The 69,762-nt window shown below is 39.4% G+C and overlaps 10 protein-coding genes across 10 annotated transcripts; 5 read left to right on the forward strand and 5 right to left on the reverse strand.

Moving 5' to 3' along the window:
- The first annotated feature begins 1,313 nt into the window (after positions 1-1,313).
- Positions 1,314-2,200, forward strand: LOC117791366 (putative glycine-rich cell wall structural protein 1). The gene is made up of 2 exons (XM_034631095.1): positions 1,314-1,502; positions 1,978-2,200. The coding sequence occupies exons 1-2, from the start codon at positions 1,413-1,415 to the stop codon at positions 2,125-2,127; spliced, it is 240 nt and encodes a 79-aa protein (XP_034486986.1). The 5' UTR covers positions 1,314-1,412; the 3' UTR covers positions 2,128-2,200.
- A 78-nt stretch (positions 2,201-2,278) lies between these two features.
- On the reverse strand, positions 2,279-7,095 carry LOC117791365 (conserved oligomeric Golgi complex subunit 1). The gene is made up of 5 exons (XM_034631094.1): positions 6,908-7,095; positions 6,112-6,827; positions 4,996-6,053; positions 4,287-4,940; positions 2,279-2,731 (listed from the first exon to the last, which is right to left on the reverse strand). The coding sequence occupies exons 1-5, from the start codon at positions 7,039-7,041 to the stop codon at positions 2,621-2,623; spliced, it is 2,673 nt and encodes an 890-aa protein (XP_034486985.1). The 5' UTR covers positions 7,042-7,095; the 3' UTR covers positions 2,279-2,620.
- Positions 7,096-7,919: 824 nt separating this feature from the next.
- LOC117792145 (short-chain specific acyl-CoA dehydrogenase, mitochondrial) lies at positions 7,920-9,360 on the reverse strand. The gene is made up of 3 exons (XM_034632154.1): positions 9,258-9,360; positions 8,974-9,195; positions 7,920-8,922 (listed from the first exon to the last, which is right to left on the reverse strand). The coding sequence occupies exons 1-3, from the start codon at positions 9,289-9,291 to the stop codon at positions 7,949-7,951; spliced, it is 1,230 nt and encodes a 409-aa protein (XP_034488045.1). The 5' UTR covers positions 9,292-9,360; the 3' UTR covers positions 7,920-7,948.
- Positions 9,361-10,021: 661 nt separating this feature from the next.
- Positions 10,022-11,718, forward strand: LOC117790405 (GATA type zinc finger protein asd-4). The gene is made up of 5 exons (XM_034629847.1): positions 10,022-10,300; positions 10,355-10,833; positions 10,904-10,987; positions 11,050-11,067; positions 11,125-11,718. Exons 1-5 carry the CDS (start codon positions 10,117-10,119, stop codon positions 11,554-11,556), a joined length of 1,197 nt encoding a protein of 398 aa, XP_034485738.1. The 5' UTR covers positions 10,022-10,116; the 3' UTR covers positions 11,557-11,718.
- Positions 11,719-11,914: 196 nt separating this feature from the next.
- On the reverse strand, positions 11,915-12,883 carry LOC117792015 (chymotrypsin-1). The gene is made up of 3 exons (XM_034631965.1): positions 12,817-12,883; positions 12,170-12,762; positions 11,915-12,109 (listed from the first exon to the last, which is right to left on the reverse strand). The coding sequence occupies exons 1-3, from the start codon at positions 12,881-12,883 to the stop codon at positions 11,951-11,953; spliced, it is 819 nt and encodes a 272-aa protein (XP_034487856.1). The 3' UTR covers positions 11,915-11,950.
- A 3,681-nt stretch (positions 12,884-16,564) lies between these two features.
- Positions 16,565-17,915, reverse strand: LOC117790928 (chymotrypsin-1). The gene is made up of 3 exons (XM_034630544.1): positions 17,724-17,915; positions 17,066-17,667; positions 16,565-16,997 (listed from the first exon to the last, which is right to left on the reverse strand). The coding sequence occupies exons 1-3, from the start codon at positions 17,905-17,907 to the stop codon at positions 16,842-16,844; spliced, it is 942 nt and encodes a 313-aa protein (XP_034486435.1). The 5' UTR covers positions 17,908-17,915; the 3' UTR covers positions 16,565-16,841.
- A 3,528-nt stretch (positions 17,916-21,443) lies between these two features.
- Positions 21,444-22,372, forward strand: LOC117791521 (chymotrypsin-1). The gene is made up of 2 exons (XM_034631311.1): positions 21,444-22,100; positions 22,161-22,372. The coding sequence occupies exons 1-2, from the start codon at positions 21,456-21,458 to the stop codon at positions 22,350-22,352; spliced, it is 837 nt and encodes a 278-aa protein (XP_034487202.1). The 5' UTR covers positions 21,444-21,455; the 3' UTR covers positions 22,353-22,372.
- A 1,713-nt stretch (positions 22,373-24,085) lies between these two features.
- On the reverse strand, positions 24,086-25,076 carry LOC117790223 (phosphoglycerate mutase 2). Its single transcript, XM_034629569.1, has one exon. The coding sequence runs from the start codon at positions 25,033-25,035 to the stop codon at positions 24,181-24,183; it is 855 nt and encodes a 284-aa protein (XP_034485460.1). The 5' UTR covers positions 25,036-25,076; the 3' UTR covers positions 24,086-24,180.
- Positions 25,077-60,141: 35,065 nt separating this feature from the next.
- LOC117792655 (probable cytochrome P450 313a4) lies at positions 60,142-61,982 on the forward strand. Its single transcript, XM_034632871.1, has 6 exons — positions 60,142-60,295; positions 60,611-60,796; positions 60,858-60,930; positions 60,992-61,118; positions 61,176-61,752; positions 61,822-61,982. Exons 1-6 carry the CDS (start codon positions 60,142-60,144, stop codon positions 61,980-61,982), a joined length of 1,278 nt encoding a protein of 425 aa, XP_034488762.1.
- Positions 61,983-64,870: 2,888 nt separating this feature from the next.
- Positions 64,871-65,161, forward strand: LOC117792656 (dormancy-associated protein 2). The gene has a single exon (XM_034632872.1). The coding sequence runs from the start codon at positions 64,871-64,873 to the stop codon at positions 65,159-65,161; it is 291 nt and encodes a 96-aa protein (XP_034488763.1).
- Positions 65,162-69,762: the final 4,601 nt, after the last annotated feature.

Raw genomic sequence — 69,762 nt, forward strand, 5'->3', positions numbered from 1 at the left:
TTTCATACCAAATATAAAATTCAAATACCTTCAGCTTTAATATTTGCTCAAGTGAGTAAGTTAAAAAATAAAGAGATGAAAATTTTTATGAGTAAATGTTGATTTTGGTTTCGATTTTAACTCAATTTTGAAAATTGAAAATTTTAAATTTTCATCAACTCCTTATATCGTAATTAGTATAAAAACACATATATTGGATTCTAAAACGTTTCATTTTTTTGTAAAAAACCACGCCAAATTGGACAGAAATGTTGACTTGTTAAGTCTATTTAGGCTAAAACCAGACGTTTTAGAACTCACATACATTTGTATATTATTTGTAACACTTTCCCTGCACTTGTATACAGCCAAGGTAAGTGTAACGTAAGGTAATGTCAATGTCATTGTCATTGCTTATGGGATTTATAAGACGGAAGAGGAAAGAGAACGAAATGGCAAACAGGAAAATGTCGAAGCCCAAAATACTAAATGCAAAACACTATAAAATAATCCACTCGGCGAAAGCAAACAGAGCAACGACAAGTGAGTGCCTGGGGACTCAGAGCGGGTGGGTTGGGTGAGCAGGGCTCGATGGCTAAATCAGTTAAGAGAACTGTTGGCCGGCCGAGGTCGAGACGCGACTCGTTCATCCGCCCATTTGTCCCAGCCACTGATACGACAATTTCAATGATTCGCAATTCTCTAGTGTTTTGTTTTGTTTTTATACCCGTTACTTAAAAAATAAGTAAAAGGGTATATTATGTTCGTTGGAATGTATGTAAGAGGAAAAAGGAGTCATTTCCGACCCTACAAAGTATATATATATTCTTGATCAGCATCAACAGCCAAGTCGATTGAGCCATGTACGTCTATCCGTCTGTCTGTCTGTCCGTCTGTCTGTCTGTCCGTCTGTATGAAGGATCGTCAAAAGGATCTCAGAGCCTATAAGAGGTAGAGTAACCAAATTTGGCACACAGATATCTATTTACCCCACGCAGATCAAGTTTGTTTCAAATTTAAGCCACGCCCACCTCCGCCCCCGCAAATCGCGAAAAACTACATCATAAAAAACTACATAAAAAAAACATCAGTTTTGATGTCATTAACGATATATTTTTAATATCTATTATTCCATTAAATAGCATCAAATCGGAGAAGAAGAAAATCAATACAAGTAATTTCTTTTAAGTTCTTTTATATATTAAAATAAGTAACGGGTATCCTATGGTCGGGAACTCGACTATAGCCTTTCCGACTAGTTGAATTTTGTTTTGGTTTCATGGTTTATTTCGCATTTTCTCTTGCTTGTGAAATTATTTATGCATTTTGTTTTGTAGCTAGCGCTTATTAGTTGCAATTTGCTAGCGGCGAAAGTTGTTCGCCAGCAAGTAGTTAAACAAATTTCATAATTTATCACAAAAGAAGTTGATAAAATGGGTAAAAACAAAGGCGGCGGCGGTGGTGGTGCAGGTGGTGGTGGTGGTGGTGGCGGTGGTTCTGCTGGCGGCGGTGGCGGCGGCAATGTAAGCAATATTTGTGTTATGCAACTCGCGTTTTAATTGTGAGTCTAAAATTGTCACTATAAATTTAGAAATACATACTCTATACTATACGAGTAGCACTTGAATATTATGATGAAGGCCCATAATCAAAATTCTTAGAATATTTATTGAGATATAGTAACAAAATTTTTACTTATTTGGTATAAATGTTGGGCAATTTAATATAAAATTAAATTTCATTTGAATTAAAATTTTTTTTTAATATTATTTTTAAAGAAATATATTGAATAAATTAAAATTCACTTCTCTCTAAATATAGGCAAAACTAGTGAATATTTGTTGAATATGATTAAATGGTCTTTATTTTAGCAATGTTCAGTATTAATTTAAGTTAAAACCCAACTCGTTATAAATGCTTGTCCTTATTCTTAATAAGCGTTTCTCATTACTTACTCTTTCACTGAATTGTAATCCTTTCTACGCTTTCTGTCAACAGAAAAAAGGCGGCGGTGCCGGTGGCGCAGGTGGTGGAGGTGGCAAAAACAAAGTACCTGCTGCTGCCGCTGACAAAGCTGGTGCAAAGAAGGGACAAGACCAAAAGGCAGGCGCCGGCGGCGGCGGTGGCAAAAAAGGAGGCAAAAAATAGCGAACAGGCGACATCAAAGGGCATTAAATTAGAATATTAGAATAAATATATATTTGCAACCATATCTTAAGTCGAAACGATATATTATATAACACAATAATCACTTATAATTTTAACTTTCTAGAAGAATCTTTTAATTTATGTTCGCAAAAATTTTACAAAAATTATTGATGCAAACTTGGCATCAGCTTAAGAAAATTGCAACGAAAGTGAAATTGGGATCAGGGCTGACAATTATTTAAGTTTTTCTTTCAAAATGTTTTATATTTAGCATTTAAAATGCTCAGTTAATTAGTAAAATTAATGTACACACATACACTTGCACAAACAAGTGGAATCTTAACAACTTCCCCCTGCCCCGTGCGATTACACAACTGACTACACATGATACTGCATTGGCTCCCTGGTCTTCCACACGGCTGAACGCGATGGCTTTGTGCACTCCTCTGGCCACTTCATTAAGCTGATGAGCTGCTCTGGGTGATGATGCTCTTTATCGGAACCACTCCTGGGACATGCCAAAGAACGAGGCGGCACTCGACTTCGATTTGTTGCTATCATTTTTGCGTGTTGATGGCTTACGCGTTGGAGTCGTCGTTGTCGGCTGCCGAGGTTGGAATAGAGGAGTGGAAGAGATATATGGGTTATTAATTAACTGGTAATTTCAGTGATTAATCTATTAATTTGCGAACGCAGCGAGATTTATGGTTAACAGAAATAGCAAAAACAACAACAACAACAAGTAAAACAAACATTAACTGGCATAATTACAGCTCGATTTATTTACTTCATTCCAAATCGCAACTAATTGCCAAAGCATGCGACTAACGGCGATCAAATAACCAACAAAGTCAGCGGCCGTAAATTAACATCTGCTTTACGATTTCATTTCAATAATGGCCAATTCATTAATTAGCATTTAAGGCTCTTATGACGACCACACACTCACACACACACACACACACACACACACATGCGCTTATAAGTGCTTTTGCTGCCCAGTTGCAAGTTTTGGTTTCAGTTTCGTTTGTAGATGCCAAACTTTGGCCAAGCACTTTCAAGTGTTGCACACTGGAAGTTGCAACAGCATCTAATTACAATTTATTTTCAACCATTTTGGTTTATTATTATTGCTAACACAGAAATTAGTATAATGAAAAGGCTGCTTCAGCCGAAAGTCACTTGAAGCAATTAAACAATTTACTAACATTAAAAGGTCCTATGATGATTTTCTTCAACACAGTAGGCAGTAGAGAGGTATATAATACAAATATGTGCACACGATATATAAGCAGGTCACCTGTTGATCCTAATCGGGAACATAACAATTTCAATTGAAGCTAATTCGAAATCTAGAAAGCAGTACATATCATCAAATTAAATATACTACTAATATACTAACATTCACATATTTATTATATAAACAAATTACATAACATCACATGCCTATTATTTAGTTTAAGTAACTTATATTGGGATCAATTTCTAATAGAAAATAAAAAATAATATAAAAAAAATAATAAAACATCTATAAAATTAAATTAGTTACAGAACTTCTTCCCCTCAAGCACAACGAACTGCAAGCATTCATAAAAAAGTTTGCGTTTGTATGATCTAATTTCGAATTAAAAATTTTCATAAAATTGCTTACTTATTGCCAAATTATTGTAAAAAATTACTAAAAGAACAGATTTAAATTGCGCGTTGTTTCAGATTGTGATCAATTACAATTGCAGTCGTGGCTGTGGTTTGTGTATTGGCTATATGACACTGCTTGCGTTAACTGCTTGAAAGCAGTAAAGCTGTTCACAATAAACCAAAGTTATTTAAAATTACAAATTGTCTTCAAATTTAAATGAAATACATGCAAAATTCCGACTTTTTCGAACGCATGCAAAATTGTAAACAGAAACATAAAATAAAATAGCAAATTCAAATCCTACCGAAAATGAACAAACGATGATATCATTTGAAACAAAACTACAATTCAAAGAGCTCCTATGAAAGAAATATATTTTATAAGTAAAAAAAAAAAAACATTTTAAATAATATCAAATGGAGTTGAGTTATTTGTTTAACCATCTCCCAAGATAATACCAAAGGAGAATGTCATTAAAATATAATTTGTATTAAAGAGTTTAGAAAAATAAACGACTTACCTTCTCCGGCTCGGCGACAAGGGACTTCCGTTCGGAGTGCCCAACTCCAGCTGAAGTCTGCGGCATAACGATGGGCAATAATGGAAACCAAAGCGATGTGGAGCCTGTGGAGCTGAGACACAGCACATTGGGATCAGCTTCATGTGACAGAGCCGTCGTGTTGCCCTGTGAAGTAACTGGAGGCGGTGTTAGGACTCCCAACTCGCCATGTAGACGCGCCGCGGAGCGGGAGACGTGAGTGGTGATGTGCTCTGCGAACAGCTCAAAGTCAAAGGGATCGATGCAGTCACGGAGTGTGCGCTGCAGAGCATGAAAATGCTCGTACAGTGAGCGCTCCTCTCGGCTAACTCCGAAGACCCGTTCCAGAAACTTCAGATCAAAGTACAACTGCAGAGCAATGTTTTGACTGGTCTTTGTGCACTCCGAGGCAGCCAGTTCCTCATAGTGGGACAAGAGTTGAGTCAGAAGTTTCTGGTTAAAGGACTGCAGCACCTTGGAAGGCAGTGTCTGGGGAACTGCGATGTTCAGACTCTCGATTAACTGGTGCAAATATGTTTGCAGTGAGAGACGCGGCTGGTTGGGAATGCGAATCGTGGACTGCACGTTCTGATCGTGCTCCTCATCGCGCTGTTCCAGAGTCTGTGTCTGCCAGAGCTGCAACAATAACGTAGGCTAATTATTACTCATGATTTGTAGTTAATTGACTTACCGGAAAATCCCGCAATACAACATCATGGGTAATAGCCTGTGGTAGCTTATCCTTACAGCTGTGAGCGGTCAGGACATCATCAATGATTATCTGCCACATGTGAAGCATCTCCTCTTCGATCAGCAAGCACATTCGCTGCCAATGCTCAACGCCGGCGGCTGTCAGGTTTCCAGCCCATTGGCGCCAACTGGTGGGCTGGCAGAAGCACAGCTTCAGGTTGGGGCACAGCTCGATCAATGCCAGGGTATTGCGCAGCGCCTGCAACAGTGCCTGTCGATCCTGCAGTTGTAGTGCTTTCAGTTGCCCCAGATACTCGGTGAGTTGTTGCTCCGCCGTTGTACGTAGAAAATTGATTAACGTCAATTTGTCCTCGGCACGGGTTGTCTGCTCTTGAAGCAATACGTTCAGCTCCTGGACAATGGCAGCCAGTTGGGCATCGAACCGAGCGCAGAGCTCAATGGTTGCCATGTCATAGCCCTTGGTGCGGTTGGCCAGTCGCTTCGGTTGATCGCTCAGAGCGGCAGCCAAACTCAACGGCAAATCATCGCTTTGTTCGCGCCAGATCTGTAGTGGGACCGGAGCAGTGCTTGTCTGCACCATGGTGACCACCTGTTCATAGGTCTGCTGCATGGCGGCTGCCCAGCTGCTGCGTACAATTTCCCGCACACGGGCATTTATCAACGGCATATACTTGATCCTGTAAAAGTCCAACTGAGCCTGTGGCAACTTCAACTGCTCCTCCAACTCATTGTAGCTGTGTCTAGCAGTTCCTCCCGCTGCCAACTTGATGTCCTGTATTGTCTGCATATTGCCAACCAGGGCAAAGATCTCCTGCAGCTGCTTGGACGCCAAGCCGTCAATCTTGGCCATCCACTGGCGCAATGCCTCGGCCAGCTTTTTTGGTGTCAGTTGCGGGGTTTCAAACTGCGGCCTGTAACCAGATATGATGTCTGGCAACAGATGCGCCAACTGTCGCTCACTGCTCTCCATGCGGGTAATGCTCGGAGGCGAAATGGCCGCCGAGCACTCTGCCAAGCGCGTAAAGAGTAAACCATTGGCTGCGGAAGAGAAAGTTGAAGTAGTCGCTCTCATTGTCCTACCAAGTCAGTCACTCACCAAGCAAACACTTATCTAGCAGCTCAATTGTGCCGTTCAGTATATTCAGGCTGGTCAAAATGCGCTCCTTGACCCGCCGTGGCTTGTCCTTTTCCACATCGCTGCGCTGGCTCTGCAGAGAATTGACAAAGGCTGTGGCACGCAGCTGCAGAAAGGTTTGTAGCACATGAGCCAGATCACACTTGTCCAGAAGTAAGAGACTCTGCATGCAATCGACAGCCATCTCAGCACTCAGCTGCTCACGTTCGAGGACAGCCATTACGGACTGTTTGATGGTGACGTGGAAAGGACGCAATATTTCCCATTGCTTACGTGCCACGGGCAGCTGCTGCATCAGGGCATTCTTGGCATCCAGCTGTAGCCCCGTGCTGATGTGGCGACTGAATAAAAACAGCTCGGTGGCTGCATAGAACTCCTCCTTGTCGATGTGCGTCCAAATGAGCTCTGGTAAGCTGCTTAGCAGCTTTATCTGCACCATGGTGCTGTAGTAGTTATTCAATTGCTTGCCCACTGTTCGCTGCTGCAGCAGTGCCTCAGTAGCGGTCGCTGCCTCCGTCGCTGTCGGAGTCGGCGTTGTTTTGAAGCCAAGCAGCTGTTGTTCATTCAAGCTCTGGCAATTGGCTTGGACACAGTGTACCTGCTCAATCAGTGTGCCGGCAGAGGTCTGCATGGCTGCTATGGTGTCGGCAGCTTTAAGCAGATCCCGGTAGCGTTCCCTGCAATTCAAATGGGTTTGACGAGTTGACTTTCATGTCACGACGTGCCACATCACTGTGGCAGAGACTTCGTCACTTACCCCACCATGGTGCGCAACTCTTCGCGTTTGTTTTCCACTACGGTTTGGATTTTCTTCTGCACCGTGTCGATCTCGAGCACGCTGTGCTGCTCGAACAGCGTGTCCACATTTAATTGCAGTAAATCGGCGCTCATATTTTAACAATTTTTCATAAAAACTAAGCGACAAACTTGTCGTCAGCTGTTCGCGGTCTTAACATTACAATTTTAACTTCCATTCACTTAACAGCTGCTAAGCTGTTATTAACAGTAAATTTAAAAACAAGACAAAAGTTATTTCTCTGTAAAAGTGAGAGTATAATTGCTAAATGTCGGGAAATTATTCTAATGAGAATTATTCTTAAATTGGATATATGAAAACGCCTCTATTTTAATTAAGCCGTAAAATAATAACAGAGAACTGCTGCTTGCGATGATTTGTGGTGGTAAGCCGATCGGCAATTGTAAAGTTTGGTGGCCATCGATTTTTAACAACCGATTGTGACATGCATCACAAAATGACCCGGTAATATTTTTAATAATTCACCCAAAATATATGAAATTAAGCTAAAAATTTAAAATTAAAAGTTAATCTGAAGTTGTATAATTTAATTATAAAAAAAAATATAAAAAAATCTACAAAACTCCAACATGAAATCAGCAAAGATATTAAAAATTCAGCAGCAGCGAACAAATTCTAAAAAATTGTGCAAATTGATCACAATCAAGTCTGTCAGCCCGTTTTTTGTTGCAACATGACTTTTAAAACAAGTTGGCAGCGCAGTTACTAAATCAGCTGTGATTTTTGATTGTTGTGATAACTGCTAATATTTGTGTGGAAGCGAACAATATTATCGTTTAATGATTAATATGATATTAAACTGGCATGTTGAATTAAGCTATGTAGCAGTCTGTTTCAGAACCAAGAAAGAGTTTTGCACAGGGAGAAATTTCGAACTCAATTTGTTCTGTCCTAATAACCGAGTTTATTTAAATGTTAAAATGTAAATGCATTTGTATAATTATAGGCAGCTTTATAACAATATCAATATATGTTAATTGACTAATTTGAAATGCCATTCAAAATGCAATTGGCAATCACAATGCGCTGTATTTCGGAAGTTCCCTCGTAGATTTCAGTGACGCGGGCATTTCGATAGTAGAGTTCAGCGGGCATATCTGTCGTATATCCCATGCCTCCCAGTATTTGAATACACTGGTGCGAACAGTATGTGGCCGTCTCGGAGGCGTGTAGCTTCGCCATGGCTGCTTCCTTGGTGATGGCGAATCCGTTGTCCTTCAGCCAAGCGGCGCGCCAAGTGAGCAGCCGAGATGTCTCCACGCGCAGTGCCATGTCGGCTATTTTCTGCTGAATCATCTGCAGTCGCGACAGACGTTGTCCAAAGGCCACACGCTTCTCTGCATAGTCGGTGCACAGCTCGAGAGCAGCCTGAGCAATGCCCGTCGCCTGGGCAGCAATTCCAATGCGTCCACTGTCCAGGGATTCCATGGCAATCTTGAAGCCGCTGCCAGGAGAACCCAGCACTTGAGACTGCGGCACGGACACATCGTCGAGGGTCACCTGGCAAGTGGATGTTGCCCGCATGCCCATCTTGCTCTCCTTCTTTGCAATGCAGAGACCCGGAACGCTCTTATCGGTCAGAAAGGCTGTAATCCCTTTGTGCTTAAGTGATTTGTCGATAGTGGCAAAGATGAGCCCGCCACTGGCCTCCTTCGAGTTGGATATCCAGGCCTTGGTGCCGTTCAACAGGTAAGCCCCATCGTCACTGAGCCTCGCTGTTGTGCTGGCGGCTCCCGCATCGGATCCATTGCCAGGCTCCGACAGTGCGTAGAATGCAATGTGTTTGCCCTGGGTGTAGGGTACCAGGAACTGCTCCTTCTGGGACTCCGTGCCATGCTGCTGCACTGCACCCGCATACAGATTGTTGACCCCCATCACAATAGATACGGCTGCATCGCCGCGAGCCACCTCCTCCATGCCTATGGCATATGCCTGATAGTCCAGGCCAGCACCACCTGCAACAAGTCCATTAGGGTCGCTTCTCTCAACCGTGCTTAGGTACTCACCGTACTCTTCTCTCACGATCACAGACATTAGTCCCATCTCGCCCAGGCGTCGCACCTGCTCCGCCGGGAAAAGCTCTTCGCGATCATGACGTCGGGCGTGCGGCGCCAGCTCGGCGTTTGCGAAATCCCGACAGCTTTTCTGTAATATCTGGTGAGTCTCCGATAGCGCTGCCAGGCACGCGATGCCTCTGTCGCTGCCGCTGCTCAAGCTGGTTCGTTGACCTGCAAATTAGTCGCAGAGTGAACCGAGGTACATTAAATTTGGTCACGTTTGTTTTCCCTACCCAGCGTCCAAACGCTTCTACACAGCTTTTCCATTTCGTCAAAGCTCTCTACTGAATGCGCCAAAGCTTTCGCCGTCCACTTGCTGAAAAGGTTCGCAACGCACTGCCGATCGAGGGCGATCGAGAACGATAGCTTTTATATGCAGTGCGAAAGCTTCCAGGTCAACTGTGGCGCCAGGGGCGTAGCTGCCACCAAACAAGGGGATGCACATGAAAAAGCTCTTGCTCATAATTGTCAGCTGCCAAGTTACATTTTATCTATAGTAATCAGTGAATATTTCCATTTTACTTCGTACAAAATCTTTGGTTAGAAAACCTTCGAAACTACGCCTCTGTGTCGACCGATTCATTGAAAAGTTCTTTGTGTTGAGCTTTATATACCTCACATTACACAGACTAAAGAGGTAGTCACGACTTTGTTGAATGGGAATACACCATTTGGAATTAAGTCAGTTTTAGGTATTCCTTAGTCGAGCTTTGATCGATTCCAGAGATGTGGTTGGGTCAGAAGATCAGTAGCAGAAATGAAAAGCGGTTCAACGCTTTTCGGAAATCGACGATGAAAGTTTTGCAATGCAAATTCAAGTTTAACTTGATGATATTTTGCATTCAATTAGGTATGCGGAATTCAACACACCCACTTTTACCATTTACACACATGTCTGTGTAGTAGATACATATGTATCTTTTTCAAGGATTTTCCTGTTGAACTCAGTAGACTGTCTGTATAATTTAAAAGTTCATATAGTTAGAGTTGGAGAAAAGCCCTAGATATTAGCACAACTGCTGCAACAAATAGTTCCAAATTAATTTAACTGGTTTAATAATCGCGTTTCAAGGACAACTTTAAGTAATCAACATGAATTATCTTATACAGCGGGGCAAGGTGCGTCAACAAGCGATCAGTGTGCCCGATGGTCTGCCCGAGCTTCTTTCGGATATAACGCGGGAAGTGCTACGCTGCCAGCCGACCAAGGAGTGCCTCTGTCAGTTCATCATCGACTATCTTCACTCGTTGATTGTGACGCGAGAGAAGGCAATGGGTAAGATCTTTTAATATGATCAGTCATATAAGTACTAATGATTTTTTTATGCAGTTGCCAAGAGCATTTTGGATCGGGCTTTGCGCCAAGTGGACAGCATTATATCTGACATGTGTATTTGTGATCTGTCCAAGGAGAAGTCGGATATGATGGGTCAGGTTATGGAGGATTGCTTCCGCAATTTTCTGGAAAAGCGTCGCTGTGAGATGCGTAGCAACAAGGAGGCAATCAAGTTTGCAGACATTGACATGCTCGAGGAGCTAATACAGAAGTGCTCTTTTACTGAGGAAGAACTCGACATGTCGCGCCCAACAATCGAGAGCGCTTACAAGCGATTTGTGGACGCTTACATGGCCGCAGCCAAAGATTCTCAAGGCACCGAGATACTCTATCAGTACTTCCGAGATCGTGAACTAAAGCGCATTCAGGAAATGATGCAATACCAGGCGGCCACTCTCATACAGGCAGCTTGGCGCGGCTACGTTGTCCGCAGTGCGATGGCCCAACATGAGTGCATCTGCACTTGCATGCTGGTAACTAATATCCTCAACAACCATGCTGCGATATGTTCAATGGCAGTACTTTTATTTTTTGTAACTTTAGGACGATAGAGATAAGGAGGAGGAAGCCAGGCAGCAAGATGCTGCTGCACGTGTGATACAGAGATTCTTTAAAACCATGCTCTTGGTAAGTTATGAATCGAAACATTCAATAATTGAAAATATAATTTTATCTGCTTTTTTTTACAGCGCCAGTCGATTAAACCGGTAAGTTACTAACTCTTTTTGTAGCTACAATGCCCTAACAATAACAGTATTCGCTAGATGGGAGATCCTTGCGCGGAAAGAGAAACACCTGGCTCAAAAGATGGAAGCTTAAAAACAATCACAACCATACCTGTAGCCGAAACTCCAAACACTACAGCAATCGATACTGAAAATGTATCGGATACTCGGTCAATCAAGCCCGATGATGCAACGGAAACTGCAGAGACTGGCGAAGGTGCACCGGCTGCACCTCCTGGGGAGGCGACAGCAGCGGCTGCCGAGCCTCAAGAGCCTCCACCGGTTGAACCCGAAGCCCCGAAAGCTGAAGAAGCTCCTGAGGTTCCTGCTACTGCTGAGGCCGAACCAGCTGCAGAGCAGCCACCACCGGCTGAAGAGCCAGCACCACCTCCAGCTGAGGAAGCTGCAGCACCACCACCAGCTGAAGAAGCTGCAGCACCAGCTGAGGAAGCGTCGCCCGCTGCAGAGTAGAATTTTAAATGCAAAGATATTTTATTGTTATTTATTTTTTATTTCCAACACGCTCTTATCTTGTAAATTAGTTTAACGTGTAATTCAATATTCAAATCGTCCTGAATGTAGCCTAAGATTTAGCACTAAGTGTTGCCAATTATAAAGATAGCGTCAATCAGATAAGTCGATTATTTTATATTTATGTATATACAAGATTTTTGGAATTTATAATATTTATCAGATTTCTAAAAGGCGATATACTCCTGTATTTAATCGACCAAGGTCATCATTAGACAATACAAAAGGTAGAATCGTAGAAGCAACTTTTTTATTTTGTTTTTATATTTAATTCCCAATTTCGTGTAAAGTCTGTAAACTGATTACGTTGTATGTATATCTATAAAATCGGTTTCTAAGAGGCAATGTGCTGCTTTATCCAATCGCTGAAAGTTGAAACTCTTGTGTAGACATCGGGCGACACAAAGAGACCGCAGACAACCAGCCCATAGGAAACTACGCCCACTTGCTTCAATCCATTGTCGTTTCTTACCAAAGGTCCACCAGAGTCTCCCTAAATATTGAACACATTATGTGGTTATCGAAAACGTCGACTAAACTCTTTTGGGCTTACCGAACATGCTCCTCTAAACGGTCCCCTCGCACAAATCTCCGTATCCGTGACGGCATCCATGCCACTTGCTTGGCATTGACTATTTGACATCGTCTGATAGTTCATCCGTTGCAATGTAGTTGGATAGTTAAAGATGTCCAGAAATGGAAATGGCACTGGTAATCTTAAGCCCCAGCCGGTTAGAGTAACTGGAACACCACTGCCGACAAACTCTTTGTCATCGAACTTAATAGACTGGATGGAGACATTGTTGAAGACCAATGGTGGATCAATGGTTAGCACCGCAATGTCACTAGTCTGCAGCTCCTTGTAGTCTGGATGTATGACATAGGACATCACCTGGGAGCGCGATCCACTCTGCTCGTCCAAACTGCGTATACCTGCTACCACAGACATTCGTGTCACATTGAGGCCCTGGCAACAGTGGGCGGCTGTCAACACGCGATCGGGCGCTATGATGGAGCCACCACAGAAATGCATGTGACCCCCACGAGTTGCATACTGCATAGAGACCTGATACGGCACATACTCTCCGGCTTGCACATCTGAACCACCAACAATACGTGTGGGCGTATAACCACTCGGCTGTCGAGCTGTACAAGATTTAGAGTTATAGAGGATATTTCAACTTTTCTAATGTAGCTTACAATTGAGGCGCACCGCTCCGGTTGCCATCCACAGAGCTGTCATTAAGAGTAATTGAATAAGACCCATGTTATTTACCTAGTGTCTAAAGCTGACGCTTTCCATCACACTATATAGTGCTAGACGTGACCCTCATTTCAAAAATTTGCATAGATATCGCAACTCACCAAGTTATGCCATTAATTTTGATCTTGAAATTCAAAAAATAAATGAGCTCTCATGGTGGTAATTGGCATATGATCCATTTACTGACAATGGTATATGCGTGAATACCTGACACACTAAGCTTATTTACTGATAACTCTCTGGGGTGGCAAGAAGCAGAGCAGCTTAATCATTCGTAAGAAACTTTTCCATTATATTAATTTTAAGAATTCTCTTCAAAATCTCTCGCACTTTAAACATGACGAAATATGTTTGCAATGTGTATTTAGTAAAAAAAAATTACGAGACTTTATCATTTTCCAATTGGCTAAAAAAGCAGTTTGACATAATACTTATTTCATCATGAACTTACTTTCGTAAGATTAAATTCCCTTAACTAATTTTTACTAGCTGCTTTACGTGATCTCTATAAAAACCAGGTAATAAAATTTATTGAATATAGTCAGATGATAACAATGGCAGATTCGCTCAACCATAAATATTTATTCAAATTAGCAACAAATTAGCAACATTTTTATTTCTAGGCACTTTAAAAAATCGATGATCTTTACATATTACTTTAATATATTGCAAATTTATATAATAATTTATAACTGAAGATTTTAGAATTATTCAGGTTCAGAAATTCAAGAATGTATGCAGATTTAGAGATGGTCTATTAAGATCGGAACACAGTTAAACACATATTTGTATAGTACAGTTAGGTTTTTAGGTGTTTTTTTAGTTTGCATATTCAAATACATAAACGTTTTGTTTACCATTAGAGAGCATTGTTTAAAAGGGATCAATTAATTTGCTATCAAAACATTTATGGGTGCGGCATGGAACATTAATTAACAACTATAATAATAATATATGTCGATTTATAATATTTTAAAATTAACTAAGGAAGGCACGAGTTAGAACAACATAAAGGTAAAGACCAAAGTCCAGATGTGAAGAAACAACAAAGTGTCTTATCAAAATTCTGTTTATAAGATGGGAGTAGCTTGAATTCTTGTTAATATGAACAACCTAAATATAACAACTCTTAAATTAAGGAATGCGGTTTTATTGTTAAGCAATTTTGATTTCTCAAATTATATTCCATAGTATAAAGGAGTACAATTAAAGTTTTTGATCTGTTGACTATGACCTTGAATTTCTTTAAGTATTTTATCATTTTACTTGAAGTTTATGCTTTTATTGTAAAAAGGCATGTCAATAATAATAATTTCAGTCAATCAAATTCTATTCTTTTAATCATATAACAAAAGAACTCGCCTACGCGTATTATGCTAAAACTATAAACTTTTATGTATTACTACATGTTATTATTGTTCAGATTGTTGAATCTTAAGTGTCATTAAAAAGATTCGCTAGTGGTATTTGCATACTATTTGAATTAGTTAAAACGATTTTAAAAGTCGCTCATCATAGGGAGAAAGAAATTCGCAAAACTTGACCTACATTTGGCGTAATTTAATTCCTATTGATGCGGCACTTGCGAACCGCGCCTTGAGGAAGATGATAACCAGTTCCACATATTTCAGCTTGTCATTCTGATCAAGATTAAGCGTATTCTAGATATTTGATGATGTTTCGTCAATATCTCGCGACAAACAACAGTAAGGTAATAAAACAAGCACTAAACTAGATACTTTGATGTATATTATTATGTTTAACGGTTCCTTTAAATCTAGGTTTCTAAAAGTGATTTCATTAGAATATACTTTCCTTTGGTATAAAAGAGATCAACTACTTGCATAGCGAAACACTTCTGTTCGGGCCATGGAGATGCGCATAGCAATCTGCTGCCTCAGTAGGTTTCATTTTATGAAAATATTTTCGAAACATAATTAATATTTTCATTATATTTTTCTCTAGTTCTGGGCATCAGTTTGAGGATCAGCTTGGCTGGCAAGCATGAAAATAACCAAGATTCCGGAAGACTTCTTTCCGTTCAGGTTCCAGCCCCCACGCCATCGCCCCCAACTGTAATTTACAAACGGCCGCATCCTTATTACCCGCCACCACCACTGCCTCCTTATTACCCCCCACCGCACTCACATCATCCGCCATCGAAATGCAAATGTCCGCCTGGACCACCAGGACCACCAGGAATTCCAGGCACCAACGGTAAGTGCATACTTAGGACTAGGGAACACATAGACCTATTTAGCTGACAAAACAAATTTTGAAATAGGCACCCCAGGAAAACCGGGACATCCTGGAGCAAAGGGAGACAAGGGTGATAACGGTGAAAAGGGCGAAAAGGGTGACAAAGGCGATAAGGGAGACAAGGGAACAATGGGCTTAACAGGAGCTCAAGGACCTCAAGGACCTCAAGGATCTCAAGGCCTGCCAGGAGCTCAGGGATCTCAAGGCTCACAAGGACCTCCCGGTGCACAGGGATCCCAAGGATCTCAGGGATCTCCAGGTTCTCCAGGCTCACCAGGATCGCAGGGAGCTTTAGGTCCACCAGGGTCTTCGGGATCTCCAGGCTCTCCAGGAGCTCCTGGATCTCAAGGTAATACCGGACCTCCAGGACCACAAGGACCTCCAGGAACTCCGGCAGCCCCACCCTCATGGCCTGCGCCTCCGTCACCGCCGCACCACCATCATCCACACCCTCACCATCCGGGTCCTATAATCGTACCAGTTCCAGTACCTCCCCATCATGGTCATCATGGACATCCTGGACATCATCATCATCATCATCATAAACCGCATAAGCCATGGCATCCAACAAAAAAACCCCACCATCCAACAAAAAAGCCCCATCATCCAACTAAAAAGCCCCACCATCCAACAAAAAGACCACATAAGCCGACCAAAAGACCGACTAAAAGGCCAACCAGAAAGCCAACTAGAAAACCAACTAAAAGACCAACTAGAAGACCAACTAGAAGACCAACCAGAAAGCCAGTCACAACAACAAAGCCAGATGTAATGGAAACGACTACTTTAGTAATGGAAACAACTACATTACCAATGATTGAAGTTGAACCAGATGTGGAGAAGGAAAATGTTGAAGAACAGGAAGCAGCTAAACCAACTCCACAGGATATTTCAACGGAACTTGAAAAGCCAGTTAGTTCTGAAGTCGGGGAGCAGGAAATCCAGGAATCTGGTCAACCGCAACCTGAAGAGGATCATAATATGAACCAAGAGCACGGTGAGGAGGCAGAGGGGGAAGATCCTGAAGAAGAAGTGGTGGATCAGCCAGAAGAAGATGAATACGTCCTACCCGATCTCACGGAAACGGTATCTGAAGAAGAGGAGTCAACCCCAGATGAGATTGAGAATCAGGACAACGAATTTGATAACAATGAACACGAACAAGAAGCAGAAATCGAAGGGCAATATTCCAACGAAGAAGATGAAGAAGGCGAGACTGAGAGTGAACCTGTCATTGAAGGACAAGATACCGAAGATTCTAACCAACCACTTGAGGGCTTTGTAGTTCAAGAGAGAAGTAAAAACCGACCCCTTATCTTAGCCATTAGCAAGTCTCGGAATCCGTTTGACATATACAGAAAGTATCACGACTATTAAATAGATATACGATAAGACAACATTTAAAAGAATAAATTAAAATTTAAGACTGTAAATCTGCTGAATTTATTTTGCATTTTTGAGCGTGCACAAAAGTATGCAACAGAAAATGATGGGAAACTGTCAAGCACAGCACGAAAGCAAGCAGACTTATTTGCTGACACTGCTTGATATGTACACTTAGACTGCTTGCAAGTAGTGTTGAAGAGCAGTCAATATATCCCAGTGTCCAAATTTTTTTTTTACGTTTTGTGATTTCAGTAAGTTGAAATAATGTATTTATTGGATTGACTTGGATTTCTGTAGAAGTTACCGCATGTTGAGCTTAAGACATGCGTTCCTTAATCCAAGACTCGAACATGGAGACGCGAGTGTAGACATCGGGACTGTTGGAGGCACAGAAAGCGGTGCCATATGAAACAACGCCCACCTGTTTTAGAGATTCGCCATTGACCATAACCAAAGGACCACCAGAATCACCCTAAAGAGAATATCATATTAATAATCGTAGATTATATACCAAATTAGCTCAAAGATAAATCAACTCACATTGCAGGCACCCTTCCCGAAACGTTCCAGGGCACAAATCTCGGTGTTCGTCAGCTGCGTCATGGTCTGTTTGCATTTATCATTGGCCAACGTTTTGTAGGAGAGCTTCTGCAGAATTGTGGGATATTTGGCAAAGGGTCCAGTACCAAAGTGGAAAACGGAACCCCAACCGGTAAGCATCACATCCTGATCTGCGCCCACAAGCTCATTGCTGCTCACATCGATTGTGCTGATCCGCTTGCCATCCAGTTCAAAGGGTGGATCGATTTTGAGTATGGCGATGTCACTGGTCACCAGCTCCTCATAGTTTTCATTCATTTCGTACGACTGCACCTGGGAGCGATAACCGCTATTGTCATTCAAATCCCGCACTCCAGAAACTACGGTAATGCGACTGGCGTTCTGTCCATTGACACAGTGCGCCGCAGTCAGCACACGATTGGGTGCGATGAGGGATCCGCCGCAAAAGTGACGCTGTTTTCCGCTGCGTGTGAGGAACTGCATGGATATCTGGTAAGGCACATACTCATCTTCCGGCACATCATAACCACCAACCACACGCTCCTGTGAACTGCTGTCCACACTCTCAAAATAGGCATCCACTATAATGCAAGTGTTTTACCAACTGATATTTTATGTCGCCAAGTTGATAACTTACGATCAATTCCATTACCCATGGACTTTCCAGATGTCAGCACGCCGAGCAGCAAGACTAGAATCAATTGAGCTTCCATGACGATTGGCTTTGTTTGGTTTCTAACTAGCATCGGGCCTTTATATACCTTGCACTTTTGCCTCATTAGAATTTTATCAACCAATAACTGTGGGCGGTCTGAACTCATGGAATGCGTAACAAGGTCGTATACTTTTAGCACCATTAACTTGTGAGCGTGCTTAAAGCTCTACATAAGCAGCAGGGGAGCTGCATTTTGGAAAAGCCCAAAGAGGGAGAGAAAATTGAATAAAAAGAGAGATAAAAAAGTAATAAAGTTACATATGGTTCTAAAAAGAGGAAGAGAAAGCGGTGAGATGCAGAGGAACACGCAGAAGGAAGGGAGTAACGAAAGATTCTACACACTTCGATCGAAAGTGATCGAATGAGTTATAGAGAGATAGAGATAGAGATGGGTTTAAAGTTGTTTCATTGATTCCTGTTAAAACAGAGAGCAGACCTGCTTCCTTAAGATGTCTGACTTTTGGGTGGCACTCTGCTTTACAACAGACAGAGAGAGGGAGCGAGAGGAGTAGATGGAACGAGACAGAGCTGCTTCCTCAATTCCTGGTAATGACACCTACACCTACCCACACCTACATCCAAATTGAAACGACAAGAAAACAGATTCAGGCACAAGTAGTCCAAGAAACTGGGTGTCTTTGCAAGGATAGAGCCGGGCGGGGATGAGGGATCAGGCTGATCAGGCTGCAGTTTTAATCAATGAATAATTTAAATATTCCGATTGAACAAGCAGCAACTGCTGCAGTTGCTCCTTGGCATCGGACATTTCTTTTAATTCCTTGCTCCTGTGTGTGTGCTGGGGCAGCAGATGGAGGAGCCAGACAGACAATTGGAGTTGCCATTGGGCAATCAACACCTTTCGGTTCGCTTCGGCTATCTGGGCAGCTCACATGTTCGATGCAAATCAACTTCAGTTGCCGACGTCTGGGCGGGCACAGGCTGTATGCTATCTGCGTTGCTTCTCCGCTCCCGTCTCTGTTGCCGCTCTCAGTTGCCAATTCTTGCTGCCTGCCATGTGTCAGTTCCGGCCTGATTGCATCCAGCTAATGAATCATTTCACTGCGCTTCCCGAGAACTGTGTGTGGCAACTGGCGCAAATTAATTATGCACACCTCTGGGGATTCGCTGGGTTTCTGGGAGTCGGCGCTGCAGCATGTTGAGGTCTTGATCTTTGGACTACTGTGTTAATTGTTGCTCGGCTCGGTTTGGCGCTGCCTACGAACTGATTTGAACTTGAAATGGCTTTATTATTTTGGCAGGATGCGAGCTGGCTTTTTGTCTGCTTGGCGCCCTTCGGTTTCTGCCTTTTGTTAATTGGACCACCCTGACAAAGGAGCACAGAACGCCAATAACGTGACAGGACTTATCTTCGCGTTTTATATTTAGCTTCTGCATATAATTTGCATGTGAGTTCGCCGAGTTCCCGTTGACAGGTTAATCCCCATGTTAACTCATTAGGCTTTGTTCTCTCTGTCTCTCTCTCTCTCTATCTCTCTCTCTGTGTCTTGGCGGGAAATCCAATTAAGCAAAGCTGTACATCAGAGACTAACGAATACATACATGATGAGCATATGAAAATATTTTAAAAAATAAACAAATTAAACTGCAATAAAGAATATAATCTAGCCATCTATCCATCCAGTTTCCATATGTAAACTACTTTCTCAGTTGGCCAAGCTTATAATACATAGTTCATAAATTATTGGTAGCACTTTGGTACAGCCTTACTACAGATAAGTCAACAGCAAGATGCTGAATAAATTTTCCATTTATTGTGGCAATTAATTTTGCACTCGTTGCGATAAATGACAACAACAAGTTTAGTTAATTCGTATGTATAAAACATTTGGAACAAATGTGGAGTGGAAAATTAATTGCATGTTTTGCATAATCAGTAAATTGGTCGTTTATTTTACGTACTTAATTTGCCAACGCCACAAGGTGCCCAATGTCGTCCCTCCATCCCACCAACCCAACAGAACCGATCCACCGATCCACTCGGCATACCTATAAATTATGACTGCCGTCTAAATACATACATACATACATTCGGGATGAGCTCTTCTCTCAGTGGGACAAGTGAAATACGTTTTTATTTGCACATCAGATAAGAGATCTGGACACAGCGAGTAGCCTAACCATTTGTAGATACGCTTACCAAATCTGATACTGATACTACCTTCTTCACAATATTTATCGGTCGCGTGAGCTTGTTACCTAATTGATGACAACAGGTAGGCACTTCTGTCAAGCCACCAGCTCACTTAAGTTCTGCTCTGCGAAAAGTGAGAGGTGAGAAACGAGTATAATATTGTCCCTATTCATATCCAAGATTTGCTTATGATATTCTGACACGCACATCCAAACAGCAGGAGCCACAGTTGTCCCACTGTTACAATCCAGGGGCCAAAACAGTTGAACCTTTCGATTGCTTCTGAACTGAAATCTGAGAGAATTTCCTAATAATTCCAGATTTCATTTCATAACGTCACTTATATTATATTATACAGAGATATGACTAGATTAATATCATGATTGATTAGGAAATTTTTAAAGTGTTGATTTAGTCATATTTGGCTGACGGTTTCTATGTGAACTGTTAAGAAATGTCACAAAAATTCGGATTTGGTTCGTATTTAACACAATATAAAATCTTTCGTATACATAATAATAAATCTTATATATTATAATGTATTAATCTTGTCAAGTGAAGGTTAATTTCCATATCTATATTATTTCATTCTAGAACTTTTTTTCAGGCATGGTACAAATGTGAAAGGCCAATTTAGACCGCACGTGCAGGCGGCGATTAAGTACTTAACTCCAGACCAACTACTGGATTTTGGAGGCCCAATTGGCAACTGAGCCGAGTCAGGTCATAAAACAAGCGGCTTTGCTTTAAGAACCGACATATAAATCACCTGGAAGACGAAAAACAACACAAAACTGCGGCACAGGCAATAAAAGTTGCAGTCGAAATATTTATTTTATTTTTTTCGCTGCATTTTTTTTTTGTTTTCGAGTTTTTTTTTTTTTAAAGGACGGCCACACGCACAATTCTACAGAAGTTGGTTGGCGAAGAACAAGGCTGGCAATGATTCGGGCAATCAACCAAAATGTCATAATAATGATGGCGTTCCAGGCGGCCTCTTCGAACTCTACAGACAGGATGGATGCTTATCTTGTTAACACCGAACCTTTTTCAGGCTGGCGTTAACTTTAAACTTACAAAAATAAAAAAATGAAATCGGGCAGTGACAAAGTCTGTTCTTAGCTCATTCAACTTGATTAAAATACAAATGTTTTTCATCTTTCGAAAAATTAAAAAGTCATTTTAAGTTATCAGTGTGTATAGTTTTCGTTGTTACTTTTAAATTACCTTATTTGCACTAATTTTGGAATGTATTTGATAAATTTGGTTTATATTTGTATTTAATCTTATTAACATTTCCTTAAGAATCTGACCATAACCCAATTTTTATATAAATAATAACATTTATAATAAATATTCAGCAAGCTGTAATCTTTAACCTTGGTTATATTGCCATAAAGAAGATAAAGTTATAAGCGTAGAGGCATCCAAAAGATACATAAGCATTTAAGTAGATACAATTTCGTATTTTGAGACACATTCGAAAGATGCGAGCTGACAAAATGCCATTAAAATATCAACATTTAATTGAGATTTGCCTTGTGGTCTGTCTCTGTTTGGGCTTAGTGAGAGCAGAGGATGCTGATCTGGACGCACTCCGCATCAATGGTGGCCAGTTGATGAACAATACGGTGCCGTTTCAGGTGTCGCTGCAGATGCAACGCCGCGGCGGCTGGCGGCACTTTTGCAGCGGCTCCATAATCAGTGAGCTGCATGTGTTGACTGCGGCCCATTGTGTGGAAAAGATGAAGGTGGAGGATCTGAGCGTTTTGGGTGGCACACTCAACTGGAAGTCAGGTGGCAAGCGGCACAAGATTGTGGGGAAACACGTGCATCCCGGATACGCAATGACGCCACGGATTATCAATGACATTGCAGTGTTAAAGGTCAGTCCGCCGTTTGGACTGCATCTCGCCGAGATTGGCACCATACCCATGGGTGGCTCTGATCGCATTGGCGGCAAAGTGCCTGTCCGTCTCACCGGCTGGGGATCCACAACGCCAAGCAGCTCGGGGGCCAAGGTGCCGGATCGGCTGCAGGTGCTTGACTATCAGACCATCTCGAATGGGGAATGCGCACAGAAAGGTTTTCGCGTCACACCCAATGAGATCTGTGCATTGGCAGCACATGGCCAAGGAGCCTGCATGGTGAGTCCGTCAGCTCAGCTCAGTTTAGGTATGACTATTAAAGTATTTCCATTTGTACAGGGTGATTCGGGTGGGCCATTGATCTTGTCAAGCGGCCCACAGAAACTGGCTGGAATTGTGTCCTATGGTAGCGCCACCTGTGCCCAGGGCAAGCCCGATGTCTATACGCGCGTCTCTAGTTTTCTGCCCTATATAAACAAAATCCTTAACCAGGACTTGACCCGACAACCCCAGCAAACCGAGCAAAACTAATAAATTCTTTGCGCCTTCAATTTTATTAGCCTTTTTTTTTTGGCGACTAATTAAAAATCTTGTTCAATATTCGCCACAGTCGCTGGCAGCCGCAGTGCATCTTCATCGGCCCAATGCCTAGGCATAGGTCTGGCCTGGTATGGCCTGGTATGGCAGGGTCTGACATGGTCTGGCCTGGCTCCAGCTTTGGCCTGCACTCTGTGGACCATGATAAATGCAAAAAGCAATTTATCGCACATTTAACTCAATTCAGTTTCTTTATGGGCAGCAACAGGCCCAGACCCAGACCAAGACCCAGACTCTAAACGCAGACGCAGACGCAGGCGATAGGGTGGAGTCAGAGGCGGCTGATGGAGAGGAGGGAGGGGGGAGGGGGCACGCCTGCAAGACAGACAAAGTTTCGCTGACACGCATACTACACACAGCCTCAAGTGAGGCATGCAGCATGCTGCAAGCTGGACCGCGAGTCATGGACCATGGACCGTGCACCGTGGCGTGGCACTGCGCTTGTAATTCGATATTAGATTTTATGTGCGACAAATACGAAGTGCAAACATTTTTATGTTTCTTCAATTTCTATGCTGCATTCGTATTTGTAGTGGAAAAAATTGAAAGATGCGCCCCAATGCCTCAACCTCGACCAGCTCTGCGTTCCAACATAATTAAGTTCAAATAATGTGGGCCTCACGCTTTTCGATTTGGGTACCTCATCTATACTGATGTACCTACTGCCCAAATTCTCAACTGCATTTGTTATACTCTACCTGCTTGAAATTGGAGCGAGAATTATGACCTTATACTTTCTCCGTTACAAACAGCATTCAAATAATCAAAACGATTTCTTTTAAATAAAATTTTGCAAGAAAAAAATAAAGCATTCGTAAGAAAGATCTATAAATCAATAATGAAACCATTGAACAGCTGACTACAAAAAAAACAACTATTCAAATCTGAGAAATATCAAAATTTTATCATACCAAAGTTAAAAAAAACAATGACCAATATATCTAATTAATTATTTTTTCTGCGGCGAATAAGATTTCCAATTGGAACTTATCTAAAGACGGCTGAGCTATTTTATTAGGTGTTTTTCTAAAGTCGATAAACTAACACTGCGAATGCTAAGAAGATATATATGAATATTTTTAAACAAGTCATTTTAATAATAAATAAGTGTGAAAGCGAATGTGAGAGAGAGAGAGAGGGGCTTAATGAAAGAAAGAGAGAGAGAGATGGCATTTGTTAGACGCTCGTCGCTGACCGCATAAATTCATTTAGATCAATCAATTCAATTTGTTTGTCAATAAAAACTAAATGAGTATTTCATTTAAACAAATTAAAATTCGACCCATTTGAATGTCGCGCACAAAATTCAAACATCCAAACGAACTCAACCAACTGAACCCGTCCAGCAATTAAAATTGACGGGGAAAATGGAACTTGGATTGGGTCTGGAACTGAGACTCAGTTGGTAGACGCAGCCTGATTTCAGAGCTGAAACAAGTAATTGTATGAGTGTGCAGATGAATATGAATATAAATATGACTAGTCTAGAGGCCCTGTCTTTGGGCCTTTGTTGACTTTTCATTGTCAATTAAAATCAAATAAATTTATTTGCTGCTTGACATTCGCGGGCAGATTCTGATTCTTGTTTCGATTCGTGAATTCCGATTCCCGGATTCTGAATCAGATGGAAGACTCGTGTTTGCGATGCAAGTGGATTGAGCAATATATTGTTTTGACCTTCTTCTTGTATTTATTGCAATTTATTTAGCTGCTACTGTCGAAAATGTTTCTGCACTTTGACCTCATCACAAATCAGTTAAAGTTACTTCGCCTTGCCCTGCTTTGCAACAGATTCCATTGCCTTCTTCACTGTTTCGGGATCACCCAGAAATTTCATCGATACCAACGGCTTCATGCACTCATCCAGCTCATAGATAAATGGTATTCCAGTGGGCAGATTGAGTTCCATGATGGCTTCATCGGATATTTGATCCAGCTGCTTGACAATGCCACGCAGACTGTTCCCATGTGCGGAAATGATCAGTTTCTTGCCTTCCAAGATTTGCGGCACGATGACTTTATTCCAGTATGGCATGGTGCGTTGGATGGTCAGCTTTAGGGATTCGGTTTTGGGCATATCGCAGGGATCAAGGTTCTTATAGCGCGGATCCTTGGCAATGCATTCGTAGTACTTGTGATCCTCTTCCATGGGCGGTGGGGGTGTATCAAAGCTCCGTCGCCAGATCTTAACTTGATCCTCGCCATATTTCTTGGCCGTCTCGGCCTTGTTGAGCCCCGTCAACCCACCATAGTGTCGCTCGTTGAGGCGCCACGTCCTGCAAGTCGGGATCGTTTCCTGCCCAGTCACCTCTAGCACCGTCTTGAGGGTATCCTGGGCTCGCTTCAGCACCGAAGTGTGCGCCATGTCAAACTTCAGTTTGGCCTCCTTGATTGCCTTGCCAGCGGCGCAGGCCTCCTCCTTGCCCTTCTCGCTGAGCTTGGCATCAAACCACCCACAAAACAGATTCTTCTGATTCCACTCGGATTCACCGTGTCGCACCATGACTACCACGAACTTCTTCGTCTCACACTTTTCAGAGTATCTCCGTTGCGGCGTCAACAATCGTGGCGTCAACAACAACTGACTTTCACAACAGAGCTTCAAAGATCCAGCCATTTATCTTTTAAATTTTATTTGTCAAAATTACTAAAATAAAAACAACAGATTTTGAGTTACTCCTTGATAAGACAATGTAGTCATTGCCAACTATAGACTTCCAAAACTACATAAACCAAAGTTAAAAAATATGGTATTAAAAAGAAAAAAACAAACAATCCCTGAAACTACCATAGCTAGAGTTATGAAATTTGGTAGGAGTGCTCATATATGTGTTATATCTATATATATATATATTTATTTGAATGCTCCTGACAAGTTCAGCCAATTAAGGGTTATTCAAATAGAGAAGAAGTAGTAGTTTGTGAAAGGCTTACTAAATTACCTTAGCTATAAACTGAGTGACAACTCAATGAAGTTAAGCGACAGTAACATTGAAGACTTGTTCAAAACCAACTGCAACTTGGACTGCCAATGCGAGCAGCCAACAAATCGACCAAGTGACACATGGTCAGGGAAGGTAGCTGAGAATGGGTTGTGCTGGATAGTCAGTAGAAGCAGAAGCAGCCATAAAGAGCTTTTACGGCCGACAGTGGCGGCAGTTTGGATGATAAATTGTCGACTGCGGTCAGTTTTGTGCCGGCAGGTCGACAACTTGTCCCTGGGACGGCGACACCAAGAGCAGCTACCCATAGATCGATGTCCAGTCGTGGAGTGAGAGCGTTAGAGATTAGACAATTTGTATAGGAGCTTGGACAGTTTTGCCTGGAAGCGCCACTCTGGTGGCAAGCAAAGCACGGGCCATCATGTGGCATTCCACCTGGTCCATTGCCTGGCCAAGCTCTTTACAGTTGCCTCGTGTTAATTGAAAATTGTACGGTAATGTTGCTTATCGCTTGCCTATCTGACGACGTCGTCGTCTTCGTCGCTGTCGCTATTGCTGTCGTTGTCCATGGGTGCCAGTACCAGCACCAGTCTGAATCCCAGTTCCAGTGACCATGCATTGCTCTCTGTCTCTGGTCTCTGCCATTCGGTTTGCGTGTCCATGTTTCTTGGAGCCACACCTCGAGGCCTCACGCATTGGCAGAGGTGTTTGATAAACATCCAAAGTCGTGTCTCTACTTGTTGTTGTTGTTGTTGCTGTGTGGCTTGCGGTGAAAATTTCTCAAACACTTTTTGACAACTTTCATGTGGAACGCACTTAACAAAATTTATCGCCTCTGACATTTTTTGTGACTTTAATTGCTTATAGACATAAGAAGTTGTCCTCCAGCTACTTGCCACACATCTGTGGGCCTTCTTTTGGCACCTGTGGCTGAGGGCAGCCTAGGGTTCTAAGCTGGGCTTTAGACACGTTAACAGTTGACACGATTCGCGGCTTAATTGCTTTTAATGAATGATTGATGATATTAGCTCGGATCGCAAGTAATCGAGTCTATTATTTCGACAAGTCTTACATTTCTTGCATTCAAACTGAATAACTGCCTAAAGAATTACCTAAATATTTTTATAGCTATTACAGATAAGAAAAGAGGAAAGAGGTGTTATGTTTTAACTTTGTGCTAACTAAGACACCTTTGGATCTTAAACTCTCTATTTATTATATTAAAAGTAAAGTTGTCTGCGGTTAAGGTGAAATTTTTAAGATACAATCAATACTAAACTAGCTACTAGTCATATGTAGTTATTTGAGTATAGCTCTGTACTTTATCTTTATCCATATGGAACACGTTCCGTTGCGCGTAACGACTTAATAATTTTCCACTTTCTGATAAACAATTTTCTCCTGCCAAAATGTATAAAAAAAAGAAAATGAAAATAAAATGGCGCTTACAATTACGGAAATTTCAACTGACGCGTGAGCAGGTCAAAAGTTTTCCAAACGGCGAATGTCCATTGAATTGGTTGGCCAACAGACATGACCAAGAGGCGACTGAAGATTGAGACTGCGACTGCGACTGGGACCAAGACCAAGACCGAGACCCCAAATAGAAGCCGCCGCAGTTACCAAACGGTGGCCTGTGGTGGGGCTACTGCACAGCTGCAGCGATGAAATTGAGACGCGCTTGCAACTGCAACATCCACGCACACACACACACACACACACACACTTACATACATATGGGACACACACACGTAGCACGGCCACGAACTTTGCTCGCTTAACCTTTGATAGTTGTTGCTGTTTTTGTTGAATTTCGGCTCGTATGGCTTCGAGTACTGTGAGTACGAGTGAGTGTGAGTACCTGCGGCAATTTGAGCACCTGGCAGCTCTGATTATCCAGGCACACATGTGGTGCACACACTGAACACTGAACATTGAACTCATTTTCCGTTTTTCATCGGCCAATTCCATTCTGGATTTGCGTAAATTGAAAATTATCCGCTCAAGGATTTATTTCTTACCATTTACAACAGCTGCATTCAATTATTTGCTGGCATTGCAAATATAATTTAAGTATAAAAATCGAAATCAATTTATACCTATAAAGTGAATGCATTAACGAATCATATTATAGCGTTTGATAAAAAAACAAAAGTCCTATATATATATGTTCCTGTATTTCTTTCTTTAAACTTGTGGTATGACAATGTTCTAGTTGAAGTATGTGCTTATTTAATCATTTGATGGAATACGTTTTCGGTTAGGCCTTTAACACATATGCCAATGTTAAACGTATCAATCTCTATGTGTCTATCTAAATGCCAATTATATTTGCAAAGCTCAAGTGCCCTCAGTAAATTGCAGTTTCTCAGGTTGTTCAGAGATAAGTCGAACTGGTCAACTGGCAGGTTCATAGATGAACGCCTGTTGAGCATAACCGAACCGAAACCAAATTTAAGAAAGCAATTTTGCTTCTTCTTGGAGTCCACCAACCCTGGACTTGGAAGTGGCCAATGGAAGTGGCGCTGCAGACGATCATCGTTTCATGTGGGTGTGTGAAATAGGGCTAGGAAACAGAGGCTCCATCGATGCAGTCATTGCAGAAATGCGGATGGACATACTATAGACATCGAGGCGAAGTGAGGCGAGGAGCTTAGCATGCGATTTCATTTTGATAATAATGGCAAAGGCAAATAATTATAATGATCATGATCACAATCATCGATGCTGGCAGCGACTGTTGCCTGTTGCCTGTTGGCTGCAACTCGGGTCTGTGGCAGCATCATCAACGCAGCAACTTGGCCAAATGACTAAGCAATTTACCGTTTTGTATAGATTTCAAAGCCTTGCCCCTGGATCTGCCCCTGGCAGTGGCCGTGCAACAAAACTGCACACACTCTACGCTCGAGCTCATCTTCAATGAAATTTCAGGTCAATTGTCTTCTGCGGCTTCGGCTCTCAGTCGAAGATCGCGCCTCCAACTATGGGACTTTGGCGAGTCGACCGCAGACTCAGACGCAGCTCTTGGCAATTTCTATTTTCGTGCAGAATTGTAGTCAGTATTTTTATGTGCGAGCTGAGTATTTGTATACCCTAACATCAAGTATTTCAAGTTTGTTAAACAATTTTTGAAATAAGTTATTTTAAAGATACCAAGTTACATATACTGCTAAAAATGAAATTGAAAATTAAGATATATGTCTCAAAAATATGAATATATATCGTAAGACCATATACCTTATTTTTATATCTTTGAAATATTCTCTTTACTCTAATATTAAAACATATAATGTATTTATATTTGCCAATCTATTATCATTGTTGAATATATCATTATATTTTTATTACACTCACGTCTTAAGAAAATTCTAGAATTAAGTAGATAAAATATATAATTTTATCTATATAAATATTATTTAAATTTAATCTTTAAAGCACAGTGAACAATGTTAAATTGATTGATCAATTGAGCTAGCAGAGTATTCAAGCTTCTTTATGTACCATCGAACAGTTCTTTCGTGTTTTTCTTTATTAATATTATTATTTTTATTTTTCTTATTTTTTCTTTACGTTTGTTTGTTGCACTTTTCGCTCTTTTGCACACTGGCTGCGTAGGCGCTTTCCACAGATTAATTGAAGTCATAAGCAATTGTAAACTTATCGCTTTGGTCCAAGTTGCAAGACTGAAGACGACGGAAGATGAATGTGGAAGAGATCAAAAGAGGGAAGATGAGTGGGGGAAGCTTTTGGCTAACTTATTTCTTGTCTCATTTTTATTTTTTTCACTTTGCGGCTTTGTCGATTTATCGATTTGCAGCAGCAGCAGCAGCAACCACAATGACAGTTATTTTGTTGTTTGCTGTTGTTGGCGTTGGTTAATTTGTTGCTATATTTGATTGTGGCACACTTTGCGCAATTATTTGATTGCGTTTCTATTAAGTACCGATAGAGTTCAAGAGTTCAACAATCAGTAGCCAATAGCAGCTCATTTATTTTATTCCGTTCGAGGTTAAATTCCATCTCTCAATCAATGGATCGTGTCGGTTCACTTAATGGACTAGAAGTGCAAAATAATCAATAAATACACACTTGAAATGTTGTTCTTAATCGGCTGTGAATTGTGCTTTATAAAGATCTTAAATGATATTAATTTTCCAAATATATTAATAATAATTTAAACTAAAAACTTGTCGCCCAAAAGTATGCAATGAAAATATGTAATGAGACCAAAAGCTAATTAGACCCGAACATCTTATGGTTAATTTAAAAGTATGTTTTTGTTTTACTTTGTTTTTAGATTTTCATAAAATACCTTTTCTTTTAGTAGCTTAATTAATTAATTTCCCAGCTATCGAGTTATGCGATACATCCTAATACGTAATCAATGACATTTTAATATCTGTACACCAACTAACCCCTTACAAGTTACGAACGCTAGATGACGCCACTAGTAATATTATAATATTGCAGATTCTTGCGATCGTGATTGAATTTGTAGTGTAAAATAAATATTAAAAAATTGATTAAAAATTGGTATAAAATTCCGTTATGACTTTATGCAAATATATTTACCAGACTGAAGGAAGTACATAACTATTTGCACTTAAAGTATATTTGTATATTGTGTGAGTTTGTCTTTCATATCTTACTATAATATTTGTATCTCTAAGCATATATAACTGTCAGATATAGAATATCTGTATCTATAGATTAGCATCTGTATGTACAACTTTTTAATCGTTCGACGCTTACCACGTTGTTGCTCATGTGGCACGTACAGCAAGTGGCTGAATAATTAAAACGCAGGACATGTGTGGGAGAAGCAACAATAACTACAAAAACAACAGCAATAATAAACTTTTCCAAGAGGTATGTACTTGGATATGGATACGGAAAAGGACAACAATGTAGGGGTAAGGGGGATGTGTTCTGCCCGACGCTAAAGGCAGCAATTATGACGCGTCAGATTGAAGACGCTGAGCGTGGAGCGAAAGGATAAAAGCCGGATGTCGAAATATGGGTAATAAATGTGGTAAACAGCCGCTGCAAGATGATACACTCGCACACACACACACACTCACACAACACATATGCATAGATGATGAGTTAAATGGCAAATGCTAATGGAAATGTGACAGGCAACAGCCAAAAGAGGATGCTGCCGGCTGTCTCCAGTAGCTCTTTATTGCTTTTGCCCCACTCCGTGGCACTAACAGCACCACACAACCACGCGACATATGCAAATACAATGCTAAATGTATGATGGTGGTGCACAGCACGTGAATTTAGTGGTTCCGGAAGTTTTTGCGGCATTTGAGCAATTTTATTGCCAAGTCTTGAAGTTTGCTTACGCTTTCTGGCATAAATGAAAAGACGCGAATTGAAATTCATGGCGCCCAAAAAGGTGGGACAGAGAGGAGACGGGGCTGTTGCCGTGTTTTATTGTGTATATGCGTGAGACACTTGCCACTAAACGTGCCACAAAGCCAAGTCGAGCAGCTCGCTCGTGCCTCAAGCGTTAATCTCAGAAAGGGGAGAAGGGGGTGCTAGAGATTGGGGTTGAGGTTTGTGGGGGATTTGAGGCTCCTAACATGCGTGTAAATATGAATAGCATTTGTGCATAACATATGTTTGTTTATTCATTCGTGTCTTGGCTGCCAAATTGTAGACAAACAATTAAAATGTTGTTCCGACTTTAATTGAAAATTAATTGTTACTGTCATCGGGTAATTTCTTCCCCATTTCTCCCATTATTTGTGTTTTGTTTTCATTAAACAAAAAGATGGAATATATATTTAGCTAATTGATAATTTAGACAAGTTATATCACTGGTATATAGTGGAAGTTAGAAGCCTTTATACAGAAAATAGCTAGATATAATAGCTGAGAATCAACAGAGAATGAACTCTCACCGAAGCGCTGAATATATTTATTGCACTCAACATATCTTGAAATATAAATAAATAAAAAAGTACGATCAAATTTTTTCTATTTGATTTTTCTTTAACCTTAATTTTTTCGGAAGAGCCCAGAGAACAGCATCAAAAATGTTCGCAATCATTGGAATTTATCAACTGGCATTTAACTTATTTGCAACATTGTGGCAATCATTAGCAGCTTTGATAAATTGATTTTTGTGGCAAATTTGACAAATTTGCTAATCAAACAAAATGCCAAAGGAAGAGACAGAGAACGAGATGGAGAAGAGTACAGCTTGGCAAATCTTCGCTTTGGACAGTTGAAAGGTGTTTTTAATTACTCGAAGCAGTTGACAACAGAGGAACAATTAAGGCCGAAATGGAACTAAGGAACTGAGTTGGCTCAGGGTGACATTTAACCAAACGGAAAAGTGCAAATATAGTCAGATTGAGAAAGGGAAACGGCAAAACCCACACAGAACATCATTAGTGCCTCTAACTCTGCCCCTGAGTCAAACTCAGACTCTGGAGCAGCATCAGGGGATGGATGCTCGACTTTGACTTTGTCTCAGGCGAAATGTAAACAGCTAAGATGACAGTGAGTTCCATAGATATACTGACAGAAGCAACGCGTTCCATGGAGATTCTCTCTAAAACTAAAATAATTTGCTAATATTTGCACAGCAAGAAAAGTTAAGATGCCGCTCGCTGCATGCAACACAACCGCGCCACATCATTAATTATTTCAGGCACAAACTCAGCTCAGGCAGCAAGGCTCAGTTTCAGTTTCAGATTCGGGTTCGACTACGAGTTGGGCTTTGGGACCGGTCGAATGCCTCTCTGAAAGGTTGTTAATTAATAGAAATTTGCGTTGGAATTTCACAATTTCACAAATTCGCATAGCAGCATCAATTTATCGTTAACTACGACTAGACTGCTAAGACTGGTATCTGTCCAATCTTATAGACATTCCAGAAAAATTCTTGGTGAAAGTGGTTTTTTTCCGGGAAACAAATGATTTAAGTGGGAGAATAGATAAGTAAATAAGTTATTAAAAGTTATTGCTAAAAAAAATTATTCTAAGCGACTGCTTACTTTAAGAAATAGCACTCCAGAGTTGTAGTACTTTACCATTTAGAAATTTGTTTCTGTTCATTTTAAGTATAAGTTGTAAATTCCGAATAGAATATCTTTTAGAAAATCTTTTAGATCATAATTATATTTTATTTTGATATAAACACTGCTTTGATTTGCAATAAAAAACTTAAAACACAATGATTCTGTTAAATAACATTTCAGTCGCTGTCGAGCAGTCCAACTGGAAATTGACTCACTGTTAAAGTAAGAGTACAATAAGAATATTTCTTAACGAAACTTTAGAACCCTCATTGAAAACACGCACTCAGAGTCATTTACACTCAACACACACACATTAACGCACTCTCTTTCATATACATAGAGAGCGGAGCGCCGCCCCTTTTTGAGCAGTTTACTGAGAGGCAGCCAGGTTTACTGTTTGCGCAAGAGAGAGAGAGCGGCCAAAGGCGACGCACATTTGTTATTTGTTAATCAAATTTTGTGCTCTTCTAACCTTCGGACTTGCACTATGAGCCCCCCAATGCGGTTCAATGCTGCCCAGTGCGAGCGAGATGGCAGTCGAGCGCGAAGCAAATTAAAGAGGAAATACGCGAAATAAGAAATTTTCTAGTTACAGGCGGCAAAAGCAGACAGTGAAGTGGAGCACGCAGCTAACAACGGCCTGTGTCTAACGGTTTCTAGTCAATCTCTGTTTTTGTGGCTTCGCTTATCAACTGGCGGTCCGCTTATCATGTTGAGCAATGTATTTCTCGTGTGGTTGTCGCCGGTTCTTATTTATTTTCGGAGCAGCAATAAAATATTGAGATTTCTACAGTCAGAGCCATTTTAAAAATTATTTATCAGCAGCAGCAAAAATCTATAAAGATTAAAATTCCCACAAAATAAACCTTAAAGATTAAAAAATGAAAATCAAAAGACACAACAATATTTGTGACATAAGCGTACAGCAGATAGTTCTGAATCAAATGAAATCATTTTGCTATATTTAGAATCTTCCTCTTCCTCCCTATTTCTACAATATAATTAATAACTTGTTGTGCCAATAAAGTGCTCCCAGCCATCGCCTCTTACCCCTTGAACCCTATACAAAGACCCAGTGCCCTTTTTCAAAGATGCTGCCGTCCATTCATGCCAGTTCTTTACCTCAGTTTTTGGGAAGAAATCTGAAAAAAAATAAATAGAAATTAATGTTTGGTAAAGAGTTCACAAAAAAAGGGATGATGCTGAGCCCTTTCCCCTCGATCTTTTGAGATCAAAGATGCTCTACCATTTAGCGAACCCTAGGGTTAAAAACCAGACGTGTGTGCTCTTTTTGGGCTAAAATCTTGAACTTTCTTTATTAATTGACGTTGACATCATATGAGAGTGCTCTGACCAGATCCAGTTCAGAGGTGACAAGCAGTTTGGTCCAGTTAAATAACAGCTTCCTCTTCCCACAGTTGCGATTTGATGGACAGCTGACCGTTATTTTCGATGAGAAAGTGCGCAATTCAACTGCTTACAAAAGTTTTCTAGCTTTCTGAAACTGTACTTTATGGATAAGTGTGAATATTAATTAAATTTGAGATGTCACAAGTATATAATTTAATTGGGATTTCTTGTATAAAAAACACATATTTGAAAACTCTATTTAGTTATCTAGCTTTATTTTTGAATTTTATAGAATTGGCCGAAACAAGTTGCAACTGAAATTTGTTAGATTTACCACAAAAATCAACTCGAAGGATGAACATAAAAATCGAATTAGTCACAGCAGGAGATAAAAATAATAATTAATGATCTTTGATGTTGGACAGCTATAGAAATATTGTAACTGTGTTGAATTTTTCGCACTTTCCACTCCTCCTTTTGGCACCCCGAAAACATAAAGTAAAGTAAAAATGAAAATATCGTTACAAAAATGTCAAAAAAAAAAAAGAAGAAAAAAGGCAACTGGGAAATCATCAAAATCTACCAAATTATTTGCACTGGAAAATGCATTGAAAATTGGCATAAATAATGTCAAGCGTAACAAGGGAATGGATAAAACAGAGTGGGGAGGGAGAAGCAACATTTTGAGCTGGGGTTGGCAATTTTTGCATATGTGTCGAGTCGATCAAAATGCATTGGCATAGAAAATTGTTGCCGCTGTTGATGCCACACCCTGCAGCCACAGTGTGTGTTCGTTCTCACCTTTGACCCAATTTCTTAGGCTTTGCAAATATTTTTGCATCTTTGCCAGCAGCCGTCGCCTTTTGAATATTTGATGTGAATGCGCTGAAGGCAAACAAATTCATTTGCCTTTCTTCTTGCCAGTTGCAAAAGGTGGCAATAAGATTGAAAATGAAAATGAAAGTCCTTAAGAGCCGCGTGGCGTCAGGCAGCGCCCTTCAAAAATTTGTTTTGTTGTTTTTTTTTACTCTACTTCTTTTTGAAGTTGACTTCAGTTTATCATTATTGTTTATGCCTAATGCAAAAATATTTATTGACAGCTTAAGCCAAGTAGAAGAGAAGAAAACGAACACAATAGACTCAATTTCAATAAGCTATAAACTATTTTTTCACATTTTCATTAATATTTTTTTAAAGGGATGCATTCATATTCTCGCCTGAATTAAGATTCTCATAGAAAAAAATTGGGTTAATACTGCACAATTTATTTAAGAAATTTAAAGTAGACGAAAAAAAAACTTGAACATATTAACATACTTTTGAAACACTTAACATTTCTATCTATCTTAAATCTTTGTAAGTAAAGTAAACAACGTTGAAAATTCACACATATTGAGTTTTGCTTAACTATATTTTAAGATATTATGAGTATTATAGCGAATCCGAAATTCAATTACCTTCCGTTCAAAAACTACTCGTATTTCGATGAGTTTGAAGTTTTTACATCAATCCAAGAATTCTGTTACATCACACTTCAATAAAATACAGTCTACTTCTGGCTGAAATGTCAGTCGAATTGAAGGTTATAACTTCCTTTTGTCAGCGTCATTTAAGACGCCTCATAAAAACAGCAGACAAGAAGGCAGATCATTACCTCTCGAACTATCTGGCTATCGATAATGGTGCTAATTGAATTGGGCAAGTAGCGGGATGTGTGAAGAAGCGCTATTTCTGGCCGGACTCGTAGGACATCTGCCTTCAATTTGATTGCCCAATCGGCAAACGGAACAATCAAACTTCATTTGGGTTATGGCGAAGATGTGCTGCGATGCGATATGATTGTCATGCTTATTAATGTTTTTGTAGGCTGTCACGCATAATAAGCCTCGGGAATTGCGATTTTATTTTTATGATTTTCTAATGAAAAATCACATTTAAAGATCTTGAGCTTCGGGACAACGGGCAGCACCTGGACAAACATGAAGAATAGTTGAGAATAGGAGAAAACAACCCTTCGCTATAGCTAAGATAATGAAAGCAACGGTCAGCATTGACCTTAGCTGACCTCCAACGAACGTCGTACATTGCATTTGCATAACGAAATATCCCGATGAATTTGTAGTTTTAATTTCGGACTCATGATTTTTACAAAAAATGTTGGGAAAAAACTAGATTTTTTTGGGTAAAAAAACAGAGATTTTTAATTAAAATTTTCTTAAGCTCCTAAGGGAAAGGAAAATCCCTCGAAGTGTATGTAAGAAAACGGCAAATGCTCATTCAACCATTTGATTCAATGAAAATAAAATGAGTAGCTTGGTTCTCCAAGAATTTTATTTCTCCAGCGTATTATATTTATGATCCTAAAGTGTTTCAAATCCTTGATTGACATTTCGCTGGCATTTCAATCAAATTGCATTTGATATTATATTTTGTTTTTTGTACATTTTAATTGTATTTGACAAAGTTGCTAAACAAGATGTTGATTTCCTTTTCATAGCTGACAAATCAAGAGGGTTGCAGCAGGGTCGCAGCATCTTGAGATCTGATTCTTGGCGTGTTTCTGATCTGCCCAACAGCTGCCCTTTTGTGTTTTAGTTTGAGATTATAACTGACATTTGACCATTGGTCCAATAGTGCAATGGTCAGCTGGGGTTAGAAAAAGGGTTGCAGTTAGAGGTTTATCGGATGCTGGAAATTGCACTGAAAGAGCTTACAACTAACGGCAATTGGCTGTCAATCAGAAAAAATTCCGAGATTATCGTTAATGAAATCCCCCAAAAAGCTGGCTAATCAAAATATCTAACATAGTATCGGATGACATTCGAAATCACACAAATTGGGTTATAAAATTACAATTGCGGCTAAAGAACAATAAAAAAAAAACAACAACAACAACAATAATAAGTAAAAAATGGGCTTACTAATGTTTTGCGGTTTAGATTTCAAAGGATGCTTTCAAAGGGATGCCCCGAAGTCACCGAAATTGATACCGACCCGAGATCAGACCAAAAGGGGTGGCAATTGTTACCTTTTTCGAGCTGGGAGGCTGTTGGCTGGAAACTGTAACAACGAGTTGTGACAATTGAGGATTCAGGAGGTAGTCAAGTATCGCATTACGCTGTAGATTGCAATCTTTAACCCGTATGTGGCAGGAACTGCCGCGTGCCCCGAGCCGCCTCAAGGCATTTTCTAATTACCGCATTAGCTGCTGACTGAGACAGATCTGAGGGACATCTGCAGTGCCACGTGGGTGTTGGCCAACTACCAAGCATGTGGTCATATACAATAATAGTTATAAGCCCGAGTCAGCGCATGGTTTTGATGTCTTTGTCAGAGTCAGCTCAGACGACCATTTAAGGAAGGTGTTTCCCGGCCAGGACAATGGTCAATGGGCAACACCTACTGTTGCGGCATTGTTTTGGGCTTGTTCCATGATTTACGTGCTGATGAAAGGACCCTGAAGCGACCTTCGACTGACCAAGACACAAGACACAAGACACAAAACAGAAGACACACACCCAGACAAAGTTGTAACTGGAACGTGAGCTAAAACTGGTGTATTGTCTGTTACCAAAATAATTGGCCATATTTATGGACATTTTAGCCTTTTATGTCGGCATATTTCCTTTGCCATTTGTGCATTTATTACACATTTCTTTAGCAGTGACAACTATTTTAGTTTCTGTACTCCCTCTCTCCTGCCAGCGTTCCAAATGGCTAAAAACAATTGGTTTAGGCCTTGTTTTTGTGGCACATGAACTTACTTCCGTAAGCAATTTCATGCTCATTTTGTGGGCGTTCAAATTGGTTTATTGTCGTTAACTGTCCTTTGGCCAGATGCCCAGTCACCAGCACCAGTAACTGGCCATTAGCCAATGCCCATTTGACCATGGCATGTGGCCAGAGCAAAGGTGGGAATAGCTTTATACGGAGCTAAGTATGAGGCATAAAATACATTAACTGCAATTTAAATAGTTGTGCAATTTTGGGGGTATTTTCGGTATCAGTATACAAGATTTTATTATTTCTCAGGTTGTTTCTTTATACTGCACTGAATATGTAAGACTCGCTATTCTTTGATTTTATTCAACTAATTATTTATTAATAAATTAATTTAATCATACATTGACAGAAATATGTGCTTTCTTACAATATTTGTTGATAAAAAGTTGATACCATTTCAAAAAGTATACAACATAACCAATTAGCTGCCCGCTAAGCCTGACCCTTGCCCCAGTTACCCAGCTTATTGCCCATAAGTAGACTAATTTAAACCCTCTCGATGAGTACCTATTTGAGCAGCTCGGAATGGAGGCTGGACGAGATGCGACGGCCAAGAGATCAACGAAAAGCTTAACCCCTTTCAGCTCAGTCGGCTACTTTTTATTGTGGTCAAAACAAAATGAATATATTATTGTAATTTTTTAACTTAATTTTTTTATGAAAATGTGATTAAAACAATAAAGAGAAAAAATAAACAAAACCAAATTTCATTTCGCAAGCAAATATATTAAAATGTCAAGTAGGCAAATGTCAATACTCGGGGTTACTCGGGTTGCTCGGGTTACTTAACGTCAATTATTTGATTACGAGTATGATTTCTTTCCTTTTTTTGTATTTTGTTAAAACATTTGTTATGTTTGTCGGCAAATGCGGCTTTCATTTAATTGTCGCCAAGTTTTTGCAAGAGAGTAAAATGCATTTTGATTTAGCAACTGGTTCGGTTCGTGATCTGCGACTCTCTGACAATTCGCTTGACATTTACAAGGCGGTTCACTTTTGTTTTTAATTAGATGAACTCCACTAGCTGCTGGGTGGTCTTCTGGCTCAGTCTTTGTCTCTTTAGTCTTTAGTCTTCAGTCTCCGTGGTCTCTGTGGTCTTCGTGGTCTTTGGTCTTTGGTCTCTCTGGCGGGCTGATTATCGACGCCAGCGCTTAGATCTTGCCGTCGATTAAGCTGCTTAATGCCATTAACATGATTAAATGACTGGCCTGGCCTGAGAGCTGGGTGTGTTGTCGGGGGGACAAGGGGGTAACTCCCGCTGACAGCCCTTTGGGGGGGGGGCTTGCACTCTTGGGGAGAATCGAATGTAATTCATTCATAATTTGTACAGGAGTTCGCGGCAACTAATTGAACAATTGAACTCTGTTCGCTCATTAATAATTGTGATTGTACGAATAGCGGACTGAGTACTAGTACGAATATGAATGTGAATAAACTATCGAATAGTTAAGCTTTGACAAGCTATATGCGAGAAAGGTTGCTCAACAGTTCAATGGGGTTACGGTGACTCGCATCCTGTTTGACAGGACTTGCTGCATAGAAGGTCGCGCTTTATTACGGGGTTGCTGCTCGGACAGTGTCAAAGGTCAAAATGGCCGAAAACTTCTCATGGGTCAGTATTATTTTTGGGCATAGAAAACTCGTTTCAACGCCAAAATTTCAATTATTTCATTTTTGGCATTAAATTTTAATATGACCTTTGAACTTAGCCAAGTTCCGCTACAGTACGGGCCAATATTTCCAGTATTTTCTCTTTGGTGGGAAAGGGCCTAGCCGAATTTCCAGCTGCCTACCGAATCTCAAGCTAACAAACAAAGCATTATCAGGCCTACAGATAACTCAAGTCTGCTGTAAACACATTTATTTAAGCTTATTTGCATTTAGCGGCAACATTTGTTGAAATCTCAACTATTTTTGAGATACTCATATACCCGACCTCGTATGCATTGCCTGACGCAATCTACCGACTTTCTCACCGAATTTATTTTTAGTTTTATGAATGAAATTAGTTGAGTTGAATGAAGGAAGTGCGAGTATGCGTAATGCAGTAAAAAACAAACAGCTGACTAAATATACCAAACAAGATCTTCCAAGTTTATCATCATTTAAATATTTACTAGTCTCATACTCGTACTCATAGTGCAATTAGGTCATTCCAGCATTAGATCCGGCTGCAACTTAGTCAAGGTATGCACAAATGTTAGTTCTGAGAGCATTTCGTAAATACCAGAGGTGAAAAATGATGTGGGAACTGTAAAGAACTTCATCCGGAAGGTGAACATGTGTTGTTGTTAGATAGAAGTGGTTCCGTTATGATAGCAGTTGTTGAAATTAATAAACTAATCGCTGAGTCGGTGATTTAAATAAATTTATAGAGTTCTATAACCATTAATAAAAATAAAATTAATACTAGAATAATTTTTCTAGATATCTTACAATTTCTTGAGACCCTGGTCACACAGTTGTCAAATCATATCATGCATATGCATATTTTCCACGCATTCCTTAAAACATATGTGAGTTTTACTTTAGCTTTTATGTAAATTGAACTGAATACCATCAGAAAGGCATCCGGTCGTATATGCGAACTCGTCTACATATTTTCTCAGTTATTTATACGATTTCTTATGCCTTTTTCTTTGCAGGTCAGCTAATTACTTCCTCAGTGACTGTTTAAAATGTAAATCGCTGGCTGTTCAATTGACCAGTTGGAGAGGGACCGGAACCTGGTTACTTAACACTTTTAGCTCACCCTCAATACCATGCGAAACCCAATAAATTATTGTATCACACTCACAGTTAAGTCTTGATTGTCTTGTGGTTTCCAATTTCAAAGACAGCAGTTGCCAATACAAAAAAAAAATACGATTCGATGGTAAACCTTTCAAAGGTACGGTCAATAAACACCCCTCTGAAGGGTTGTTCATATTTAATAACAATTGATATAAATATTGAAAGTATTATTGAGCAATAATTGACAAACAAAGGGTGCACCAAATTCGTGTGAAATTCGAAAGGGTAACAAGAGTTGCTCTGCAATCGATTCGTTGGCTTATCTTAAAGTTGATTATGGGATAGTAAATTGAGTCACTTGTTGCGGGAGCATAAATAAAAACTATATAGAATAGATAAGCAAGTCTTCTTATCGACGATGTGTAAAGAGCAGAAATAATTCGAAACCAGAGCGCGTCTTTAAAGATAACACTAAGTATGCCCAGTCTCAGCTTACAGTTCATAAAACTCGTAAATAACTCAACATCTAGAAGAGATAGCCAAGGGTCTAACGAAAGGATTTCAACAAGAAATTATTATATCACTAAAGTTCATTCTAAGTCGTATCCTCATCCTGTCGTTTCTCTCAAAAAGAATGTCATACAATTCTCACGGAATTTATATTCAACTGCTGTCAGTTTTTTTTTTTTTTTAATTTTTTGCTTTTTTATATACTTTTCCAGCACTGTAACAAATTCCAGAAAGTGTAAGAAATGCACGCCTCCAAGCGGAATTCCCCCGTTTAGAGAAATCATGGAGTCCCCCTCTCATAAATTGTAATCCTCCACGGCCAAGTTGTTTTGGTGCTCTGTAGATCCTCCACAGGAATATGTACATATTTTTTAATGGTTGTCCAGATGTTTTCTTAACATATTACCATGTGTCGTGGAGGTTTTCCACATTTAAATATTGTCGTTGGGGGCTAACTTTTTTTTTTTCTGTTCTCACACTCGTGTAGCTAATTTGTGATTTCTGGTGTTTTCGGTATTGAATTTGGTTGCGTGTTTGTTTTACGGTTGCTTTGTCAAACCATTTTCCGGCTATTGATTCCGTTGTTTCTTTATTGACACTCGACTGGATAGATGACATGCAAGTGCTGTATGATCCGTATGATTTATTGACATGTTTACCATCCTGAGTTTCTGGGACAATTTTAAATAAATTTAAGGTAGAAAATTCAAATGTGAGCTGAATCTATTTGTTAACTAAAAATACTTATAGAAGAGCCGCTGATTCTCTATTTTACTTTATATAGAATTCATGGAATATATTTTCAATAAGTATACAAATATTATTTATGTAATTAAAGGATATTAAATAATGTTTTTATGATAAATAAGTCATATCATTATTATTAATATATAAAAAATATAATTCTTAACTTATCTTTGTAACTGCAAATCTTTCCTCTTGCTTTCCATTTATTATTCCTAAAGCGTTATCTTGAGAAAGTCCCATTTCCTACACCTGTTTAACTGACAACAACCTGCCTATGCAAACATATCCTGTATCCGGGTCAGGATATGCACCAGGAAACCAAACTGCTCCAAAATCACGTAAAATTCAGAATATTTACTAGCCACAAACAGCTCAAACAGTCTTCAGAAAAGAATGAAAGACTCCACATAATGCTACATGCTCCGACTGTATTTCCCAAGGATATTCAACTACAAGATGCAAGCAGGAAAAACGCATTTTCCACTATTCTTTGGAGGGGCAGGGAGATCGAGGCGAGTGCGGGTGTACACAGACGGCGCAATGAGCGTAATTTGAACACCGCGAGAAAGGAGACGCGGTAATCCACCGGGGAGCGAACACAAAGATTTCCAATTTGATTTTCATGCGCAATGAGATTTTCCCACACATTTCTATAGTAGGGGAAAATGTATGAAAATTAGTCTGTTTATGCTTAATTTGTATTTTGTATTGAGTTTCTCGAATTGTCGCAGGAAGTGCAGCAGATAGTTGCATATGGCAAAAGGTTGACCCCAGTGAACTGTGGCCAAAGTGCACCTTGTGCTACCTGCAACATGCAACCCAAGAGCAGAAATGCGGCACATGCTGCGGTTTTGCTTTGTGCCTCCTAATTGCACTCGTAACTGGAAGTTAAACAAATCACGTCAAACAACAAGCAAGTCAAGTGCGCAAACAGCGGGTCCAAACCCAGAACCTTTCCTACCTGCTTCCAGGATATGCTCGGTTTGCGCAGGCGCAGCACAGTGTCAGCCAGTGTTCGGTTTCAGCTGCCTTTTGTGGACACAGGAGATCGATTCTGGACAGCACACAGGAGCACTTTTAGCACTCGCTCTTTGCGGTTTTGTTCCTTCCCCAGCACTTGAACCTCGAGGCAGAACTGTGCTTGTATAACCCATTAATAGCCTCAAAGAGTCGGTTGGAAATGTTTGCCATTTCTAGTTAATTTAAGCGACAAACCGTAAAAGACAAAGAGACTTAAGATATAATTTATATATTTAAGCTATCAATATCAGAATATCTTTATAAGTTCTGTTGTAATTAAAGCTGGATCTGAATGTGGAGCTGTCGTTGATGCTGTCTCTCTGGGCATGTGTCTTCCCGCTTCATTTCCCGCTTAATCGTTGTTGACGCGCATAAATTCTCAGTTTGCCTTCGAAAGGCAATTAATTACGAGGGGTATGGCAAGCGATTGCCACATATTCGGATCACCCCTTTCCTGGTATTGGTATTTATTTTGTCAACAAGCGGATTAGGCAGCCGGGAAATATGATCGCCCACCAAAATACAAACGAGGGTCCAAGTGCTGGAAGCCCTAGTGATGCGGTTGTGATTTCGTTAAGGTGAGAAATTGATATTTCAAAAGTGTTCGAAATGTTTCCATTGACAACTGTCAGTCTATTTTAAGGTATAGCCCGATTTGATTCTACAACGAAAAGTTTCCCACAAACCACCCCACGAGTTTCGTAGCTCCAATTAAAATTTAATTTTAAAGCAAACACTAATTGCAGTTACATTGACTCGAACTACGCCTAATTTCGCCCCTAGCATGCACACCCCTCGTGTGCTCTGCAGTCTCCCTAGTACCGATTGCCGAGTGAGGTACCGAGTGAGGTCCTCATATGTGGCATATTCCGTGTCTGTTCGCTGTCGCAGGTGGTTTGTTTCAGTGGTGCTTGCGTGCCATTCGCCCGGTTACCAGACATTTACACAGAGATTTTCTGTATTCATTTTTTGAGGTTGCTGTCTACCAATTTTATTGTTTCCGGATCAAAAGATCACTTCCTGCAAAAGGAATATGACAGGATGCTTGCAGGCTGTGACAACGAGTGGGCTTGTGGGAACATATTTAGTCCTGTCTGGTAAAACATACTAAGTATTTATAGAATGCATTGACATGGGAAAGTTGCGCCTCGAAGTTGAATGATCTCTGATTATCTTAGATGCATTTTTTTGTTATTCAAATAGTTAATTTTACTGTGCTTTCTGAAGTTTCTTTCGAATCTTGGCAATCTTATGTTTCTTCTCCAACTAAGCAATAAAATAAATAAATGCACTTTTTGATAGCTACAGAAGCAGAAGAACATCTATTTTGGCGCTAAATAAAATCTCGGCATGTAATTTACGTGACATTTATCGCTCGCTGACGTTGGGCGACTTGAATAAAAGCAAACAGGACATTCGTAAAACGCATTACATGACTAAGCTGTGAATATCCTTTAAGTAGAGGCGAAGCTGTGACCAGTGCCAAAAGCAAACTGAGCTATTTTCTAACCCTTTGCTTCTTTCTTTGCCCTCCACCCTCACATTCCCCCGTTCGGCATTTGGCGAACGTTTCGCAAACATTTTGCAGGTTCGAGTATGCCGCAGAGCAGAGATAAGCTCATGTGAACTATTGCCGGGTAGATAAACAAAAGCCATAGAGAAATGGCAATTGCAAACACACGCGGCATGGATGTCCTGTCCTGTGCTGTCCTGTCCTGTTGTCATCCTTCGATCGGTCAGAGACTCGTCCACTGTTTGCCGCTGGCAGTTTGCGTAAATGATATCCCGTGGCGAAAGGATTTCCTTTATAGGCCGCTGCACACTTTAGCAACACTCACTCGACGCCTCGATTGTCTTCGGCTTCGGCTTCGGCTTCAGTTTCAGTTTCAACTTCAGGCTCAACCCTTGCCTTGCCTCATGTCCTGAGACACGCTAGGCGACTATTTATGTCCTTTTGCATATTACTTACTCTCAGTGGGATGTTGGTATGTTCGGTATCTGGGATGTTGTTGTGCAACTTTTAGCTCGACCCATTATGCTATTTATCATAATTTTTCAATTTAACACCGCTCCAAACAACACATGGGACATTGTTCTGCATCCTATGTCCTGCCTGTGTGTACAGATAGTTTCTCAATGTTTACTTGCGCAAACATCCTTTGACAAAGTTTTCTATTGTCCAGTTGCTTTGATGGCTTAGCCTGTACTTTCATTTTTGCATTCTCATCGATTCGTCTTTCGCAAGCTGCCAATGTGTTTACTCAGTCCATCCTCATGCTCATCCGCATCCGCATCCGCATCCTCATCGACGTACGCATCTGCATTGCTTATAGATTCCCATTCGCGTTAAGGACTTTGTTATTAATGAGCATTTTGACACTTACGTCTTGACATTTGCACAGCTGCTCGTTTGTCTTAAGACTTTCGGTCATTCCAGGGACGACTGTAACCATTCAAGATAATATTACGATAGCAAAGGTCATTTGACTTCATCCATAGGTGAGACTCACAATTTAAATAAAACTACAATTATGTTTGCTTTTGCTTAGGTCACTGAATTGATTACCCAGAGTTGCTACAAATATACTTAGGATATGATTATAAGGAAATTTTTGTTTTTAATCAGAAAGTGTTCACACCAAGATCTATGACTATTAAAACTTTGTTAAAACCAAGAAATAACACCAGAACCGGTACCGGAACTGAAACCGTAACCGAATGAAAATTCTTGGTCAAGAAACGAATACCGAAATGTTTGTACCGGTACGGTTGTGGTTAAGGAGTTGACCGACTTTCGGCTGTCATAACTTGGTCAGAACTGAACCGATTTTAAAGTGGAATATCATTTTGAACATGATTTGGACTCTAAATTCATTCTGCATTCAAATTTTGTTCATTTAGAAAATTAAATTATTTTCGACCAAGATTCGGCTTCGATGGTAAGGGTCCCCCCTTTGATATTTTGAAAATTCAAAATTTTAAATCTCAAGTTTTCACTTTTATTCAACTCCTTATATCGTAATTAGTATAAAACAACAACTTAAACTTGATTCTGAGAGCCTTCTTTTTTTTGTAAAAAATCATGAAGAATTGGATAAAAATTTTGACTTGTAAAGTGACTAACTCCGAAGTCTGACCAACTTCAAACTGTCATAACTTGATCAAAACTAAACCGATTTTCAAGCGAAATGTCATTTTGATCATGATTTGGCCTCTAAATTCATTTTGCATTCAAAGATTTTTAAATTCGTTATATAAAAATTTTTTTGTTCTAAGTCTAGCTATTTATTTTGGTGTCATACTTATTTAAAAACGACATTTAAACATTTTAAAATGTTTCATTAGAGAGTCAAAGAGTCTATAGTTATTGTGTACTAAATTTCACTACTTTAATCTAGCCAAGTGCAATTAAATTAAAACATAAATCTAAATAGGAAAAACAAACAGACGCAATCACCAAATAACACACAAGACACACACAGCTCTCCCTGGTCCCCAGTAGAGACCATCGACGGGCAGCTGCCGTAGTCGCTGGACCTTGCAAGACCACCCCATATTGTGCATACAGTACGGCGGACTGTGCAAAAGGCATTCCGATGCCGTGGCCGGTTATTGTGAGGATTGTTTGCCTTCAATTTGACTACAAACCATAATTTATCTTTTCAGACGTGTTGGTTCGTTGGTCAGCGCGACAATGTGAGGCAGCGTCAAGGATTATTGATTATGCAAAGTGCCCGAACCGGACAATGGCGAGAAAAACAAAGGGCTTAAGTAAAGAAAGGATACGGGTATGTAAAAAAAAGAGTTCTGAGATTTCTCAAAAGGGTTGGACATCACGCCAACTGGACAGCAGAAATTATGAAATATTCACCACAGATTCTTGATACCTGAAGGAATGGCTCTGTCCAAGAAAGTATCCCCTTACAGGACAACGCGTGTGTTTTCGGTTATTAGAGAGATAATAGTTTCTGACATTGACCGTCGGAACTGATGAGTCCAAGTTGTCCATGCTGTTAATGGTCAGTTTCGCTATTTTGCCATGGTCAATTATTATCCTGCTCCTGACTGACTGTGAGAAAGTTGCACCTAATGATGCTGAGATTCAGTCTCTGCCAAATGGACAATCGACCAAGTAAAGGTGAGCGAAAGGCTTCACCAAATGCCAAGCGTTGATGGATGCTGATGGATTAGGGAGATAATTAATGATGTGCCGAGTATCGGGTGTGAAATTTCACAAATTGACCAAATAAAATGAGATCTAAAGCTACAAAGGTGCTGGCCAATCAACCAACAACTGACCCTAATTTACTAATTTCATTTCTCATAGCATCCCTTTGTTATTCAAGTTCCGTTTAACCTATAAATCAAAGATCATATATTTATTTCTAAACATGAATATACCTTATTATATTGTTGGAATGTGTCGTAGATATGGAAAGCTTTCGCCAAAAGGAAACATATTTAAGAGCATTCTTAGGCGAGCTGTAAAAGAGCTTGAAGCCTTTGTTACAACAATTCATTTATTGCATAAAAAATTACACATTCATGTGAAGTGCGCTGATGATGAGTCTCAAGTGTGCTAAGCATTATCCTCTTACTCCTTTTGTCTGTGCAAGGCATAAAAAAGAGGAAAATCTGCCAACCGCATGTCCTATTCAAGTTTGAGCTTATTGGTGATGTGATTTGCTTTGGTTTAATAAATTATTTTATTTAAAGTAACATGTGTATGTTCTAAAATAAGTTACATAGATGAATTTATTGTAATCCTTTTTTAGGCTGCCAATCAACACTTGCACTTTCGGGCTCATCATTATTTTCTTTTAGCAATCCAATCTCGAATTTAATCCTATGCAATTGGGTTTGACGCTGCACATTTTCGGGTTCTTTATTTGGGATAGCTATTTAAATTTTTATGTGCGGAAGGAAACGTAATTCAATCGGGACCCGACAATGGAAACGACATCCCACAACCACATCGGCAACGGTTGTGGTCAAACAAAGCGACCGATTGAGTACCACATACTATAAAGTAGCAAGAATTATGGCTTTGCTTGGTTCAGGGAAAAGATTCGGAGATAAATGGGCAGCCGGCTAATATCGATATCCTTTGACAAGATCTACAAAATACTCAAGCTGTGCTCATTAAACGGTATTTTTGTGGCCAGCCAACCGTTGCCGTTGCCCATTGTATCTAACAGTTTGCATCTTGTTATCTTCAAGTGTGTCTGTGTGTGTGTGAGTGTGTGAGTGTGTGCGAGGGTGCACATTAGACAAGGTTTACAGCTTCCTTGGCGACAATTTGCGGTAGGCAAAAGAAACGAGCAACGAACCAAGGCATCAACGAAGCATCCATCCATCTATGCCTCAAATGCTGCAAACAAAAAGCCGCCTTTGTTTGGCTTGCAACTGCAACTGCAACTGGGATTGCAATTGGGTTGGGTCCTGCCGTCGGTTGGAGTGCACTCGCAGCTTGCCTGGTGTTGCTCCTTTGAGTGTGTTCCTAATGTGCATCTAATATGAATATGAATATGTGTCTATTGTTTGTGCCACACAAAAATGAGCGGCTTTGTTATGCAGCGTGGGATACAGATGCAGATACTTCTACGAGTAGATGCATTTAATACTGCAGTCAACCACTGCCGGCTGATTAACTTGGCATGTTGATAGCAAATACAATTGTGCATCATTATCAATGGCAAATTCACAACTTAGCGATCGATTTGCTGTTCATGCTCAACTAAACTGAACTGACTTTAATCTCAATCTCGGTTCACCGTAAACCTAATTGAAATTGTTCACCCTAAAAATTGATGTCACCAAAGATCGGCAATGGTGCACTGCACAGATCAGGACCAAAAGTTCAGCGCGCCAACCAGTTCCAATATAAACAGAGTTAATCAAGGCATATCACGAACTACAACAACGAGAACAAAGCCAACATCAAACAATCACACTTGCCGTGACTATCTACAAGTCTTATATAAACAATATATATACGAGACGATTTTAATTAGAAGTAGAACTATATAAATTCAATGCGCGGAAATTCTGATTCGTTTCTTTGATAATAGACACAGACACTGCTGTTGTTATTGTCATAAATAGTATAGTATATTTAAATGAATGCTATTTAGCAGCTAATTGTGTACTCAGATACTTTGTATATATTTTTTCACTTTTTTTTTGCATTTTGTTTACGTTTTCAGCTTGACAATTGACAGCTTGTCATAAACAAACAGCAGCTACAAGTAAGAGAGAGTATTTAAGTAGCTAACCAGCGGATGGAGGTGGGGGGGCTAAGAAGAATTGAGGGTACTTTTTGATGTGCGGACGCACACAAGTCGTCGTTTAAAAGCAGGTCAATCGACCTCGTCCAGCATTTTAATGGGGCTTATCAGTCGTTCAAAGAAACAAAATGCTTCTTATCAACAAACTGTCTGCAGCAAGAGAGCAACAAAAACACTTCAGTTGTCTTTTCAGCCATACACATTTACATACATTATAGACATTATATATATATGTAGCATTTCGTATACATAGAAACACACCACTCTGGATTCCGGTGTATGGAAAGATTTTTATTTATTGATATATTATTTTTGCTTATTTAATATTAAAAAAAAGTTTGTTCAGCAAGAGTGGAGACTCCAGGAATTTTGAGCTTAACACATTATCCTCAATGTATTTTGAAGTTTATTATAAAACAAGCTTCATATATTTATTATGTTTAAAAAATATATTACAAAAATAATGTACAAGTATATATTAATTCGTGATGTAAATTCAAACTGTTAATTAATATTAAAATCGAAATGTGTTATCAAAAATCAAATCAAAAAATAAAAAAGAATCTGGCTGTCGATCAATCGGCAGATAATACATCGAGTTACAATTATAGAATTTTCCCGAAACACATAAAAAAAAATGTTTTTAACATCATTTATTTTAATCTTACAACTTTCGATCTAGAAAACTCATACCGCTTTCTTATGTACTAAGTTTTACTGAAAATGATGAAATAAAATTTAACAACTAGAGGTTTTTTTTTATTTGTATCCGATATTAACTAAGCTTAACGCTTTAATGAATTTTTTTCGAGGTACTTAAATTATTGTCACTAATTTCTATTGAACTCATTCATGTTTAAACAAGTTTTTGGGATTATTTCACTTTCATTTATAATTTTTTTTGCTTGAGTTTCTTTTTAATAAATACGGTAATTGTAATACGGCATAAGCTGTTACCATGTGAATATGCTGAAGCGGTTCATTACGAAATAAGCAAAAGCCTCATTGACAAAAGCAAGAATTACAAACTAAGCATCTCCCCTGCTGCACCTCTTCCCTTCTTGCCACTGAAAAGTTTAAGCGATTAGCGCAATTTAGCGAAAATAACACGTAAAATTGCGCGCTTGAACGCCTTTTCAATGGCACTCAAACACATTGGCATACACTCACATGCACATGAATAGAGACACCCACGGTGTGACAAGTGGTCGTCTAATAGGCCAGAGAGATAGTGACAATTGGCAAGGGCTGAGCTGAGCCCCCTCCTGCTGAGCGGTGGGTTTGAGTGAGTTAAATGTGGGAAAAGTGTCGAAATCGCCGTCACTTTGTCACTTGTCACACACGCCCACAACAAGGAACAACCCTCGGCACAGGAGCTGAGTGTTAAAAACCTTATAAACAATGGACAACAATTGCAGATCCTCACAATCGGATTTTTATGCTAATCGTCTCATTCTCAATCTCATTCTCATACTCATTCTAATGCGTAAAACTCAATGAGCATTCAAGGACCAAAGACCCAAGTCCATGAATGGCAGCATCATCATTTCTATTTTTTATAAGTCTGAATACGATGAACGGCGCACACGCAGCGGGACAGGGTTGTCAGAACGGGACAGGAGCTGTGGAAGATAGAAAACAAACAAACATAGCAAAGGGAAGAGAAAAAGGAAGAGGTGATCTCGGTAATCCTTTCAATGTGCCACTTAAGCCGATCAGGCGTGGCAAAACGGCAGAACGAGAGCAAACCCTCGGACCCATAACCCTATGTTTGAGGTCCTGCACCCTACGCGTGCAACAGTCGGCAGCCTCCGTCGTCGTCAGTTCCATTGTGGACCATTTAGTGTATGCGGTTCGTCGGCTGATTCTTAACCCATTCGGGTTTGAACTGCAACTCGACAAATTAGGGCACTCAGCATCATCATCTTTGTTCTTCTTTGGATATCATTGAGGTCGTTTGGCAGTTTTTGTTTGCTTTTGAATGCCCAAGATCAAAATGTTTGCACTGAAGGGTTGATCCTGTTGATCTTGTTCATCTCTTTTTTTTGGTACATTTTGTTCTTTTCCTTTTGTTTGATTTATATCTCTGAATTGCTGATCTTGATTTGGGATGCTAGAATGATCAGCCTCTTGGATGTTTCCTATTTAGTTTGACTTTTGCACTCTCTTCTGTTGCCATAGGCTGCACGTGCCACGAGTATATCAATAAAATGTCAATATTTCTGATGCTTAATGATGTTTCTGAGTTTAACTCTTTTGAAGAGTGAGAAGCATAGATTATGCATTTAATAATAATAACTATTTAAGTGAATATTTGTTAGTGCTTTCATAAAATTCTCAAAAGTTTTAAAGCTACCAGTTTGTATTCTCTTCGCTTTATAATAGATCCATTTAGCTAATTATTCAAAGCACAAATAGAGCCTAAGCTGCACTGCAAAGCTTGTAAGGAAATCTTTTGATTGATGTTGGCATTGTTTTGTTTTGTCAGCCTGCTAAGTTATGCAACGCAATTGCGGCTGTGGCACCCAGTTTCGGGATTCGAATTACACCTGGAAATAGAAATCTGCTGAATTGGGCGACGGACAACAAAAGCGGCAGCCATTTCAATCAAATGCTGCAGGATAACAGCGGAGTGCAAACAGATTATTTTCATAAATTAGACTTTATTAATCATTAAGACGACAGCATGAGGCATGAGGCAAGAGGTAAGAGTTAAGAAGCGCTACACGAAGCGAAGCTCAATGCCTATACGGGACAGTTGAAGGACAACGAGTCTAAAGTAAAGGGATGTATCGTCTCAAAGGATATGCAGCGGTCAGCTTACAAACTGGACATTGGTCAGCGCATTGGTCAGTCACGCACGTAATTTCCGAGGTCCTTTGGGACAGGGACAGGGACAGGGACAGGACAGCGACAGCGACAGGGATAGAACACCCAACGGGATCAGAGGTCAGCACCGTACTTTTGATCATTTCTTCTCACAGTACGAATACTCGTCCGTCGAACAGCAGGAAACTTAAGACGTTTTCACGTTGAATTTTAATGATTTTTATATTCAAATTAGCTTTGCCCGCCTTTTCTAAAGTGCGCAGCTTTTTATTTTATAGTCTTGGCGCTTCGACTCGTTTGCCCAGTTCCCTGCCAGGGGAGTGTCTGTGTCCCAGTTGTCCTCCTGTCCAGTTGCTTCACATTCATAGGTCAAGCTGCGCGAATGTTTTCAAAATGGCTCATGTCCCGTGTTCGGTTAGCATTGTTACAATTCCGCAAAAGGGGTCAATTTCGACAAGGGCAACAGTTGTGCATGAAACAGTGGCCATTTTGTTGAGATGTGACCAACCATTGAGAGTCTTAGATATGTCATATCTACAAAATTGAAATTTCTAGATACAAACTCTAAATTTTATATTAAAAGTTTATATTTTTCTCTTATTACACTCATCATAGAAGCCGCCGAAACATTGACTACCGTAACCCTTGTGGCATGTGAGTTCCGAAAACTAATTATCTACTTAGACATCCGGTGTTTTTCACGAAAAAATTTTCTAAAACCGAAAAATAACAAAAACTATTCAAGTGAACTTTGTAGACCTCAAGCGTTGACTCGTGTGCCTCATAAAATTTATAATTTATACTGGTCTGTTTATAAGTTTTTTCTAGAGCAGCGACCGTCGAAATGATTTTTGGTGTGTTTTAATGGCAGTTTAACTGCCTGGGCGATGTCTTCTTTATGGGCACATCTTGACCACCTTGGTTGACACCTGTAGCTCAATTTGGTGACAACTGTCGACAACAACGACTCACTTTGTTGCCACATCTTGCTAATTTTCTCACATCTTTGCAGAGCTTTGCCTAAGCAGCAGTATCTCACAGATGCAGCTGTGCAACTGTGCAACTGTGCAACACTGTTGACCCTATTATCTCGATGTATACAGCTTTTGATTGTTTGTTGCGATCCGCTTTGAGCTGAGCCGCCTTCTTCTCCGGATGCTTGTTCACTTCGTTTGCAGGTAGTGCACTTCCGGATCTCTTACCGGCTATAAAACGTTTGTTCAACTTTAATGAAGACAAATATTGTTATGTGCTTCCAAGGAACGGCATGTATCTGTCAGATTCATTGCTTTGCCGTTATGTTTTGGCTTAAAATTTCACCTTTAGAAAGAGAAATCGTCCTGACATGTAAATTAATAAACTCAAACTTCGGCTTCCGAGTATTCCGGTAACAGGCGCGTAACTGCAGTCAATTATTTGTATTTGAGCAGAATATCCTGTTTCTAGCAAACCAGCATCCAGTTTCAGCGGATGCCATCAGCAGCATCATCATTATTAACACTTTCCACGGCTCTGAACAGCACTTGAACTTGGCTTTCCATCGCTGTTGTTACTGTAATGTTATATAATTACACCATCAAGTTGACTGATGACACAAATGAATCCTTGTCGCTCCCTTTCAACTCGATCTGCATAAATTCATAATTTTTCTCTTCACCGAACCCAAACCCGAAACCCTTAAATGTTAGCGGGGTGTGTGCCTTTCCTTATATTTAGGGATAGCGGTTTGACTTTTCCAAACGGTCAGGAGAAAAAGAGTGTGGCATGGAAACCATCCCATGTGAGAATGTATATTTATTATAGATCAGCAGAGTTGTGTTTATCACAGCACATTCTTTGTTGGATAACTTGGAAGTTACACTGTGGAATGTACTATATTTGCCAAAATTTAATTTATAATTTTCAACTTTTTACAATATTGCAGTTTCGAAATGAAGCGCATATTTAAAGCTTATTTAAAAAGATTATCGATAGATAGCTTACACCTATATGTAACTGCATGAATGGGGGCATTCAGCAGGTTACTTTGATCACCAATCATGTTATCTTATTTTCACATTCAGCAGGTTATTTTTAGCAATCAAAAATTAAAAAAAAATGTATCGTATAAATAGTTTGATGCCTAAAACTGATTGTTTATTACGAACGATGAAAGGAGATTTTTCTCAAAATTAAAAATCAAAATTCATTAAAAGGTATCATGTCATTACTGATTACTGATCCATCACAAGTAAAGGAGCGATTACTGATTAAAAAACCTGCTAAATGAACCCAATATCTGTTAAAAACTCTTACGCCAAGTCAGAAATTGATCAATACTAGCTTGGTTTTTACATCCACATGCTAGGCATTCCATAAACAGTTCACGATAATGGTAAGAATACGAATTAATCTTTAAGATACTTTTCAAACTGTGTGTCAAGGTGCAAGGCTTTTGTTGAGTGCCAATGGAATTAGATAATCCATATGGTGTTAGCTCTGTGGTAATGCGTTTTCATCCCACTGAGTTTGACTGAGTCGATCTGTCATAAGGCACAATTGGAATGTCAAAATTTCTGACACTTCAATTTCTTGCAAAAAGGAAGAAGAATAAAAAGACGAGCCAAATGTACGACAAATGAGCAATGCGCGCGTTTCCTATTGCAGCACGCAGAGGATGAAGATTGAGTATGAGTATGAGGATTCAACTAAACTGAGCTCTGACTGTGTGTAGGTGCAGCCGTCGTCGTCGTCGTCATCCTCGTTGTCATCGGGCAGAAGGACATGCGCCTGTCACTCGCGCGTTGTCATGCGTCAAAAGGACGCACACACACACACACACAGATACTCTCACATACAGACGTATAGAGTGAGGCAAAGAGATGAAGTCAAAGCAAACAACATGAAATGGCAGCACAGAAAATTAAATTGAAAATTTCAACTCAGAGCAACCAGGTTGCCACAGTTGACTCTTTTGATAAACAAACACAAATACGCACACATATACACAGGGACATGGTTTTCATGCTGCCTTTAGCTTATTGCAAAAATGTTGATTACAACTTCCAGCGACAACAGCAACAACAGCAACAACAACAACGCCGCACAACAACAAAATCAACGCCAAACAATATCAACAGCACACGGCGACACATGAGCCCGACATTTCCGCCTTTGAGGCCGCAGCCGCAAAAGGACATGCGCCAAAAAAGGAGCGAAGGAAATGAAAAAATTACAAAACGCGATTCACAGTGAATAAATGTGCAAGCTCGACTACTAGCTTCCCTGTAGTTGTTTTAAAATGATGGAAATGATGTGTACAAAAAAAATATACAATGTTAGAAAATTTGTTGACGTTAATTTGTAGGCCACTGCTCGACGACAGCATATCCTGTAAATTGATAACAGATTTAATTGATTGCCAAAACATTAAAATTTGAAGCAGTACATTAACTAAAAAAATATTTATTTATAAACATAATAAATAAATTTGAGTAATTTTAATGCTCATTAGTAGTAAATTTTACAGGATAGTTATATAGTCGTTTTATGTTATATCTTAATTAAATTTAAAATTAAAGCAGTATATTAACTATAAAAATATTAATTTATAAGCATAATAAATAAATTTGAGTAATTTGAATGCTCATTAGTAGTAAATTTTACAGGATGGTTATATAGTCGTTTTATATTATATCTTAATTAAATTTAAAATTAATTAATTAAATTATTTAAATCTGACAATTATTAAAATCTGACAAATCAAACTGTGTAACTCAATTTTATACCCCATTGTCAATTAAATTGAAGGATATAAATATCTGTATCTTTCTCTGTGTTGCAAGTATTTGGAACGAGTTGTTTAAAAAAACGTCGCCAACCTGGTACATTGACTTCCATTCAAAATGGCGACTCGTCACAGCGCTTGACTTTAAGAGCTGATGAAAATGATGTGGCAAACTCAACTCGGACACTCACCTGCTCCAGCCAGGAGTTGTCATAAAACAGGACACTTCAAGCGCTGCTAGAACAAACAAATTTGAATATAGTAAAAGAGAAAATCTACAAATCACATTTCCTGTGCAGCGTCAACTTCCTGCTGGTAAAAAAATCTCCAAGTCACTTTTCACACGGCAGCGGCGTCGACGTTGACGCTGCTGTCATGTGACAACTGAAGAATCAAACGAAACGGCCACAGCTGGTCGCAGCTTTGATGTTGCATGCAACGTCGACTATTTTCCGCTGTGTGTCGCTTAGTTAATTGTCTGTCAGTCAGTCAGTCAGTCAGCCAGGCAGTCAGTCAGTTAGTCCAGAAAAGGTAACCACAGTCAACCTGGTCAGTCATGCACTCAATCAGTTTGTCTAAACAGGAGCCGGACAAGTGACCAGGATAACAGACCAGTAACGGTCTAAATGACTCAGTAGTTGCAACAAACGAACCCTCTGTTTATGGGCGGAGCAGCGTCCTCACACCCCCGTAACAGTTGCAGGAAGTTTGACTTCCTAAGCGGAACTTCTAGCATTGTCCTTCTATGGGAATTTTAAATACTCCTTTAGAAGGGAGTCGCACGGCAGTAAACACTGTACAAAAAGTACTTGTTAATAGTCAAAATTGCTTCCAATATAAGTATTTTATCTATTTGAGATAATTAAATATAATATTAAATGTTTTGCAGTACAGATTTTAGCTATAATGTTTTAGTTTAGTATATTGACTGCCCATGCCAAAATAAATCCATTTCAATTTAGGTATCTTTACAGAAACAAAACGTTTTCTGATCATTACTCCAATACAACCTCTTATATAATCAAATTTGTCGAATTTGTTTACCATTAAGTGGTAACATTATAAAAAGGCCATTCCAAATCGTACTTAAGCTAATGATCAAAGTTAACCGCACCTGCTAATATTCCACACCACAAAACTTGCCCAAAATCATGAGCACAAATAAATCTAGCATAAAGATGCTTAACATTATTCAAAATACAAAACTACAAAATTCCTCAAATGCTTGAGGCGGAGCTCAGTTGGGAGAAGACCATAGAAAGACGCGATAATGCCCATCTCTCCCCATCAAATACTATACAAGTATGTTGAGCAAAAAAGGCAATAAAATTTAATGTCAATGCAAGCGACGAGTGGAGGCCCCGGCGAGAAAGACATAAACGACTTCATTTTATCTTAATGTGCCAATAAATTTCCCGGAGACGAAATCTCTGCCAAAACCAAATAAATTTACTAATACAGAAATTAACACGCGGATGAGACCGAAACGCGGAGACTGCCCGAAAAATGAAATGAAGCGCCAACTTGACATTCTGAAAGTGGAAGTGGAGCATGTGTGGAATCGAAGCAATGCAATTAAGGCATCGAAATCATTGGGAGACAGCCGTTCCCAAAAATGATATCTCAAGTGTTTAAGTAGCTAAACGCCCTGACATCACTGAAAGTTATGGCACAGCCTGCAACTGTCGTCGGCGCGTGCTTCTCCGCAGCGCCCACGCCTTGAAGCGGATCCGTCCCTAAGTAGTCTGTCAACACACTGCACAGATCTGCAGATCCAAAAGGGATACAATCAACTCACTTGAGTTCCAAGATTTTTATGTGCCGGGCGCGTGTTCCCGACGCTTGCAATTTCAATGAAGGAGCCTGGCCGCCAGCTTCTGGTCTTCCTAAAAGGGTTCAGGGCTTGTGCTCGTAAATTTGATAGTGCTCAAGTGTTATTTTACGTATATAAAATTATTATGAGCTACTGCCCCACCTGAAAGTTTTGTAGTTCGTGGCAGCAATTCATTTGATTGGTTTTTGTGGCAATTGTATTTTGATATCATTTTTATGACCAGTTGATGGAAAAATGTAATAAATAATTATATCTTAATACAGATTGTAAATAATTACACAGCAGATGTTTCGATAATCTGTCTAAACTTTAAACTTAACAACTGCTTAGGTAAATACTTGCTCATCCCTTAAATACAAACGTCTACTTTAATGCTATATTTCATTTTCTGCCTTCTTACCTTTCTCTACATCTTTGTCTTTGTCTCTTGACTGTCTCCCTGTTCTAACGCGCCTTTCGTCCAGTTCCACCCCTATATGTATTGTCTGTGTGTGGACTGATGTGCAATCTCATATGCATTATTTTGCATGTCTGGCGATTTAGCTATTCAGGCGTAAAGGTCAAAAGATCAATGTTGACAGAGTTGTAATTTTTCGTGCAAGCAAGAATATAGCCAAGATGAAATTTTTACCCTCAAATAACGCCTGGCACTTTCTCATTTATTTTGCTCTGATTTTGGATTTTTATTTTAAATTTATGCACATTGTCCTTTGTCCATTGCCTTAGACGCTGATTAGGCGTGAAGTTGGGATTTCGGTTTTTGTTTTAGTTGAAAGCATTTGCATTTATTCTGGCGGGAAAAAAATTTTATCTGTGACCAGATGTGCCTAAAAATGAACTTACTTGGACATTGCATAATGAAAACTATATCTGTAATTGGGTTTACTGTTGGAGATAATACTTCACTATTGGTATGGCTTTAAGATTTGTAGAGCAACAGATTAGAAGTAGTTTAACATTAAAGCTTAATAAAGAATTCAAGAAAAATTTAAGATATATTATTCAAGATATTTATATTCTTCAATTGCTAAACTATAATAACGGTTTGTTACAGTTACATTCCCTCTGCTAAAAATATACTCAGGAGGTCACCTTCGCCTAATTGAGGTCATCGATTCATCAGATTCGACGCCTTACAACACGTTACGCCTTGTTATGACGTCGAGAACAAAAAAAAAATACGATTTTTTTCAAACCCACAAAAATATTTAAAAAGGGACGCAACACACTTAAAAAATTTGCAAACATGTTTTGCATACAAAAAACCGATCGTCAAATATTCACATAATCAAAAGTTGAGAAAATGCACCCAAAATGTAATCGAGGAAATTCAAGGATCTTTGAGTACAACCACCAACAAATTTAGGGTCCGGTGGATGTCCAGCTGCTCCTTCCCAGTTACCTGAGACCCACATCACTCCACCCTATCCAAAAAAAAAAAAATCCATTGTCGGTGAACTAAGTAGATCGCACAGCTAAGAAATGTAGGGCATCTTGGCTTGTGCGAAAATCTACCCCATAATCCTAATGAAATTCCCAAATTAAAGTATTCACAAACAAAGGCAGCTAAATTTAAATGAAACTGCGAATGTTTATTTGCGTATCGAAATTTGTGTGGCTCTCATTTACCTATAGAACGAATATTCATAAATCTTCTTTAAGAAATTTTCATTTGAATGTGAACAAAGGAGTACTTTTCTTTCAAACTCACATAGAAAAGTATCGGTATTTCTGTACTTAAACAATGTATGCTCCAGGTTCGATTTCAAACGGTTTTTATATATATTATACATATGAAAACATTTTAGTATTATTTAATATTATTAATAATACATAATATTTAAGCCAGATTTTTTTTTTCGCAGTTTTGATTTGTTCAGTTAATTGTTTAATTCAAATTTAATTTAAATTTTTGTATGAGTTGACGGAGTTCTGATTTAGTAATTAATTTGGTTACCTGTTAAATTGGATCTGTCAGTCGCATGTCAAAAACAATATTGTCATGCACGCTGAAATTATGGCCATAATTGGTGTCATGAAAGTTAGTTAAAGTGCATTGAATGTCTGTCAGACACTTGACATGTCCAAATTAGTTGCTTCTCAAAAAAGTAAGCTTGGACAAAAGTTTTATGTGTGGAACGTCAATGATATCATATAAAAACTTCAATTTCCGTGGTCATTGCGTGATTCTTTGGGGGCGGCCATTGTTTTGATGACAAGCCAAATGGTTTATGGTTTTATTTGGATTAGTTCATATAATATTTTACCTGACAGCGAAATGACAGGTTCGAATTTTCACCTATTGTTCATGTCTGGGTACGTGGTGGGAGCATGAGTCATGGACAGTGGGTACCTTTATCACAAATTTACAGCTAGTCTGTAGCTGAAATATTATGACTACTTTATTTTATTGAATAATTCAAAGCGCAAATATAGAGTCATACACGATTTAAAAATATAGTTAAACTATTATATATGAAGATCTTGGAATGCATAATCAAAAAATAATAAACTTTCTCATTGTCTATTGATATCACTGAAAGTTGTTATTTTAACAACATTACACTATTTGTTACTTTTAGTTCATATATGTGGGATTAAAACTTTTCTCAAAATTTCAAATTCCTTTGGACTGTCATCAGTCACTGAGCCTAAATAGGGTCAAAGATGTTAGCTTAACTTGTAATAGACAACATTATAAATATAAATATGTTACAATTCATAAAAGTCTTAAAGTTATGTTTAAAACTTCCCTGACATTATAACATGTAATAACTTGATTGTTCACTCAGAAATTAATTTAGTAAAGTAATCCTATAAAAACTCATATTTAGAGATAAATGTAGCCACTGCTTTGCTATATTTCGAAGCAGGAAGTTCAAGCAATGTTGTCAATTAATCTGTGGATGACTTTACTCGTGGTGCTTTGGTGCTATGTTTTGTGGAGCCGTCGAAGACTATACCAACTTATGTTACGGATACCTGGGCCAATTGGATACCCGATAATTGGCAGCCTGCATGAGTTCTGGTTAAATAATGGTATTTAATAAAATATTTAATAAGCTCACATCAAGGAATTTTCAAATTTGTAGGTTTCTTGAAAGCTATGGAAAATAAAATACAAAAGTATGGATCATCATGGTTGGGTTGGTTCGGTCCAATTCCCGTGTACTTTGTGAGTGATCCAGTTTTAATTCGGGAATTACTGAATTCACCCCATGCAATGAGCAAAGGTCGAATAGCATACAATGTTCTTGAAGAGCTTCTAGGCGATGGATTAATTGTTCTTGATGGTATACTTAAACTATAGATTATTTATGTATATTTCACCATATTATTTATTTTTTTTAATAGAGCCTATGTGGAGTAAGCATCGCAAGGCATTAAACCCTGCTTTTAGTCATAATGGCTTACTCAGCTTTATCCCTATATTCAATATTGAAGGAAATTCCTTACTTCAAGAGCTGAATACGTTAGTTGGCAAAGGAGAGAGTGAATTGCTTTCGCGATTGAAGAACTTTACTCTACGAATTGCAACTCGTAAGTAAAATTTCATTCAGAATACAATTTCCACATAATTTTCAAATAATATTAACAACAGAAACCACCATGGGTACTGATGTCAAGAAGGAAGAAGTTTATCAAAATGAAACTATAATGGAGAAATATCAAAGGTATATAATAATTTTACACTTTCCTTCTATATTTAAATTACCTATAAAAAACTCTATAAAGTGTTCTGGAGGCTGGAATAGTACTGATCTTAAGACCTTGGTATAACATAAAGTGTTTTCGACGCTGGACTGATGTTGACACACTCCTCAATGATTCAAAATCGGCTATACGAAAATTTATCAAAATTGTAAATATTAAACGTTTACGAAAAAATCCCTATAAATATTAAATGAATTTTTTTTAGATAATTGACAGAAAACTAAAGGAAGTTTCAAAAAGTGATCAAACAGGGAACAAGAGTAATACATTTGTTAACCTGGCTATTGAGCAGTTAAAGAGTCGAGTTTTCAGCTATCAAAATGTAGAAGACGAGGCTAATACAATCGTTTTTGCCGCATTTGAAACAACTGCACTCACTATTACCTACACCTTGATGCACCTAGCCATGTTTCCAGAGTATCAGCAGAGAGTCTATGAGGAAATCAAATCTGTATTCCCCAATACTGGAGACTTTGAAGTAACTTTTGAGGATTTACAGAAATTAGAGTACCTGGAGATGGTGATTAACGAGAGTATGAGGCTGATGCCAGCACTTCCTTTATCACTACGAAAAGTGACTGAAGATGTGAAGTTATCAAACGGCGTTACTCTCCCAAAAGGACTTGAATTTTGCATTAGTATTTACCACACGCATCGGAGCAAAGAAATATGGGGTCCAGAAGCGCATATCTTTAACCCAGATAATTGTCTGCCAAGAAGTCTGCAGGATAAGCATCCCTATGCTCTCATACCATTCCTCAAGGGAAAGCGAAATTGCATAGGTGTGTAATTTTTTTAAAATTATTATTATTATTAGTAATTTTATTAACTTAACGAATTATCAATTTCAGGCTGGAAATACGGGTTAATGTTGTTGAAAATCACGTTGGTAAAAATTCTGAGAAACTATGAAGTCAAAACAAGTTATCGTTTTGAAGATTTGGTCGTTGTAGATAATATTACACTTAAATTAAAAGATTTGCCTGGTCTACAGCTGGAACGTCGAGCTTGAGATTGAGTAAATCATATTTTATGCTAATATAAATGAAAATATATTATGCATATATTTATCACAATACTAATTTTGGAACTTAACCCATATTAATTGATTCAGTCCCGTTCAGCGCTGAAACATTCCTTAAAGAAGATGGAGAAATCACTGTAGTATTTGCATTCAGCTTTTTTTTATAACTAAATCAAGCTTTTTTAACATCATTAAGTCAATCATTTAAATATCTTTAATAATTTCGTATACAGACTTAGGGTCAAAGATAACTTCTTAATGTTGTTATCAACTAGTCTAATTAAAGCATTGATCTTAAAAGTACTAAGGCTATGCGCATTTTCAACTTCATTGACATTAGGAATAAAACTAGTCGGAAAGGCTTTAGTCGAGATCCCGAATATAGGATACCCGTTACTTATTTCAATATATACAAAAGTACTTTAAAGAACTCTACTGCCGAACTATGTCTCTGTAATAATAGTAGATAACTTTAATTTTCACAAAAAAACTTATTATTTTCAAAACTGTGGGTGTGGTGGTTTTCGGGAGTGGGAGTGGAAGGGGGCGTTTCAATAATTTAAAACAAACTTGATCTGCGTGGGGCTTATAGAAGTCCATGTGCCAAATTTGCTCAGTCTAGCTCTTATAGTTTCTGAGATTTGGGCGCTCACACGGACGGACGGATACTGTCATACTGTCGTCCTAAGCTGATTTGACCATATGTAGTTGTCCAAGCAAGTGAATAGTTCTGTCAGCTCCTCAATAATTAAGAGTATAAGCCTTTATTGTAAGTGATAAAAGATCTGGTTGATTATAGCAAAAGTTACGCTCGATAGAGGATCACAGATCTGAAATACATCACAGCAGACTAAAAGAGACGCACATTTACAATCTACAACAAGCAGCTAGACATGCAGATGTAGATGCATGCTGGGACAGAGATACAGATACATATACAGCATACAGATACAGATGCGATAAACATTGTGCAACAAAAGCAAATCTGCGACTGTAAGTGCAAAACATCCATCGATAAGTGGGGACAGGCAAAACAGACAAGAGACACAGATTCAGATACAGATACAGATACAGATACAGATACAAGCAAAGAGATATAGATGTGCAAAATGTGGCACATTTGTGGGGCAGACTGTCGGAGACTGTGCTGGAAGCACTTGACAATCCAAAGAGATGAAGAAATAATTCCATTGAGTTGGCAAGTATGTGGGGAATCTCAAGCGAGACAAAATTAGACAAGCGACGTGATTTACGGTACCCTTAAATCACATGACAACACTCACACACACACACAGACACACACACACACAATTTCTTAACGGCACATATCGAAAATCGAAGTGAAAACTTGTCGAGCTATAAGAAAATGCGTTGTCAAGATCACAATGTCTGTGACACACATGTGGATCTGGCAACAGGCAACTTGGACTGCTTACTGAATATCTGGATATCAGAGGATGAATGATAATAATGATCTCTGATCGCTTTGCTGCCGACACAATTCACAATCGATCTGTGGTGTCCGTCCAAGCTGCGTTGATTTATGGCGCCAAATCGATTGTAATACAACTTGGAAGCTTTAGCTTGGCGATCTTCCCGTCGCTTCGAATATCAAAAGAAAACCAGAAGAGATCAAAGCAAATCAACATCAAATGGACAACAACAAAATGTTGTTTGTTGTTTGTTGTGGTAATTTAATATGCTTGTGCTTAGCATTGAATCACCGATCATTTTGGGAATTTCCAAGCATAAACATGAATTTGATTTTGATGCCAAACGAAAACTGTGATTCTGCCCAAAATTAAAAGTCATCCAGCTTCCGCGTTAAACTCAACTAATAATTAAACGCTTACAAGTGCCAAAAAAAAAAAACCCAACTCAACAAAAACAACTTTTTTCACACCTGTTTGCACGTTTAACTGTGCTAATAGCCTTGTTATGAAGATTTTAAAAAATGTCATTGTAAAAGCTCACTTAATCTGACAATTCAAAAAATTTCATAGCAAAGCGAATACTCTAAACAACACAAAATTTGTATTCACAATTCCAATATAGAAATAGGAAATTTAATACAAAATGTAAATTTCCTTAATAAGTACATACATTTTATTATTAATGAAGCAAGATAATAATAATTTTTACAGCGAATTGATTGATTGCAGAACTATATGGTATGAATATCTTAAACATCTGAATTTTTACATTTTCAGTCTGGTTTCTTACTCAACTTCATCAAAAGTTTGGCCTAAAGCTATAAAATTTTGACAAATACTTAAACTCAAAAAGCCAGTTTCTGTCTTTGCGGAAACTAAACAAATAGGATGAATCACATTTTATACCTAAATAATATCACATTAAATCTGTTTTATTTCAGAACAATATCGTTAAATAAAATAAACAAAATTTCTTGTACTAAATATATAGTATATGGAAAAATCCCCAGAGCTCCGTAAATCACATTTTAGCATATCTAGAATAAAGTTTTTGAAATTTGCATAAGACTAGCATAAACAAATATTAATTTAAGCTCATTGGCTTTTGGGCCTGTACCTTTGAAAGCGTATTCGAACCCGTTTTATTTTTCGCTATTTCGACATGTTTATTTCATCAAAACTAAAAGCAACCACAAGAAAAGATTAAGTGGTGAGCAAATTGTGTTTTTGTGTTCGCATTTAGTGAGAAACGAGTTTCGGCATCTGATTTAAGGTAAACAATTGGGGAATTCTATGGAGATTGTTCTTGAATTTCATTAATATCGAGGCGATAAACGATGGAGCCAACGACTATAAAAGCCAATTCTCATCGCATGGTCAAGCACAGTTCAACTTAAAGATTGCCAAATAACACATCTTATCGTGTGGTTTAAGATACTCAAAATGCGTGCTGTTATATTCTTCGCCTTGATTGTTGGTGTACTCCTGTCTCTGGCTTATGCCGAGGAGCAACAGGATCAGCAGGATCAACTGGTGCGTGCCAAGCGACAGTACTTTGGTGGCGGATTTGGAGGCGGATACGGAGGCTATTACGGAGGATACCGTGGAGGATACCGCGGAGGCTTTGGTCGTTATCCAGGCTATAGTGGCTATCCAGGCTATGGTGGCTATGGAGGCTATGGTCGCTATCCAGGCTATGGAGGCTTCGGTCCCGGCTTTGGTTTCTATGGTTAAAAATAAAACAATAAATTCTGACAAAAATTATGGAAAAGTGCGTTTCGTTTGCATTACATTTTAAAGTAAAAATATTCAAATACGAGTATCAGCAACATATGGCGCACTCCAAAATTATCACAGTAAATGGACCAAAACTTGACCTCGCCCATTTCAACGTGTTGACCTCTGCTGAGATGTGTGCGTGCCTGTTGCCTCAATGTCTGCCAGACAATATTTTAAAAATAAATAAGACCAAATCTTTATTTATTTATTAATGCTTCCCTCCAAACATGTTCGAATTGGCGGTTCAGTCTTTGAGGTCTGTGTGTATGTGAGTTAGTGAATATATCTACCTACTAATTAGAAGTTTCTCCGCTCCGTCTGTTTGTTTATGTTTCAGAGCTGTCACGAGTCGGCATCTCTTTTCCTTGAGCATTTGCAGTCCATTCAGAGACGCATCCAAGAGGGTAGGTGTAGGAGTGCGTAGGTGTGTGTGTGTGTGTGTGTGTGTGTAGGAGGGACCCTGTGTTGCTGCAATTATCACGTACGATTGTCATAATTATCATTTGATTTTTTATTAGATGACCTTTGGTCCAGTCGCTGTCTCTGTCGCCTTGTTTGTTATTTCTGGATGCTTTTCGAGCAACTGCGTCATGTTTTAAACACAAATACATACAAACTTAATTTGTTTATTTCTTCAAGTAATCGGTGCACCTATTATGTTGACATGGTCTAGTACCAAAAACAGACTTATTTGACATAAAACTCGTTTTCAAATCGTCTTCCTTGATATAATTCGTCTGTACGAAATTTTATTAGCCACAGAGGAAACAAATTCAATCAAATTTGCAGCATATGCGTTAAGAACGCAATAAAAACGTGACTCCCTTTTGCTCTAAATGTCTGCTGATTATATTAACGACATCATAATCCCGCTAATAAACATAAAAATCTAAGCAAATTATGTGGGGAACGAGCCCAAAGCAAAGCAAAGCGAGGTTGCATATTAATTTAGCGTCAAATTCAGCATTAGATGGCTATCGGAGTTGCCCTATAAGCCACATGGGTACTCGTATTCGTCGGTTTGTTGTGGCAACAAGAACGCGTTGCAACGCCCAGCTAACTAGCAAGTACTTACCCCCAAACAGGACAGAGGACAGAGGGCCGCCCCCTTTTGGTTGTGGCAGTGGTTCTTCTATTGTTTAATTGTCAATAGACATCGGCTTCTATCAATATCATAAAAGCTAATATTTTTCGGTTGGCTGGCCGACAAGCCGAAGGAGAGGTAGAGGAAATTAAGGAGAAGGTAGTCACTCCAACTCCGACTCCGACTCCGATTCCTGACAAACTGACTTTGTGGGCATAAATAACCGCAAACATCCCCCCATTAATCCCACCGGATATGCTCAATCAAAGCTCAAAGTGTGCGTGCTGGAGTGAGGTGTGACCAGGAGTAGGATGGGTGTGGGCGAACCTGTCGAGCATGTTGCCTCAACTCCGAGGGTTGCTTGTTGTCATTGAAAATCGTCGTATTTCATTCATCATTTTTCGCCTTTTCAACGCGAACCTGACAAACGGCAGCAGCAGCAACAACAGCAACGACAACAACAACCCCGCTTAGAGTTAGTTAAGGATAGGTTGGACCTGAACCTCAACCTCAACCTGGCTCGTTTGCCTGACTTTCGTGCCAGGCATGTTTTGATATTAAAATTGCGTAATTATAATTAACCACATGTGGGCAGAGAACGTAGCAATGGTTTAACGTATCCTCCGACTGCTTCCGCTCCTCATTCGGCCTTTGTATCGAGGTGTGTTGGCGGAAGGAAGCGACTCGGTTACGGCTATAGTTACGACTTGTCCTTGCTGCTCGTGTGTCACGTGCGATGTGTGGCCACATTGTAACCGATATGCGGATTGTCGCCCCACGGGCATAATCCATAATTTAGCATACTGTCAACCAATTGATATTACTTGCCTTAATCACATTGTGTCTATGTATGCGCCAGTGTATGTCTCACATGATTAAGCCAAATTTTAATTTTGTGGAGGATTTTACAGCTTAGACTTTTGTGTGGAACGCGTGCTTCATTGTGGTTTCTACTGCTGGGAGAAGATATCAACTGAGAATATTAATTCAAATTGGAGAGTGGTTCACCCGATGTTTTCCGTGTTTAAATTTCTGAAAAAAAATTGATATTATCGAGATAAAATTTAAAAAATTCTTAGATAATTAAATATAGTTTAGTTAAGTTGGGTAAATTGATAGGATTTTCGAATCGTTGGGAACTACTCTTACTTTTGCTCATACCCATAATACATAACTCAACTGTCAGGTTGCGATTTGGACGCATAACCCACAGAGCTCTAATTGTAATTAAGCATGGGAATAAAAGTTAAGGAGTAAAGAAAAGAAATATACATAGAAATGTATAAATTTATTTATGTTCGAGTATGTGGCATGAAAACGAATGTGACTGTGGTGTAGTGTGTTGCTGGCCATAAGGAGTAGGAGTATGCGAGAGTCGTTGATATAAAACAAGAAATTCCAGACGCGCATACAACACGGAATTGTACGGACGAGAGACGGCGGGATGTGGTAAGAGGAGATTACAAACGTGTTGCCATTAGTTAACTTCAGCTTTGATTGATTTCAATTAATCTTGGACGCGTGTAATTAATCATTGAACACTTTAATATGGTTAACAACTCTTGACCAAGCAACGGTTAAAAAGGTTCAACGAGCCGCCAGACTTCTTAGGCCGTCAACGGAGCGCAGACAAAACGTATCCAAAGTCCCAACTGAGTGACTTGACTGACTAGCTGACTAACTGACAAACTGACAAAGTGACGTACAAAACGGGGAGTTGGAGACTGAAGCTTGCTGGTTACCAAGACAGCCGCCGCGGCGTTGCAGTGTCTAAGAAAAATTACCAAGTCTTAGAAAATGCGTTGGAGTACTCGTACTCGTACTCATACTCGTACTCATACTCGTACTCGTACTCGTAACGAACCAACAGATTTTCATATGCTGCGATTGCGAGTGTTGGTCCAAGTTGCCTTTTGGCCAACTGGCAAACAATCTCTGGCTCTGTTCCCGGTCCAGTCTGAGTCTCAGCCCCCGACTAATTGTAGTTACACTTCTTGCCACCTCTCTATGAAGCTCTGCAGCTTTGTGGCCAGGCCAACGGAAAGCGGCTGCGATTGATGGCTATCAATGTCGATGACTTATGGTCCACGTCCAGTTTCACCACAAAGCTACAACCACAGACAAAATCCATGTAAATCCATCTATGTGGCACATTTGCTTGCAGTCGGTTGCCCAACTGACTTTTGCGTATTGATTTTCCCATGGTATTGGCCAGAGTAAATAGCCAAAAGCCAAGGAAATCATTGTACGATTAGGTTTCCAGGCTAAAAGTCTTGCCTTGCATCAGTGGTTAGCTCATCAGTGGGTAAACGGGCCACGAAAGGTGCCACTAAATGAGGCCAGTGTGTGGTGAACTTAATCCGACTTGATTGCCAGTGATTGAGGCATGTATGGATGTCTAAAGGATGCCCATTTCTTTTGATGGCTTGTAAAAATATAAAATAAATATAGAATCAAATGAACTGCCCACACCCTCAAGTCCTGACTTTAAATATTGATTCAGATAAAATGGCCTACCAAGACAGTTTGTCTGGCATATTGCATTTTATTTCATAAGTTCTCTCAATGCCATCGAAGAGCAATTGAACGAGTTTCACACATGGGCGCTAATGAATTTAATGAAGTCATTTTTCTTTAACCGATTAACAAAACTACTCACAACAACGATTGTTGTTGGTAACCGCTCTGTCTCTCGCTCCACTTTCAATGCTCCATCTGGTGCCCTTGCCCCTGTCCATGCCCCTGCCACATTTGCAGCACGTCACTTAGAACAAGCGAGTTCATAATTTCGCATCATTAATCATCCCTAACAAAGAGATCTCGATGCGATGGAGGCGTCGGATTCTGAATCTGATTCTGAAGGCCCAAAGGGGGACAATCGACGATTGACAGCTACCAAAGTGCCTGGGCGAAAGTAATTTGAGCTGAGTTTTTTTTTCGAATTGCTGCCGTATTATTAAAAAACAATTGTTAATTATTAAATTTTAAATTTTACACACTTTGCCACAAATGAGGCTCATCAGCGTATGGGGGCCACATCGCAACTCTCTGCATCTGTCTGTGCCACATCTTGGAGCCAATCATCGGCTGTGTTCGGGCCGACACCTCGCTGATGAGATCATTCATCAAACTCTAACCGGGTGAAATGAGTTGCCATTGTTGAGATGCTGCAACATTTCAGATGGGCCCAGACTCCCATCGTTTGACTTTGACTGCTTAATTATCGCATCCAACGGTGGCAACACCACATACCAACAACAACTACTACAACAACAGCAACTACGCTTAACGCATCGAATTTCAGCCAACTGTGATGTGGTCTTAAAAGACTTGAGCACTTTTGTGTATAAATCGATGTTAAGCTATCATATTATTGCTTTTATTGCAATTAAACCTAAACTCTGCATTCAGTTTGTAATTGTTGCCAATTCAAGTCTTAAATTAATGTCTAGCTTCAGTTCTAATGCATTTT

Source organism: Drosophila innubila (assembly GCF_004354385.1).
Source record: "Drosophila innubila isolate TH190305 chromosome 3R unlocalized genomic scaffold, UK_Dinn_1.0 2_E_3R, whole genome shotgun sequence".
Lineage (NCBI taxonomy): Eukaryota > Metazoa > Arthropoda > Insecta > Diptera > Drosophilidae > Drosophila > Drosophila innubila.

Bases quoted from the DNA above. Each gene is read 5' to 3' on its own strand.
- LOC117791366 (XM_034631095.1), top strand. From the start codon at position 1,413: ATGGGTAAAAACAAAGGCGGCGGCGGTGGTGGTGCAGGTGGTGGTGGT. The intron at 1,503-1,977 runs GTAAGCAATATT...TTCTGTCAACAG, and splicing joins GCGGCGGTGGCGGCGGCAAT to AAAAAAGGCGGCGGTGCCGG.
- LOC117791365 (XM_034631094.1), bottom strand. From the start codon at position 7,041: ATGAGCGCCGATTTACTGCAATTAAATGTGGACACGCTGTTCGAGCAG. The intron at 6,054-6,111 runs GTGAGTGACTGA...TCTCTTCCGCAG, and splicing joins GCTAGATAAGTGTTTGCTTG to CCAATGGTTTACTCTTTACG. The intron at 4,941-4,995 runs GTAAGTCAATTA...TTATTGTTGCAG, and splicing joins TTGTATTGCGGGATTTTCCG to CTCTGGCAGACACAGACTCT.
- LOC117792145 (XM_034632154.1), bottom strand. From the start codon at position 9,291: ATGGAAAAGCTGTGTAGAAGCGTTTGGACGCTGG. The intron at 9,196-9,257 runs GTAGGGAAAACA...ACTAATTTGCAG, and splicing joins TAGAAGCGTTTGGACGCTGG to GTCAACGAACCAGCTTGAGC. The intron at 8,923-8,973 runs GTGAGTACCTAA...GACTTGTTGCAG, and splicing joins GATCGTGAGAGAAGAGTACG to GTGGTGCTGGCCTGGACTAT.
- LOC117790405 (XM_034629847.1), top strand. From the start codon at position 10,117: ATGAATTATCTTATACAGCGGGGCAAGGTGCGTCAACAAGCGATCAGT. The intron at 10,301-10,354 runs GTAAGATCTTTT...TTTTTTATGCAG, and splicing joins GACGCGAGAGAAGGCAATGG to TTGCCAAGAGCATTTTGGAT. The intron at 10,834-10,903 runs GTAACTAATATC...TTGTAACTTTAG, and splicing joins GCATCTGCACTTGCATGCTG to GACGATAGAGATAAGGAGGA.
- LOC117792015 (XM_034631965.1), bottom strand. From the start codon at position 12,883: ATGGGTCTTATTCAATTACTCTTAATGACAGCTCTGTGGATGGCAACC. The intron at 12,763-12,816 runs GTAAGCTACATT...AATCTTGTACAG, and splicing joins CGGAGCGGTGCGCCTCAATT to CTCGACAGCCGAGTGGTTAT. The intron at 12,110-12,169 runs GTAAGCCCAAAA...TTCAATATTTAG, and splicing joins CGTTTAGAGGAGCATGTTCG to GGAGACTCTGGTGGACCTTT.
- LOC117790928 (XM_034630544.1), bottom strand. From the start codon at position 17,907: ATGAGTTCAGACCGCCCACAGTTATTGGTTGATAAAATTCTAATGAGG. The intron at 17,668-17,723 runs GTAAGTTATCAA...CTTGCATTATAG, and splicing joins CATGGGTAATGGAATTGATC to TGGATGCCTATTTTGAGAGT. The intron at 16,998-17,065 runs GTGAGTTGATTT...TATTCTCTTTAG, and splicing joins TCGGGAAGGGTGCCTGCAAT to GGTGATTCTGGTGGTCCTTT.
- LOC117791521 (XM_034631311.1), top strand. From the start codon at position 21,456: ATGCCATTAAAATATCAACATTTAATTGAGATTTGCCTTGTGGTCTGT. The intron at 22,101-22,160 runs GTGAGTCCGTCA...CCATTTGTACAG, and splicing joins ATGGCCAAGGAGCCTGCATG to GGTGATTCGGGTGGGCCATT.
- LOC117790223 (XM_034629569.1), bottom strand. From the start codon at position 25,035: ATGGCTGGATCTTTGAAGCTCTGTTGTGAAAGTCAGTTGTTGTTGACG.
- LOC117792655 (XM_034632871.1), top strand. From the start codon at position 60,142: ATGTTGTCAATTAATCTGTGGATGACTTTACTCGTGGTGCTTTGGTGC. The intron at 60,296-60,610 runs GTATTTAATAAA...TTTTTTTAATAG, and splicing joins TGAGTTCTGGTTAAATAATG to AGCCTATGTGGAGTAAGCAT. The intron at 60,931-60,991 runs GTATATAATAAT...AACTCTATAAAG, and splicing joins ATAATGGAGAAATATCAAAG to TGTTCTGGAGGCTGGAATAG.
- LOC117792656 (XM_034632872.1), top strand. From the start codon at position 64,871: ATGCGTGCTGTTATATTCTTCGCCTTGATTGTTGGTGTACTCCTGTCT.